Raw genomic sequence first — 72,089 nt, 5'->3', positions numbered from 1 at the left:
GGATGGGGTCAATGGTTGGTCAAGATGGACCATGGCCTAGGTTAGTGACTTCCATTGCACTTTGGATGGGTGCTAACTTAAGGTCGGCCCAAGTGGTCGAGCCTACATCATAATTTGTGCCAGTGGGGGCTTGCGTTCGCGCAGCCCCTGCCCAATTTAACAGTTTGAGTTTTCAACTGAAGCCGATTTCATGCATCAGAAAGTCAGTTCTTAATCGTTTAAATAAATTGAAGAACTGTCATTGCGTACCACAGAAAAGGCATTGATACACGTGTTTTCTCAATCATGCTAAACTAGTTGAAGGAACCTCCAACATTTAATGCATTTTGATAGTCATATATCTCGAGTAAACTATAAGCTATTATCATTACTATCAACCACAAACCTTATAGTTATGATGAACTTTCCTATAAAAAGGCTTTTGTGTTCCTTATTTATTTGTCACAACTTTGCACTTTTTAACATTTTTTTTACTAAGACATTGTACTTTAAAAAATATGTCCAGTTAGAGCATTCAATTTGTTTTCTTATTAATGCATTACACTTTGAAAAAATTACCCAGTTATAACAGTGAAAAATTGTTTTCTATTCAGATGACATTGCCAGAGTAGGTTGACTTTTAAATGTTCAACGCCGTGTCACCACTTATATATCTATTATACCTTATAAAATATATTTGGTCAAATACTGAATTTTAAGTCATACAAACCTTATTGCCATATTTACAATCAGTTTATGCATTGAATATCATTTAGTCAACATACGTGTATGGATTTTGACTGGATCTCATTCCCTATCCCGTCCAACAACCTTCCCACTATATCGCCCTTTCTTCAACCTTATAATGTTATACCTCTATTAATCTTCTTGGTCATTTATATAGCACCTCCATTGATCGTCTGCTTCTTTACCATCCACCACAAGCTTAATAGAAAAAAAAAAACCTAAGGCTAAGGGGAGTGGTAACACTCCTAACATTTTGTCACATCATCTTTTTGAGTGTCACCTTATTTTTTTCCATTTAACACTCAATCTTAGCATTTATTAGGAAGTGGTAACACTCCTAGCACTCTATTTTTTTTCTTTATTCTAATTTAATTAAATTACTTCATTTTAATACACAAACATTTTTTATGCACAAATATTAATCAAAATTTATTTTTTTAAACCACCAACAATTAATATAATATAAATCAATTGAGATTTTTATACTTTGTTTTCCAAAAATTAAAGTCTCGTCTCCATCAACCACCAATATCTCCATCTCTTTAGGTTTGCTTTTCATCTTTATTGCATATTTTTATACTTTGTTTTCCTCCATATCTCGCCTCTTCACTGCTGCAATTACCAAATATCACAATCTCTGTCTCTACTACCTCTAAGACTCACCACCATCGTCACACCACGCAACCAATGTAAAACCGCACAACTGAAACACCAGAGACCAGTCGTCGCCTACAAAAACTCTATGCTCACAACCACATCATCCGAAATAAAGTTCAGGACATTCTCTCTCCCCTCAAAATAAGAAAGTATTTGTTCGATTTTTAGTTTTTTTTTCGCTTTTTTGCTGGATTTCTTACAATTTAGGTTTTTATCTACATCCGTGTTCGCTTTTTTTTTTTTGCAGGTTTTTTTGAATTTTGTAGGTTTCTTTTGTAAATACGGGAACCATTTCATACTCTTCCCTTCGTCCCTCTAAAAGTTCTTATTTAACCCCTGTTTATCTTTCTAAAAACCCATCATCCCTACCATTTACTACCACCACTAAAGCTTGAAGCCAAAGAGCTCATTTCAAGACGAAGTTCATTTCCGATATATATGTCGATTTAGGCTAATTTGAGGATAACTATGTTGTTGATTATGCTTCGTGAGACACCCTCATGGCCAGGTAAACCTAAATTAGAATAAGATTTGGGATTTTCATCATTATATTTTCTCGATCATGTAATAACATCCAGTAAATTGATTATAATTTGAAATTTATCTTTTTTTTTTCATTTTCATGTCTAGGTCGAAATTGTGAAACTATCTATCTTAAAATACAATGATGATATGGATATTCTTTTTCTTCAAGGATAGTTTTAGTTTTCGATTTTTTAGGGTTTGTTTTTTCTTGTAAAGAGAAGTGATGGTGGTAGTAACCCATCGTCATAGTTTCACCACCAAAATCAAATAATGTCGTTGATGCGACTTCGGCTCCGACCACCTGCTCTGAGGAGATGCTTCTACGCCGGAGACGGATCTGCGAGGTCACAACAGACAAGCCCGTTAGAGCCGCCCCAGGGATTGTGCCCCGGGAGCGGACTCCGACGGTCAAGTTAGATCATCTGGTAGATCTGAGATGGTTCTCCTTAGCTATAGAGAACCATCCTGGTGCTGGTGGTGTATGGTGGTTAACGGCGGAGGGTGGCGGCTGAGCCACCCTGCCGGAGTCTAGGGTGGCAGCTGAGCCAAAGGGAAGGATCCCCTCCATGGAGGATGTACTGTTCATTATATAGGGGACAACTAGGTCAAGGGGAATTAGGTCAGGCCTTGGGCCAGCCCAATTCAGGCCCAGCTAGCAACGAGCTAGGCGAGGCCGCCCGGAGGCGTCGGGCGGGGCTGGCGAGCGCGCACCAGGCAAGGCTGGCGGGCGCGCACCAGGAAAGGATGGTAAGGGAGCGCCAGGCCGGGCCGGCGGGAGAGTCCCCATCGAGGCTGGCAAGGGAGTCCTCAGCAAGGTTGGCAAGGGAGAGCCAGGCCAGGGAGCGCCAGGCCGGGCCGGCGGGGGAGTCCCCAGCAAGGCTGGCAAGGGAGTCCCCAGCAAGGCTAGTGGGAGCGCACCAGGCAGGGCTGGCACGCTAGAGTGGTCTAGGCCATGCTAATAGACCATACATTATCAAGTCCCCCCGGTCCGATGTTATTGGTACGCGACCAATGACATTGGACTGGACTAAGTCATATAAACCAGCGGGAGAGTCCCCAGCGAGGCTGGCAGGAAAGTCCCCAGCAGGACCGGCAAGGGAGTCCCCAGCAAGGCTGGCAAGGGAACGCCAGGCAGGGCTGGCAGGAGCGTGTCAGGCCAGGCTGGCGCACTAGAGCAGTCTAGGCCATGCTAATGGACCATATATCATCAAGTCCCCCCAGTCTGATGTTATTGGTACGCGGCCAATGACATCGGACTGGACTTGGTCACATAAATCGTGCGTCGTCAAGTCCCCCTAGTCTGATGCGATTGGGTTGCTGACAATCGGATCGGACTAGATAAAGCACCAATACATTAAACAATAGAGAGAACGACCAAACCTCGCCCACGAGAGCCGTGGGGTTGTGCGATGAGACAAACATTGCTTATGCGGCTTGAGGTGACTTGATACTCCTTCATTGAGAGGAGTGCGATCCAGTTGGTGTGACGCAACACAACTGTTGCTGCAGTCATGTAGAACAAATCTGCAAATAATGTTATTGCGGAGCGGGGTTGTTGTACGACATGGATGCCGTAGCGTTTCTATCGTTTTGGAGGAATGTCATCGATAATTATCTTCACAGTCTGTTTTGCATGAGCATTGATAACCATTCTGAATGTGTTTCTTGCTCGAGCTATTCCTAGTTGGATTCCCTCCATTCTGATGTGGGTAGCGTAGGTAGCCGCATCAGACTATGTTGTCAAACCAATAAACCGTAAGGTTGTTGACCATAATATAAGTGGCAGATATTCCGAGAGCTGTGCGATTAGGTTGCTAGCGAGGGTCACACAGTGAGACTATTGCCGATAGCCAGATAATAGAATTCTTGAGAGACAGGCAGTGAGGCTATTGGTAGGATATATGCAGCGATATTGTTGTTGAGAGTCCGACAGCAACGACGTTGAGGGATACGCGGTGAGTCCGGAGGTAGAGGTTGCGCAGAAAGAACGCTGCTGAGGGCCAGACATCAGAGGTGCTGAGGGATAAGCGGTGAGGCCAGAGGTATGTGTTGCGCAGCAAGACCGTTTCCGAGAGCCAGGAAACAGAGATGTTGTGGGATACGCGGCGAGGCTACAGGTAGGGTTGCACAGCAAGACCATTTCCAAGAGCCAGGAAACAGAGATGCTAAAAGGTAGTAGGTAGCATGGCCGTTGTCGGGATAACCTTATTGCTGGAGAGTAACCTCACTATAGCAGGATGCAATGTAGACAACGCTTCATCGATCGTCCGAGCACAAGAGAACCATGATGACTGTGAGAGAGGAAACACCAAGAGCGTGGTGTTGGGTGTAGAATAAGCTTGCGATGCGCGAATTATGGTGCGAGACGATGCGAGACTTATGTTGTGCGACTTAGAAGAATAGCTTAGGCTTAGCAGTCAGCGATCATGGAGATGTTACGTGAGAGAGTGTCGCGTGGAACAGATCGGGCTTAGCTACCAACGATCGTAGATACATCATGCGAGAGAGCATTGCATGGAATGGATCGGGCTTGGTTGCCAGCGGTCGTAGATACATCACGCGGGAGAGCATCGCGTGGAATGGATCGGGCTTGGCTGCCAGCGATCGTAGATACGTCACGCGGGAGAGCATCGCGTGGAATGGATCGGGCTTAGCTGCCAACGATCATAGATAAATCACGCGGGAGAGCATCGCGTTGAATGGATCAGGCTTGGCTGCCAACGATCATAAATACATCACGCGGGAGAGCATCGCGTGGAATCATATAGGCAAAGGTTGCAAGCCTTTTAGCCTCGTCGGTGGAGTATGCTTTTGTAGTGGAGTCGGGTTGGGGCCAGGTTACTCAAGGCAAAGGTACTGGACTTTGCATGCGGAGCTTGCCGCTAGAATGGAGTCGGGCTGAGAAGTCAGGTGACTCAAGGCGAGGGTACTGATCCTCGCATGCGGAGCTCACCGCTATAATAGAGCCGGGATGGGAAGCCAGGCGACTCAAGGCGATGGTACCGAACCTCGCATGCGGAGCTCGCCTCTATAATAGAGCCGAGCTTGGAAGCCAGGCGACTCAAGGCGAGGGTACTGAACCTCGCATGCGGAGCTTGCCGCTGTAATGGAGTCGGGCTGAGAAGCCAGACGAATCAAGGCGAGGGTTTTGAACCTTACAAGCGAAGCTTGCCGCTATAATAGAGTCGGGCTGAGAAGCCAGGCGACTCAAGGCAAGGGTGCTGAACCTTGCATGCAGAGCTTGCCGCTATAATGGAGTCGGGATGAGAAGCCAGGCGACTCAAGGCGAGGGTGCTGAACCTCGCATGCGGAGGTTGCCGCTATAATGGAGTCGGGATGAGAAGCCAGGCGACTCAAGGCGAGGGTGCTGAACCTCGCATGCGGAGGTTGCCGCTATAATGGAGTCGGGATGAGAAGCCAGGCGACTCAAGGCGAGGGTGCTGAACCTCGCACGATTGGGCGCAACAGCATGACATCTTTGGTGTCTAGACTGGGTGACCAGTCCGGGTTGAAGTGTAATGGAACCTGATGCTTTGTTGCATCTTTAGTTGTAGTGACGATTGGTGTCTCGCTGTCTTGGCTGTCTGCCGAGGGCTATGCGGAGATGCTACTTAGAGTTGGATAATGTAGATGCTGTCAAGTGGTGCGTAGAAAGGCTGTCGTCGAGGGCTAGTCACCAGGGCCGCTGAGAACTGAGCGTTGAGCTGCTAGCGATAGATGAGCAGCACGACCACTGAGAGATGGGCAATGAGACTACCGAGGGTTGAACCACGAGGCTGCTTCTTTTGATCCAGAATGTTAATGTCACCCCGGGAGTGCACTATCATGCATAGCATTAGTTCTTCATGTACTTTAACTCTGACCCTTCAGAATAAAAATCACTTATGCATAGTGTCGTACCAACCCTACTCCCACTTCTTAGAGGAGACGAGGAATGGAAACGATGGATGCCTAGTTGCTGGAAATTGGGCGACACAACTGCTGAAAAAGCTAGGCGACACAAGTGCTGACAAAAGTTGGGTAGCGCGGTTGGCGCGACTGCTGGGAGTCAGACAACGTAGCTGCTGATGACTGAGCTTTGCGGCTGCTGAGCTGGGTCGCGTCGCTATTGAGGGTCGGGTTGCGCGACTGTTGAGATCCAGGTAGTGCAATTGCTGGGAGTTGAGTAGTGAGATTACGAGAGTCGGTCAACGTGAATGGTGAGAGCTGCATGAAGTTGGTCGACACGACTGCTAATAGCCATGTAGCGTGGTTACCGAGGGCTAGGCAAAGAGGCTACCAAGGGCTGGTCATCATGGTTGTTGGGATCCAGGAAGCGCAGCCGCTGAGGAGTTGTCTTTACGGTTGCTCTTTCATTCATAACACTAATATCTTCCTGGGAATGCACGACCATATACCGTGTCTGCTTGTTATGTAGTTCAGCTCTTTGCTTGGGATAACACTTTTGTAGTGTCGTGCTAGCCCCTCTACTCCCTTTTTTTTTTAAATATGAGCATTGAGAACGAACGAATATATGACATTGGATTGCATTTGCATGTCCAAGCCTCATTCGTTTGTACATGCCATTGTAAACAATAATAGTAAGTTTACCTAATTCCATAATGCATGGTAATGACAATTAAAGCATGTAGTTTTAGGAGTTGTTTACAATGTGCATTTGTAAGCTTGTAGGGCAAGCTTCTTGTATATGTGAAATAAAATGTTTGTGTAGCGTGCGATTAGTAGTTACGAACCAACAACGACAAAATGGTTTGATTAAATCAAAACTGTTTGCCAATTCAATTGTCAGAACATGGCATCTTTGCATGTGAAAATAAGATGTTGTAGCAAAAAGTTTTTCTACTATGCATAGTAGATTAGTTTTTTTTGTATAAATACCTTAACTCTCTGAAGGTAAATGTATGTCACAAATGTCATAATAGAGTTTTAGTAAATATTCTGGATTTACCAAATAATATGTACAAATTATTTAAGAAAGGAGAGATAGGTAGACCTTGCATCAAGAATTGGCAAGTGTGTTTGATGTCAGAGTTTGGGTTAAGCTTTTCAATCATGATCATTTTCTGAAACGCGTCCTGGAGTAATGAAAGCATACTTCTCTTCTCCCTCCTTTTTTTTGAAAACACCATGCGTATTGTGAAGTGTATTTGTTGAGCAGAGCTTGCGGTAACTGGTTGACTTTTGTCTTGTTAAGTTGGTCCATGTTTTGTTGATGTAGCCCAACAACTTGGAAGAGTCCATCTAGAATATCATAGCCCCTATTCCGTAGGAGGAGCCTAAATTTGTTACAGACCAAAATCATTTTTGTTAGAGCCCACGAATAATCAGCCCCTATTCCGTAGGACCATATTTTGTTTATTTTACTTTCTTTTCATATTTTGTTTATCAAGTTAAATCGAGATTGTAGGGTAGCTGACTTTATAGCAAGTATTACCAATCTACTTTCAATTTGTTAATTGTACAGTTGTGGTGTGTTTAGAACTGGTTTAGTAACGTACTTTTTAAGTTTCAAGTTTCAGTTTTGTTTAAATCTGTTTTAGCAACGGACTACAAACTTAGTTTAGCGACATACTTTTGATTTATCAGTTTTAGCCTTGTATCTCCTTTTATTGTTTACAAATTGATTTCGATGATTAAAGACTATAAGTACAAGCAGTGTACTTAGCATGATCAATTAATAACAATCACCAACATTGTATAAGCTTATAATGACTTTTCGACACCCTCCACGAGTGGACACTAATGGGTGACAACAAAACAAGTTAAACACTTCAGACAAATATAAAAAAAACAAACTTCGGTGAAATCACAAAACTTTTGAAAAACGTGAATCAAAAGAACACAATATTATATTTAACGTGGTACGGTCAAGGTGACCTACGTCCACGATATATATATATATATATATATATATATATATATATATATATATATATATATATATATATATATATAGAGAGAGAGAGAGAGAGAGAGAGAGAATTTTATTAACTTTCTAGAACTATTACAAGCACTCAAAATTATATTTTATTTTGAGCTCTCACATAAATCTTGAAATTTACAATATGGGGGTATGAGCTTATTTATACTTGAGGGATCATACTTAAAACCCTAATGTGCCAAGCCCATTTGGCCTATATGCCCATGAATGGTGACAACCAATAATATTCTGCTATGCAACATTTTCTACAACATTCTTCCATGTCATACAACTTATGAGCATCATCAACACACACGATGCACATGCAGAGGATCATGATCAATAATGGCCCAAGATCCATCATCGTGGCACATGGTGTATTTCTTGAGCATGATCATCTTTTAAGCATACATGGATCAACATGGCACAACAAAGGAATCAAGATGGTGCATCATGTACCAAGATGGTCCATGATGGCGCAACATCTCCTCAAGATGGCACAACATCCTTCCCTTGGTGCAACTTCCTACCCTCATGGCACATTATCTCATAGATGTGGTGCAATATCTCCTTCTTGGTTTCCTTATGGTGCAACATCTTATGTGTGTGGCTAACATCCATTCCTTTGACGCAACTCCTCTCCCTTTGTCCCAACATCTTCATGGATGGCGCAAGATGCCTCCATATGATGCAACATCCCAAGGGATGGTGCAACATCAGTCATCATGGCGCAACATGTTGCTCCAAGTTGGTCTAAATTGGTCCAAGTGATCCAAGTTGCTCCAAAACCACTCCAAGTTGCTCCAAACCACTCTAAGTTGCTCCAAACCACCTTTTAGAAGATTTGTTCCTTTGTCACTTGCTCCATGAAACCCAAGTGTTCCATGTTGGACAATACTTCATACCCCAACAAATACACATTACATAACAATAATCAGTGGTAAATACTTTGAAGATTTTTACAATCACCACACTTGTTCCTTTTTATCTACTTATATTCTCTCTTGTCCTGTGTTTTCTCTCAATCCGATAGAAATTCAACTGTTGGTAGCATCTTGACGTATGACTCTACTACTTGACAACATGTAACTTGAGGATGATGACATTTCTATTCTTGGGTTGATTCTTTTAAGTACAATGTTGAAATAGCAATATATAAAAGTATGATGCTACCCCAATTGGCTTTTGCTTTAAGCTAACTATGACTAATGACTAATGAAGCATACAAAATTGGCAACACGGGGAAAGTTTAACCTTTTTGAAGATTGTTTCCATTAAAGTTGAAAAGGTGTTTAAATATATTTTGGTAAATAAAAATTTTGAAATTTTGAAATTTCAATTTTTATATATTATAACAAAATTTTCAAATTTTCAAATAGTATTTTCTTAGAATATATAATTTTTTTAATAAACTATTTATATTTTAACAAAATAAGTAAATAACAATATAAAAATTGGCATTTATAGATAATATTTAATCTTTAAAAAATAAATTACATTACATTTAAGAATCACCGTCTAGGCGTTGATTAGTCAGTTGCCTGCCTAGATCGATTGAAGATCTTCGTCTAAGCATCGATTTATCTATTTCACGTTTGTTACAATCTAAACGCTTCATTTTTTATTCTTACTAATTTCATACTTGCTACCATAACTTTTATTGATATATATTCAGATGTAGTAACTATTTGCACAAAAGAACTAATCCCTTCTAGAAACTAATTTCTAAAAAACTATTCTCACCCGTCGTTTGGCGCGGATAAACGATTTGTGTGTGTGTGTGTGTGTGTATATATATATATATATATATATATATATATATATATATATATATATATATGAGTAGGATCAAATGAGAACACCTAAAAGGTTGAGAACGCGATAACATATCTAATCCTTCTAAATTTTAAAATCAAAGGTTAATATTAACAGGCCATTTATATAAATTCTGAAAGTCATAAGATTAAACTGTAACTTCCTAATTACCTAAAAGGGTACTATAGTCATTAGGTTTTATCTTATTTTTATCAACTCCTAAAATCTCTCTCTCACACTCTCTCTCTCTCTCTCTCGTTTCCTTTAAACCCTAATCGATGGAAGCCAGGACTAAAAAAAACGTCTGCCACTTCCCTCTCATCTCTCCACTGTCGACTTTTGAGTTTTCTTCAACCTAGCCGCTGCACAAGATACAAAAACACCACCACTGCCATCTTGATAGTTGAACCCGCCAGCAACACCATCGTCACCATCATCATCACACAACAATCATCTCCACGCCTCTATCAACAGATGGGTAGAGATCGTTCAAGAGAAAGAGAAATACAAAGACATATTACATATCAGAAACCTACAACTTGATTTTATTTCATCGGGTTTCATTGAAGATTCTATACCTGTAAATCGATTTCAATTTTCAAGGTATGGTCTCGATTTTGCTTGAATGCTGTTGTGAAGATAAACACTGATGATGGAGGCTATGTCGATGGTGATGATAATGACAGGTACAATTAGGGCTTCCTTTATCTTTCATTTTTTCATAATCAATTATGCAAACATATTAGGCAGAGCTTGAAATTGTGTTTTCAACAAAGCTTCAATTCTGGTTGATCGAATTTGAGTCTTTGATGATATTTATTCTCAAACGAAGGATTGTTTTGGTGTCAGTTAGGTGAGCTTTAATCTAATTGGTTTACATTGACGATAGCATTACGAGATATTTTTAAAATTTGTCAACAAATTTTGATGATATGTTTTCGTGTTTGTCAAAATCGAAATCACATGGTCAAATTAAAATGTCACTTTTAATGGTGATAATATCTTTGATCTGATTTATATGGTGCTGGATTCTTTCGAATTAACCAATAAATGAATTACATGGTCAAAATTTGAAACGAATATATTTAGCAGGAGGCTTAAATTCTTTTGGCTGTTTCTACACGTAATTTAAGTTTTTATGCCCTATTTCTTTCAATTAGCATACGTTTTTAATATCAAAGTTAAAGTGATTTTGAGTTTTAATTTCTTTGATGTCATAATTATAGATTTAATGGAATAACTTTTAAATATAGAGATCAAGAGGTAAGCTTTGAGTTTCAATCATTAATGATTATAACATTTCATTAACGATTATAACATTAGTTGTAGATTTTGGATGCTCTGGAGAAGAGAAAAGCACCAATTTCATATGGGTTTTGTGGAGGTCATTTGGAGTTGTTTGAGAAGATGAAAGGTGAAGAATTTGAGCTAGAAGAGAATGAAAAATCGTATTATGTTCTGTATTTTTTAGATGTACGTTATATTATTTTTTGATGAATTCATTTATGTTAGAATGTGTATTTATTTATGAATAACAGTGTATTCATTTGTGAATAACAGTGCATTCATATGTGAATGAATGTATTTATTTATGATTTGAGGTATTCAATTATTCATTTGTGAATAGCAGGGTACTTATTTGTTAATAGCAGTGTATTCATTTGTGAATAGCATTGCAATCATATGTTAATGAGTGTATTTGTTTATGATTAGAGGTATTATTTTTATGAAAAAATGATAATTTTTACACTCTTTATTTCAATTGATTAAAAAAAGGAATTGTATTACTTGTAAATTGATGTGTATTCATTTGTGATTGGAGTAGTATCATGTTTTTTGAAAAAAAAAAATCATTTGTGAATACAAATGTATTGATTTGGGGTTAGATTTCTATTCATTTTTTTGAAAAAAAAAGTGAACAGGAGAAAAATTTTAATTTTTTTAAGAAAAAAAATAATTTTTTTTTTCAGTTTTAAAATAATTTTTGGTAAAAATGTTTTTTATATTCCATTAATAAGAAGAATAAAAAATCGAATATTTTATTTTCTTTTGGTAACTGATCCTAAATTTAAGGGATTTGATTGAATTTTATTTTATTTTAATTTAATTAAAATATACATTGATTGGTCCAGAACTGTTATCGCGTTCTCAACCTTTTAGGTGTTCTCATTTGATCTTTTTCCTATATATATATATATATATATATATATATATATATATATATATATATATATATATATATATATATATATATATATATATATATATATATATATATATATATATATTCTACTTTCAACTCTTTTCTTATTTAGGCATTATAGAAATTTGATAATGCTAATGTGACACATGTTTCCATGACTTCCGCATCATTAGCATTGTACACATTCGTTGACTTAATAATGGTTTCATATAACTGGATACCTTTGGTGTTTGTGGATGAATGTGTGAGGAGTCGACACAACATTATGACTATGTGAAAAGGAGATGTGAAGGAAACAACAACAAGTTTTCTATCCTTCATGAGTTATATTCCTTTTTCCTTGCCACATGTTAGAAGCAAAAACATGGAAAAAAGTCAAATGGTAATCGGTCATAGGTTCTTCAAGTTATTTTTGTAATCGGTTATAGGTTCTTCAAGTTATTTCTACTATATTCGATAGGTTCTATTATAAGTAAAATTTAGAGCATATTACCAAATTATGTTGCAATTTATTGTAATTTTCCCTTTTGAATTTGATTTCAAATTCAAATCCAGGATACCAAGTAACTGATAAAAAGTGAATGAAATATTTCCTACAATTCATATGTAAAGTAAGAAAACAAGAAGAAAAATATATTGAAACACCCCTCACCTACATTCATTGAGAAGATCAACCAACTTCATAAAAATGCGGTTTTTGAAAAAAGCTTTGTGGAAATCCAAGCCCTTAGATGTTAAATTAAACATCGTAAATAAATAACCTGCAATGGTATCTCGTGGTATCACTAGAACTAAACAACATGTGTAAGTATAGAGTCTACTATTCCCAATAATAATGCAATTGTGACGTCAAAGTCTCTCATCATACTATCTTATCTCTTTACAACTTTATTATTCTTAACTTTTCAACACATAATACACATCAAAATAATATGTCATAATAGAAGCCAAAAGAACCTATTTAAATATTCGATAACTCCTAAATTATCACTTAATTGAGAACTAAGTCACTTAGATGATTTAATTCACTTTGATCCTCCTATTAGCCCCTAATAACCCATTTAGAATTTTTTTTCCATATTATAGGTCCAACAACACTTAAATAACTATAAGTTTTAAAAGAATACTTCATATATATTTTATTTACAAGGACAAACTGTCGTCATTCAAATTCTGTTAAAGCCCATACTCTAAAATCCATGATTTGGGTACAACTGAAATCGAGGCCTTGAACGATGAAATTTGGGGCCTAAAGTGCTCGAAGTTGAGAATTTCTGATTAATCGGTGGATATGTAAATGTTAAAGTTATAGCAGTTATTGATGTTGATGCATTTCTCACATTTTTTGCTATTTTATAAATGAATCAACCAAGTGCTCAATCTACTTTTCCATCATTAAGATATTGGGGTTTGATATTCGATTCACTTTCACCCATAACTGTTATGTTTTTTAATTACCCTCAAACGCTAGTCTTTTGGTTGATCAATCCACTATGTTGGAATCCTAATTTTCGTTCATATCCGGTTCTTATATAATTTAGAACCAATGATCATTTAGTTAGTGAGAAATCAAATTGTTTTGGCTTTTAAACGTATACATTGAATGTACATATGCTCTTGAGTATTTACTCCCTTACATTGGTCCCAAGACATAATTTACGAAGGAATAGTTTTTTTTGTCCCATTTCATATTTCTAGTTTTAGTTCTTGATGATAAATGGTTGACTGTGGGATAACCATTCCTTATCATTCACACAAATGTGTCACCAATCTTTTCTCATCTTATATGGGATATAATCAAGATGTCGTAGCTTTGGTACTAATAGAAATTCACTGTTTTTAATTTGATTTTATATAACTGGACTCTGTTTTAACCAAAATATGTTGAACTTACATGGGATGAGTATTGGGTTTTGCCAAACGAAAAATGATTTCATTCTGAAAATATAAACTATTTTAATGTTACCCATCTTTTATTGTGGTTTATATGAGTTTCTGTAGTGTCTAACATCAGGAAAACAAACATCATACTCGGTGGAATTTTGTGTTTCTATGTTATCCCACATCGCCAGAAAGAAGAAATAGAAAGGGAGAGAGAGCTTTATAAAAAGGGAATGAGGCTTATGGATTAGATACTTACCTGGATAGGGTCAATGGTTGGTCAAGATGGACCATGGCCTAGGTTAGTGACTTCCATTGCACTTCGGATGGGTGCTAACTTAAGGTCGGCCCAAGTGGTCGAGCCTACATCATAATTTGTGCCAGTGGGGGCTTGCGTTCGCGCAGCCCCTGCCCAATACATTAGTGCAAACTTCTTGATAATCCCTTTTGTCCGATTATTTTTTTTACTTCTTTAGAAATGATATATATTATTTTCAACTAAAATTAAGTATTTTGATAAAACTAGAGTTTGTGTTTAGTTTACTTCTCTTTTAGGCCATTGAGAATTGAGATCGAAAACAATCAAAGGGTAATTACTTTTTCATGGATGCCATATTTTGGTTAGGAACTGAGCAAATAAGTATCTTGTTATCTTGAAGCATCCACGTAACCAGCTTATCATCCATGCACGTGACCTTAATTAAGCTCATAAACCCACGTCACACTTTCCTTTTTAATGTTATTTTGTGGATAAATTTCATTATCATGCACCTGACATATCCCTATATAACCGCCATCGTACAAAGCCCTTCAATTCTCACGTGCAAAAATATGAATCCCACCACCTTTTTTTGGTTAATTTATAAAACCTTAAGATGTCATATTCTTGCACTCTACTCCAAGTTAATTAAACGACCTCCTACCCTCATTTACGCTACATATCTAAATCCTTTACAAAACCTTAACATTCTCATCCCACATTGCCACGGGATGAAAGCCAACCCCTCCAATCAATCTATAAATACTTCATTTATCCACCACTCCCAAGGCATCTTTCAATCTTTTCAAGAGATTCATCTAACCTATCTAACCCTCACAAATGAACAAGAATAGAAGAACAAGAACGTTTTTATCCGATCCAGATTTTTTTAATCTGATAACGTATAAGTTCCACCTATAGATCGTTGCCTATGACTTATCTTGTCGTGAATAAAATATGGAAGGAACAGAAAAGATACGCTCGCCATGTGGTTGGTTCAATATGAATGAAAAGAACGTAGGAACAGAAACTAAAGACGCAAATATTTGTTGTAGTTTTTCGTTTTAATTTTTACACACTATGCGTAAAGAATGAAAGTGATATCTTACAATGGAGTTGAAAACGATCATGAAGGTGCATTGGGTTTCAAAAAGGACTGCACCCATAATGCACAAAATTCTACAAATTGTGGCTGAAATCCAGCAAACACCGGCTCTACTCTTCCTCTGTCTAATCTTTCTAATGATAAAGAAATAGGCAATCTAAATAAACAAGTGCGCCTAAACAATAAAATTAAAAAAAGTTAAAGAACAAAGATATGAAAATCTCCTGTTTCTATTCCTATTCATACGTTCTTTAATTTACAGCGAGGAAAAACCATTTACAAACTAGCTACAAGGGGTTACAACTTACAAAGATATGAATCTCCGTAATGCCATTGCCAAAGGACAATCAAAGAATAAATGGTCAAAAAGCACCCATAGTCATTTAACTTTTATTAGAAAAAATAGAGTCTTCAAACCATAGTCATTTAACTTTTACTGTATTAAAAACTTTTACTGTATTAAAAAGATAATATTGTTATTCCATTACTAATATATAAAAGCTTAACTATTAGTCCTCGTAATATTTAATCCATATATAATATATGAGAAATGACTATTAATCAAGTATTTAAAAATAACCTATAGAAACTTTTTGTTAAGAAAAAACAATATTTATAGCTTTTAGATCCACGTGATGATGCCATTTGAAATTATTGGATCCAGATATTTAACTAGCAAATAAAATCTAAGTAAAACAAAAATAAGAAAGTAATAGGAAGTTGTATATGCATCTGTATTTGATGGACTCTAGTGAGCCCTCCACAGCTTCAAGAATTACTTTCAGACCCCATTTAGTAGGTGTAGGTGTAACCAAGCAACAAACACAGTATCTATATTTGACTGGTGGACATGTCCTTTCCCAACTGCAGATTGATCATGATGCAACTTTTTTGTTTCAGAATAATAACGTGAAACTGTTTCATATAAACGTCTCAACAAAATAAAGCTTTTGTAACATTTGGAAATGCAATTGATATAAGAAAAACTGAATATGCTACACACGAAAAATAAAAGAATTCATAAATTACGACAACAAATAGGAGATTTAACATCAAGGAGTTTGATTTCCATTGGCCATTTTGATAAATAACTATAATCTTTTTGTCCAGTCCAATCCAAAAAGTTTATACATGGTGAAGAGTATCTAAATATAGCCGTCGAAATTGCTTATAATTACTGGTTTTAATGTCCTTAATTTTAAAATTACATAACTCAACCTAACAATCTAAAACTTACTTTCATTTATTTGTTTATTATAGCATCCAATTTTTTTCTTCATCTATCACAACATATTTTCTACCTTTTTCTTATCAAAACATTCTTCTTATATAAAGTCCAATTCGAGTATTGTAATTTCATTTGTTTTTTTTTTAAATTAGAAATTCATCTGACTCTAGTATTGTACCTACATTTTTTTTCTTATCGAGACATTGTATTTTGAAATAACTATCCAATTATAATAGTGGGTGTTGATGATGACATTACACTATATTTATATTTTTTACACACAAATAAGAGTTTTAAGAACACATGGTCTATAATTAATAAAGAAGGATGTGTTGATGATTACATTATACACCATAAAAACGCAGGATGGTTAAAATGGAGGGAAACGGTAGAAGTTTTGTGTGATAAGAAAGTGCTACTGAAACTAAAGGGAAATTTTATAGGGCGACAATAAAACCATCTTTGTTGTATGAATCTCACTATTTGTCGATTAAGAAGGATCATGAAAGGAAAATGTAGGTCAAGAAAATGAGAATGTTGCGATGGTCATGTGGAAAGACTTTGTTGGACATGATACGTACCGAACACGAAAATTAGGAATGCATTTTGTTTGGAATTAATCATCAAGATATTTATGGAATGAAGATTATGGTGGTTCAGGCATGTCTATAATAGACAAACTACCGCTGCAGTTAGGATAGTGGAGATGATCTCAATCAAAGGGTACAAGGAGGAGTGATCGATCGAGAAGGAAATGAGAAAAAAATAGTGTTAGGTTTGACTTGAAGGGTTATCCCTTTCGAAGGACATGACCTTAAAAGAATGAAATAGGTTTTAGAAGGTACAAGTATTGAAAGAAATCCTGGTAGTTTCGTGAAGGTGGAGTCTAGAAAAATGTAACATTTGCCAACTTCTTTGCTCAGTGAACCCCGCATCTAAGTGGCGGTGCGTTAAGTCTTGTCGACTTTGGAAATCTAACGATTACGTAAACCTAAAGGCTAACACTCACGTCTTTTTTTACAAGTCAAATTTCTCTTTATATTCAAGGGACTCATGATTGTGCAACAAAGTCACCTATTTGGCGAGTGTTATTAGCGTACTCTAAGATCTAACTTCATTTTTTTATTTGCACTTGCTGGCTGGATTACACATATTTATACATGTTTTCATGTTTCTTTATTTCTTTCAGCATATGTAGTTATGTTTTTTTTGCTTGATTCTTATATATGCTTCCACTACTTTACTTTCGCCTATCATCGGGTTCGTTGCTTGTCTGTTATTTCCAAGACATCGGGTTTTTTTGTATTGCCTATCATCGCGTACATACGACTGGAAGTGTCGAATCAGTTTGTATGTATTGGTGCTGCTTTTTGTGGGGCCTTTGGGATAAGTGGTGTGTTTCTATTTGGCCATGGGTTGCTCTAGTTGCATGTATGTAGGCTTCTTTAGTTGTTGTGCCTTCCTCCTGCCTCATGTATCATTCCACCCTTTCTTTTAATTTTTGCATGGTGGTGGGTTTCTTTCCTAAGAACTTCCAGGATAGTGATCCTTGCAGCAAGCCATAAGTGAAGGCTCTTGCTACCAACTTATTGTCCTGGCTAGGTATGTTTAACGTCGCTTCATTGAACATTTTGAAATAATCTCTAATGCTTTCTCCCTCCCTTTGTTTGCATCCTAAAATCTCTTGCACGTCTCTTCGGTGCTTTCGAAGTTGCATGAAGTTGGTAAGAAACAACTCTTTTAGTTGGGCAAAGTTTTGGATGTTGTTTGGTGCATGAATTTTGAACCATGCTCCCGCGTTACCATCAAGCATGGCGGGGAAATGCGTGCACCAGAAACGTTCGTTAAGTTTAAGTGATTTCATGTGCCACTGGTAGGTATCGATATGGCTATCAAGGCATGTGGTACAAAGGTATACCTTTAAGTGGGGTAAACGTGATGTTCTTGGAATATCATAGTTCAACAATTATGGGACAAAAGGCGAGGTGTTTGTGTTTGTGAATGGTGATTGTGTGCATGTTTGTGCAAGATTGTAAATGGGTTGTTGGGAGAAAGTTGTATTTTGTGGAAAAGCAGTAAATATGCTTGCTGGAAAAAATATTTTGGTAGATGGGAACGTTACCATGCATCCCATGGAAGTTCGTCGTCTGTATGTGTGTTGGTGTGTATGACGACGTCTGTTGGTTGATATTCATTTGTGTAAACATGTTGCTGACTGATGGGATGAATATTGGCGACTGAGTTATCTCGAATGGTGTCGGTTGGATCATTATGGGTCTTGAAGGTGGACTGAGGGTTGCTGTGAGGTTGTGGGGGTGAAATGGGGGAAGCTAATAGAATTTGGTTGTTACCGTTTCACTGATTGTTAGGAAAGTTGTTTGCATTTGTGTTCCATTTGGTGGACTTGCCAGTTAAAAAGGTTGGGTGTTCACCGGTGTGAGTGGTGGCAGCCATTGCATGGTTGTTGGCATGAATGGGTATGGCGGAGCCATCATAGGTTGCGTGGTTGGGTGTGTATCAGGGGTGGTGTCTAGTGTTAACGACACCATGGGTCTGATCGGATTTGGTGGATCGGAAGGACCTGGTGTCGTTTCTTCTGTTGCCATTGTTGTCGGTGATAAATTTGGTTTATCTTTCGTTTATCACAACACAGTATGGCGCCAATGATGCAAAATGAAGTATATCTCTCCGACGAGTCTCCACTTGGCGCTCGAGTCCTGGAACACAAAAGGAAGAAACGTCAGTTATACTCCGAGAGGAGATCCAGGGAGGACGCTTCGATGATTAAGTCAATGTGGTTATGGTGTGAGAATAACTCTTTGAGAGCGAAATTAGGAGCTTACCTATTAGAAGGATGATCAATGTCCTTATATACTTAGTGTGGGGGATGCTTTCCTCTCTCTGGGGACAAAGGTGTCAGCCCTGATTCGGGACATAGCTGATCATGGGAGGAGATCTCCTCTGTTCTCTGTTCTGGAGTGTGATTGGTCTAGACGAGGTGTTGGTGGTGCGTGCTCCACTAAGGTTGTCGGCTGACATTGTTTTGTCGTTAGGAGATTCTCTCGTCGGATGCCAGGGCGGGAATTTTCCAGGAAGACTACTCTCGCGGACATAGTTTCCGGGTTGGTGTTGGATCGCTTCCGTCTAGTCTCCTACGTTGCCTCCAAGGCGTCTCCTTCTGGCATGGACCAATGGTCCACTATCATCAACCATCCTATTTCTCCTTACCTCATTTAATAAGATACTAGGGTAATGTTGTTGTTGATCTGATTATAATACTGAAAGTTGTATTGTAGCAAAAACGGCTTAGGGTTTCATGAACCCTAATCTCTTGATGTTCGTGCATGTTGCATCAAGGATAAGATTAGTGCTATTTGAGAGTGATTGACATGTTATTAAGTAGAATCAACACCATTTAGTAAAGTTTAATTCTTTAATGGTAATGATACAACTCACTTATACAATATACACTTGTATCTTACAGCAAGAAATATTATGATTGTGGATATGGATGAGAAATTTGATATATTTGTGATTATAGGGATTCAAGGAAAAGATTGAAGATTAAGAGACTAACTCAACAATAAGGAGATACTTAGTGGATAATTTTGTCTGATATGAGTACATAGTAGTTTTCCCAATAAATTGGAACACATGTTTTGTTGAATATGAAATGAATGTTGTATGACGTTGTTGGATATGATATTCCCCTTGAAATTGAAGCTATTCATGATCATGAAATATAAATTTATAGACATAGTATAATATAAAACCATGATGATGGTATTGGGCAGGATATTCCATTGGGGTATGATATTCCCTCATATGATAGGTTGCTTAGAATTACCCATAATTATTGTATTATATTAATACTATTATGCTGTTTAATGTATGTGCTCACGAGACATTGTTGTCTCATCATTGTTAGTTAACATAATCAAGGCTAAGGTAGATGGACTTATATGTTGTTGGCATGATTTTTGATATGACTAGAAGACCAGGATTAGCTTTTGCAGTTTTTTGATGATTTGTTTATACCACTTTTGGGAACTTGTAATGTTGCTATAGCAATGACACAACGATGTAACACCCAAACTACTTGTCATTTTGTAATCATGTTTTACTTTTGTAAAAATATAATCTGAAAAAAGGACCTAACTTTTATATAAATATGTTGTGACATCCCCATTTTCACAGCCAGAAAAGACCGATTTTGTTTATGCTTTATAAAAATCAGAGTACTTCTTTTGATAAAAATGTTGCGGAATTTGTTCCCAGTAAAACATGATAAATACGTTATCAAAGCATTTCCGAAGAAATGTATTTTTATTCATTTTAAAACATTTGGGATGTCATTGTCAATACAGAAACATAAGCATAAACATAACTTACATTCATTTACACTAGTGATCTACACCTCTTTAATCTCTCAGTGTAATGTAACTTCGTATCGGCACCTGTGATTCAAATAAGCTTGAGTGGGTCAGGTTGGAAAACCTGGTGAGTACATAGGGTTTTCAACCCACAATAATATAATTATTATGTTTAAACATCAAACAATCAACCCAATTACCCATCCCCATTATCTTCTTTACTCTTAAGGATCTACCCTAAGAATCAGCTATTCCTCGTCCATTCATTCCTAAGGATTATCCTAAGGAATAGGCACAAAGTCCATCGTCACCAGGGTTTAGGCACTAAGTCTGCATAGTCGCCATGGTTAATCTCGTTTATTGACAGTATCATTTTCGAGAGTCCACTCGCAATACATGTCAATGGGTTTTTAGAGTACACCGGGTGAACACATCGTTCATAACACCTACAGGTTGCGAGCATGCTAGTGTTCCACTGGACTGTCTAGAATAGTTCGTGGTTGTCATCCATATTCTGCTAGATGACGGGGCTAGGGGTGTAAACGAGCCGACCCGAGCCCGAGCCTGACCATGTTCGAGCTCGGCTTGTTTAATTTTGAGGAAGCTCGAGCTCGATTCGAGCCTTAAAATAAAGCTCGAGCTCGGCTCGTGAACAATTCAGTGGGCTCGCGAGCCTAATCGAGCCTAAACGAGCCTCCATGTATGTATATATATATATATATATATATATATATATATATATATATATATATAGGCTCGTTTAAGCTCGTTTAGGCTCACGATCCCACTAATTGAAGCTCGACTCGAGCTCGTTTAATAAACGAGTCTCATATTTAGGCTCGAGCTCGGCTCAGGCTTGTTTAATTCGATCTCGAGTTGAGCTTTTAACGAGTTGATTTCGAGTAGCTCGGCTCACTTACACCCCAAGACAGGGCCATCGCTTGGGTCATCGCTTCTCACCATAATTTACCACTCATATATCATCTCTCATCATTCATCGCTCATCATTTATCTCATCTCTAATCTACCCATGTTTTAGCCAACATATTTTGTAGATATAAAATACATATATAGTTTAAATCATTTAAAACATGTATAAAATCGTTCATCCAACATAGATAGGTAGTATACAGATAATATGCACACGTAGCACGTAATTTATATAAAATACTTCATATCTATGTGTAAGATGAAAGTAACTATGCACTCACTTGTTAAAGTGACGACTCGATATTCGAGCAGCGCTTCGCTTCTTAACAATATGATTTCCTTCGACGAAACCTAGTATCATTACCACTAGATTTTAGTCTAATATTCATTGCGACTAATTATTAGTCTAGATTCATCATTAACTCAGAGTCTACTTCATGATCTATCAAGTAAGAAACAACCAGGTAGGATCATATCGGAGGTAGGGTCCGTTTGGTATACAAAGTATACTGTTTGGAAATCCCACTTTAAACACCTCACTAAATCACAGCCTAGACATCATCCCCGTAAGTAGATCAATCAGTATAACGACTTTGAATCACTGATAAATCTTGTTTATAGGTTCGTAACAACGATATTATATTTATATATAAGCTATATTTAAAGTATGGTAGGCGTATCTCACTTACAACGGGTTTTTCTCAAAACCGGGCTTCGCTAGAGCAGCGTTCCCGAGCTGAAAGGCTCTTTTCTTGGAGCCTCCGGGAGCCTCGGGGCTTCCTTCGGGAGCTAGGGGGTTTACCTAGGCTTTAGGGGGAGTTTTAGAGGCTAGAGAGAGGTTCTAGAGAGAGAGGTGGCTTGAAAGGTGTGAATAACTCGGCAGCCCTTGATCTCTATTTATAGGCTGAATTGGGGTCAATTCATGTCGTGAACCTTAAATTCACGTCGTGAACTGGCTTGGGCACCAAGTCACAGCCTGGTGCTGACACGTGGCATCGCACACAGGGTATAAATCAGTCGATTTTCAGAAATTCATAACTTTCGAATACGAGCTTCGTTTTTGACGTTCTTTATATCCACGCGTAGGTAAAAATAAGATCTACAACTTTCCTTTTGACTTCGTCGGCTAATTCTCGACCGATTTTAAATTTAACAGTAGGAGGAGATTATACTGTTAAATGACCGCGTAAAATTCATAACTTCTACGTACGGATTCCGTTTTCGTTTGTATTTATATAGTTGAGTTCCTATTAATGAGATATTCAATTCTCATTTAGGTTGCGTTGGCCAAAAACCGCTCGATCTAAAATTCGAGTTTCGGGCTGTGCACTGCTAAGCCAAATCTTAGAAAAATCATAACTTCCTCATACGAAGTCAGATTTGGGCGTTCTTTTTATGCACGCTATCGGTTTAACGTATACTACAAACTTTTGTTTAGATTACTAAGGCTAAAAAGTCATCTATCGTAAATTCACTATTTACGTCGCGTAGTGCCGTGCCGGCTTTGTCGTGAAACTTCGACGGGCCATAACTTCTTCGTTATAACTCGGATTTCGGCGTTCTTTATATGTACGGAACCCTTGTGACATATTCTACAACTTGGTTAAGATTAATCCTTCTAAATAGTCTTCCATCAAAAACTCATTTTTGGTGCTCATTGTCTCTAAATTGACTAGCCCGGATCTATGGGCGTTACAATTATCTCCCCCTTAGGATGATTACGTCCCGGAATCATCAACAAAAAAGGGAAGGTATAATGACTTCATACAATATCTCTTCATCCTAGTTAATAAATGTAGCTTCTATGTTGCTTCGAATGAGTATCTAACTCTTAGACTCCTTGACTGCAGGCGATGCTCGATCATGCATTTGCTCCCTATCTCACGTTAGACTCCAAATTATGACCTTCAAGTCACAATCTTGATCCTTACTAGAGACTCCTTATTTTTCTTAATGAACTTAAGATAAGTTCTCTGATTACTACAATGGACCGATGTGTCATATTCTAATGACCTATCATCATGTGATGCAACGTTTAGACTCAGGTCTCTTAGAGTCAAATTCCAGAATGAAATATACCTTCCTTCATGTTCTAATGTGATATAATCACCTTTTAGCATGTAGCATTTCTAGCTACAAGTTTCTTACTTTAACAACGATCACAATATCTTTGACTATCTTTCACTTCAATCTTCTGGCTTAAGTCGGATGCTACATCAAACTTGGTTCTCTGAACCACGTAACATACTCATCTTAGTCGGACTCGATATGATATGACCACTAGGGTCGGAATAACAACAATCTTCTTAGTCATTACCGAAACGATGGTAACGACAGACATGAACAAAACAGAATCAATTTCTAGTGCCTTGGTAACCTTGTGACTTTCCCCGATCCAAGTGTGAGTCCTGTGCTTCCGGTAGTATGGCCTCTACTACCATTCACACCTACTCATACTCGTCCCAAGTATTGTCTGGCAGTTTTCCAAGTCACCATAGAAGAAAATGACATAACAACTTAACACACCATATAACAAAACGAAGGTTTCATATTATTCTTTGAAACGATTACATAGGTGTTCAAGTTCACCCTAGACCATGCCTCTAATAGGCTACATCATACGATATTATGGCTACTGCATAACCTGACCTTCGGATATGAAGTCCTCATCCTTGATTCCTCGCGTTGTTGTCTGCTTCGTCGAGGATCATGTGGAATGCTCTTGGTCTTGGTGGTGCATTCGGGCTTGCTGCTTCGTTTTTCTTTGGGTAGTCTCTAGAAATATGCCCTTCTTTGTTACATTCGAAACATACCTTCTTGTTGAATGTGCACTCGTTGGCGTAATGCCTAGACTTTCCACACTTGAAACATATCACCTCTTTGCCACATTTTCCCAAGTGTTTCTTCTCGCACTTATCACACCATCTCGCTTCACCTCTTCCTCCTCCTCCAAACTTCGAGAATTTACTCTCCTTGTTGGGCCTTGAAGATCCTTCAAAATTCCTCTTTTCTCCTGCCTTATCTTTTTCTAGACCCCTTTGTCTTATCTGGGTCTCTACATTCTTAGCTGCTCTAACGGCTGTTTTCAAAGTAGTTGCCATTTTGACCGTTGGGCCAAAGTCTGTGGGCAGCCCGTTAGCGAACCTATCTATATTGGAGAGTTCCGTAGGCACCAAGTAGGGGAATAGCTTCATCCTTTCGGTGAATGCGGTGGCATACTCATCAACACTCATCTTCCCTTTCTTCAGGTTCTGAAATTCGTTGGTTAGGTCTATCAGATCTATCTCTGAGCAGTACTGCATTTTCAACTGCTCCATGAATGCTTCCCAAGAAATTCGCATGGATTCTCCTCGTGGCATTGTATCTGCCAACAACTTCCACCAACTTAGCACTCTGGTCTTTAGTTGTCTGACTGCAAAGACGGTCTTTTGCTTATCGCTGCAGTTGCATCTCTCAAATACCATCTCCATCTCGGAGATCCAGTCCATAATTTCCACTGGTTTTGGGCTTCCTGAAAGACTCGGTGGTTTTGCACCCAAGAAATTATTATACAATCGCCCATCCTTGTCATTTCCCCTCTCTGGGCCATTCCTCCTTGCCCCATGGGTTCTTGCTTGACTCACAGTGCGGCTATAGTTTCCTTCCTCTAATTGCTCGACGATCAGCTCAGGTTGCCTAATAGGTATTGTAGGTTCGTCCCTATTTTCTTGCAACATTTGCCTCATCTCTTCTCTTTGCTCAGCCAACATAGCCCGAACCATGGCTTATACTCCAGCCATTGTGATTGGCTCAGGTCTAGCTACCACCATAGGTACTGGCTCAATCACTTAGGGTTGAGGTTGTTGATTCCTATTTCCGTTCGCGTTTCCGACTCCGCTTTGGGTTCTTGACATTTCGATATTATACACCAAATCATACGTTTGGTGTGAAATGACGAGAATTAAGATAGGAAAGATTTTATTTACGATCAACGTGTAAACCTCCCTATCACTCCGAAAAGTTACATGCCAGTTCTAATACCGTACTTAAACGTTTAGAAATCTGAACACATAAAATTTCCAAATCCGGTCGGCAACAGACTATAGATCCGTTCGGACATTTAGCATCATAAAGCATCATAAATCATTTAGCACATAAAATGTCACAACCAGGAAATTCTATGCTTTTGTAAACATTAACAAGGACAAAATTGTAAACAAAATCTGGAAACATGCATGATGTTATTCAATGACAACAAAATTACATCAAAAACTCTATAGAAACACTTCAAATAGTCAACGAAAGGTTGGAAACCCTGAAAATCCCGGTTTAAGTCCATTATGGACTAGGATTTCCTTATTGGGCCTAATGGACCAATAAGTCTCCAATTGGACTATTTTGGGCTTAGAACCCTTAAATGGGCTCTAATTGGACCCACTTTCATGAAACTTAACATCTTGAACCAAAATGGATCCAAAATGAATTGGTTTACCTTAATGGGCCCTATTGGGCCATAATTGACCTAATTAGCTTTAATGGGCCATAAAACCCATTCTTTTATGCTAATTGGGCCGTGAACCATCCAAAGAAGTCCAATGGACTGAAAAGTAATTATGGGCCTATGAAATTCGAACAAAGCTATGAATGGCCTAAGAAAACCCATTCTTCCCTTTTTAAATCCCAACAAAATTGGCCCATATACATATACATATATATATATATATATATATATACACACACACATTCATACATATATACATATACATATATATGTATGCAAAAAAAAAGGGAAATGAAGTGAATTATGTGCATGAGACACCTCACTATTGCATGGAGGGTATCCATGCACATCACCTCACCCTCTCTCTCCCCCTCTCTTCTTATCCTTCGGCCGAGAACATCAACACACCCACACACATAATTCATTTTTCAAACACTTCCAAATTCTCTCAAGAACACCTTCTTTCTTCCATCAAAATCTTGAAATTTACTTGTTCTCAAGGATCTTCATCAAGTTTGTTTCAACCTTTGGTAAGTTGGTATCAAACACAAACATCTACTTCCATCTTAATACTAAAAATCCTTCTTACATAGCTTTGTTTCATGATCTAACTTCTTAGAACTCCTCTAAGTTCGAAAGTACCTCCAAGTTGTTGGTATAACCAAAAATCTCTCCACATCTTCCTCAAAACCGAACCAACAAACCTCAAGGTGAGTTCATACCCCCTTGTTTTCGATTTTTACTTGTTTTTGGGGGAGAATACAAGTGTTATGTGTTGATCTATATGTGTTTGCATGTTATATGTGATTTCTTTGGTTTGGTGTTGTGAAAATGTGATATTATTTGTTATATCTCGAGATCTATGGCTCAAGTGTGAAGGATACATAAACAAATACATAATAAACAACATACTTCAAATATCTAAGAGTCTTTATGTTTAAGAAGTGAAAAACAAAGCCAAAGATTCTTTATAAGAGTCATTTTTGCAAAAACAAGAAAAATTTGGATAAGAAATGTCATTTTCGATTTTATAAGGATAAAATGGTATTTATTTATATAAAATCTGATTTTCATGGAAAGAATACTTTTCAAAGGGTCAAAAACATAAATTTTAGTTATTGGGCTTACATTTGGGCCTTATGGGTTTTTGGGCCCAAAATTTGCGAAAAAGGTAGAGTTTGGGGGTTGAAGTTGTAAATTTATCAAAATATGAGTCTAAAACATAAATAAACTATTTTAGGGGCTGAAAATGACTTTAATGCAAAAATTTGACTAAAAATGCAAAGTTTTGGATTTTAAGGTAAAAAATGTAAAACTTACGAAATTTGGGCCAAAAGTGTAAAATTTTTACAAATAAGGGCTAGAAACGGAAAATACAATAGTTTTGGACTGAAATTATTATTTCAATTATGTTTGGGCCGAAAATGTCAAGAAAAATGGTTTAAAGAACAAAAACGTCAATTTTCATCAAAAGGGACTAAAAGTGTCATTTTTACTAATAAAGTGGCTGAATTGGTCAAAATCAATATTTTTGGGTCAAATAGACTAATATTTAAATTATTGGGGAAGAATATAAAATTTATAACGCATGGTTTTTAAAATGTTTACAGATATATATACACACACACACACACACACACACACACACACACACACACACACACATATATATATATATATATATATATATATATATATATATATATATATATATATATAACCAAAGCTTCGTTATAAAACAAACGTCAAAGTATTTTTAACATCACGAATAAACATTTGGTATACAACAAAACCTACACTACGAACTTAAAATCGATAAACAGATAAATAATACAACGATGGGCCCAAAATCTTATGTTCGTGCTATTGGGCATTTGTGGCCCAATTTCATGATTTTTGGGCCCAATATATTCAAACATGTTTATTGGGTCTAGGTGACCCAATTACATGCTCAATGGGTCTTTATCAGCTTTAACATGCTATTGGGCCTTAGTGGCCCATTTGCATTGCTAATAGGGCCCTAACATTCATCATATGCTTAACGGGCTATAACGTGTCCGTAGCATACTCGACAGCCTATAATAACATACATGATTTGTGGGCCACCGTTGTCCTCTTTCGTGTCTGTTAGGCTTATTTCATATTCACGTAAACATCATTTGGGTTGTAAAACAAGGTTATTCAAATTCATTGGGATTTCGTGAGAAATAACGGGTGACACCAATAAGTGTCGGCCGTAGTCTGTTGTTATAATCAGAGTCTCCTGGAGGGAGAGCGAGAGTTTGTGTATAGATCTATACGGGGGTGACTCCCCCACACCTGAGTTGTTCGCTACAGTTAGACTAGGTCAGTCTAGGGTGACAAAATCTTGATCAAAACCGGTGTTTGGAAAAATGCCAAGACAGGCGAATTAGTCATTATTATACATGGTTATAACGACTCACATAGAGATCCATTACCATCTAAGTATTCATGGGAAATCATATTCATACACTGTGACGATGCAAAGCGGTTCATACAATAATACAAAACTATCATACTATTGGAAAACATCGGGTTTTCCGGGGAATGACATTATTCACTTCTACATACAACAACTACAATACAAGGAAGTTACGAAATGCATTCACTTTTACATGTTTTGAAATCACATACATATACACTTATGGGATCATCACATCATTTTTCATAAACAGTTTTTGTTACAGAAAATATCGGATTTTCTGGGTTTTACAAACAATACAAACTATTTTTATATCAAACATGCTTATGAACTCACCAACATTATATATGTTGACCGTTTTCAAAATAACTTGTATTCACAGGTAACCGTTAGAATGAAGAATCATCAAGCGTGTTTATGAAATTTCTTTTGTGTAATGTCAATCGTTAAACAATTTATGTTCTGAGATGCTGTAATGTAAACAATGTACTTGATGTGAACAAGGTCAGTTGTAATGTATTAATGCATGGTGATGTTTATGTTATGTTTCATGAATATTCATTGTGATGATATTTTAATTTAAGTCACACAAGCCCTCGGACGTTTCCGCCGTCTGGTTCGGGGGTGTGACAGGTTGGTATCAGAGCTTTGTTTATAGTGAACTCGAATATCTAACCATACATGATATGCAACTATAAACATAATGAGAATAAATAACTCTGAACAAAAATAAAAATTTCGCACCTATGTGCTTATATTAGAAAAAAAAATATAACAACATTTAAAAGTCCTTGGGGGATTCGAACATTTTCAATTGAGCTTGGACAGTTATAAAGCCGTATTGGGGGTAAATGTAGCCTGATCAACTACATTCACCCAAGGTACGACTGTCATGTGCCCGAGTGTGGTTGTAATGATCGATAAAACAAAAACTTAATACCCAGAAGAAGAAAATTTCATTCTATAAAAATTTACCCTCTTTACGCGTTCCTCATCACAAATTTCTCGCACAATCAACATGGAGGAGGAGCATCAAGGCATTCAGTTTCACCAGACCCTGGTAGCCCACGGAATGATTGAAGACGACCCTGAGGAAGGACAAGGGGCAACACCCGACATTGAGCCCGACGAGTACACTGATACGGACTACGAGTTTGATGGGACTGATGACGACATGGAGGAGGAAGGAGACACAGACAAAGCCCCCGTCGAACCACCTACCAACGAGGCACACCAGGACCACCCTGCTCCACCTGGAAATCTCGTTGGTGAGGATCGTTCTCTGGAGGCAGAGGCCGCCACACTTCGGCAACAGCTATTTGCCATGGAGGCATGAGCCGTGCAGGCTGAGCAGGAAATATATGAGGTCATCGGGGAAATGACCGAGATGGCTCAGTTATTGGCACAACATTTTGGGATATGAAATCGCTACCACCGTTAGACACCTACTAGTGTTATGTTTCTTTTATGCGCACTACGTTATGTATTGACGACTCTATGTTTAAGTGATCACACTACTCATAGAGTCGTTATGCTGCCAAATTTTGTACCCTTATGTATTCCCTTTCGTGCAAATTTTCATGTATCAAAGGCAGAATTTATTAGTGGAAAATATTATGTGTTTTATCGTGATGTTGTTTATATTCTTATTATTTGGTGCAAATATATGGAGCCACTTAGATGCACAATCGATTCACGGAATTCCCAACTTAAATACGATGCATACTCAACATCTTTATGTTCCATGACAGCAAGATGCCGCAAAGACCAAACCGTGGAAACAATCAACCACCGCCACCACCAGAAATCAACTCAGTTGCATTTCAAGCGGCTGTATCTGCTGCAGTCACAGCAGCGCTGTCGCAGTTCCACAATGGAAACAATGGTGGAGGCAATGGACAGGGGGCCGGAAGTTCAAACAACGGAATGAACCAGGGGCCTACCAAGACATGCTCTTACAAAGATTTCACCAACGCCAAACCGCGAACCTTTAATGGCCCAGGGGGAGTAATAACCCTAAAAAGATGGATTGGAAAGGTGGAATCGGTGTTCGAGATATACGGATGCCCTGAAGAATTCAAAGTGAAGTTTGCAGCATGTACATTTGTTGATCAAGCCCTCACCTGGTGGAATGGACATGTGGAGGCTATGAATCTTCCGTTGGCTAATGCCATGTCATGGGCGGAATTGAAAGAAATGCTAATGGTTGAATACTTCCCGCGTGGCGAGGTTCAGAAAACGGAGCAAGAGTTATGGGACCTCACAGTCCGAAACTCATGATTACCTCGGAAGGAAAGAAGATCGAACGATTCATCTGGCGATTAAACCCCCCAATTCAAGGGAACGTGATATCCGCAAACCCTGAAACCTTCTACAGCGCCAAGAGGTTGGCCAAGAAGTTGTACGACCATAACAACAAGAAGAGCGAAAAAGCAGGGGAAACTGAAAACAAGAAGGAGAGCGATAACAAGAAGGGAAAGAATAACAAACAGAAGGGACGACAAGGCTCAGAGTCTTCAAAGAAACAACAAACAGTGACAGTTCATGCTGCAACCACCCAAGTCCCCTCCAAACCACATGCTCCAGCCTCATCCACCCCAAGTGCCCCTAAGCAGTATTCCAGAATTCTCCTAAAGTGCAATAAATGCAATTTCCATCACCACGGAGAATGTAAGGAGATGCATTGTACCAGTTGTAACCGAAAAGGTCATACGACCAAATACTGCAGGACTTACCCTCCCCATAACCAACAACAGGGAAACAACAACAACATCAACAACAACCGCAACAACAACAACAACAACAACAACAGCAACAACGATGGGGACAGTCACACCTGCTATGGGTGTGGGAAGATTGGGCATTTCCGGCGAAACTGCCCCAATATCAATAATCAAGGGAACGGAGGATCGGTAAGAGTGTTGACCATGGGACAAGGAGAAGCGGTTCAGGACCCCACTGTCGTCACCGGTACGTTCCTCCTTAACAACGCATATGCATGCATCTTATTCGATAGTGGAGCGGAGCGAAGCTTCGTTAGTAACAAGTTTAAGCACCTACTAAATCAACCACCCCAGAAGATTAATGAAACCTTCACAGTGGAAATGGCTAATGGGAAAACAGAATCAACTAGGGATATCTATGCAGGGTGCACATTAAAATTAAACCACCACACTTTCCAAATAAACTTGATGCCTGTGAATATTAGGAGTTTCGATGTGATCATCGGCATGGATTGGTTGAGCCCCCATCATGCTGATATTATGTGTCACGAGAAGGCCGTTCGCCTTCATCTTCCTAACCATGAAACCTTAATCATCTATGGAGATAAACTCGGCGTCAACCTTCGTCTTATCTCATGCATTAAGGCCCATAAGTTCTTGCATAAGAAGAACTGCGCATTCCTTGCTCACATCTTGGACAAATCGAAAGAAGAAATAAACATTCAAGATATCCCAGTGACGTGTGACTTTCCAGACGTATTTCCCGAGGATCTCCCGGGAATACCCCCCGATAGGCAGGTCGAGTTCCGAATCGACCTTGTACCGGGAGCTACTCCCATCGGCAAATCGCCCTATAGGTTGGCTCCTGCGGAAATGCAGGAATTGTCAAGCCAACTCAGCGAACTCTTGAACAAAGGATTCATCAAACCCAGCTTCTCGCCTTGGGGAGCTCCGGTCCTTTTTGTTAAGAAGAAGGACGGATCCTTTAGGATGTTCATCGACTATAGAGAGCTGAATAAGCTCACTATAAAAAATCGCTACCCACTTCCACGAATCGACGATCTATTTGATCAGATGCAAGGAGCCAGTTACATTTCAAAGATAGATTTGAGATCCGGCTATCATCAACTCAAAGTCAGAGATGAGGACATTCCTAAGACCGCTTTCCGAACTCGCTATGGACATTATGAATTTGTTGTAATGCCCTTCGGTATAACGAATGCCCCTGCCGTATTTATGGACCTGATGAATCGAGTTTGCCATCCATTCCTTGACAACTTTGTAATCGTTTTCATCGACGATATCCTGGTCTATTCTCGAAGCGAAGAAGAACATAGTCGACACCTCTGACAAATTCTGGAAACCCTGCGAGCCGAAAAGTTGTACGCGAAACTCTCTAAGTGTGAGTTCTGGATCCGTAGCGTAAACTTTTTAGGTCATGTAGTCAGCCAAGAAGGGATAAATGTGGACCCTTCCAAGGTTAAAGCCATTGAAGGATGGGCAGTCCCAACAACACCCACATAGATTCGTCAATTTCTGGGTCTCGCAGGCTATTACAGAAGATTCATCCAGAACTTCTCCAGGACAGCCAAGCCTCTTACCATGCTTACACAAAAAGTCGTACCATTCGAATGGACGGAGAAGCAGGAAGTTGCCTTCCAAACCCTGAAGAAAGCCCTCTGTAGTGCACCAGTACTATCATTACCAGAGGGAACTGAAGACTTCGTAGTTTATTGCGATGCTTCGAATCAGGGTTTAGACTGTGTACTCATGCAGAGTGGGAATGTGATAGCTTATGCATCCCGACAACTAAAGACACACAAAGTGAAATATACCACTCATGATCTCGAATTGGGAGCAGTGGTCTTCGCATTGAAGATTTGGAGGCACTACCTTTATGGTACGAAGTGCACCATCTTCACCGACCACAAAAGCCTCCAACACATCCTGAATCAGAAAGAATTAAATATGAGGCAGCAGAGATGGGTCGAGCTGCTAAACGACTATGAGTGCGAAATCAAGTATCATCCGGGCAAGGCTAACGTGGTGGCAGATGCCCTGAGCCGAAAAGAATATTCAAGTCGTCGCGTGAAAAATCTCTCGATAACCATTCAATCCCACCTAATCTCGCAGATCAAAGAAGCCCAGTTGGATGCATTGAAACCCGAGAACATTACAAGTGAATCATTACACGGGATGGAGAAGAACCTTGAAGTCAAAGAGCGCGGAGCATACTATTTCATGGATATAATCTGGGTCCCTAAATTTGGGGGATTCAGAGAAGTAGTCATGAATGAAGCTCACAAGACGCGATACTCCATCCATCCGAGATCAGATAAGATGTACCTAGATATCAAACAACATTATTGGTGGCCAAATATGAAAGCAGAAATTGCCACTTACGTGGGCAAGTGCCTCACTTGCGCTAAAGTGAAAGTGGAATATCAAAAGCCCTCGGGACTATTACAACGGCCGGTAATACCCGAGTGGAAATGGGAAAGGATTACTATGGACTTTGTGACCAAATTACCCAAAACAACTGATGGATTGGATGCCATATGGGTGATAGTCGACAGATTGACGAAATCCGCCCATTTCCTACCAATAAAAGAGTCCTATAAAATGGAAAGATTAACCAGGATATACATTAAGGAGGTAGTGAGACTTCATGGAGTGCCAATATCTATCATCTCGGATCGAGATAGTAGATTCACTTCACGCTTTTGGCAATCACTTCAAATGATTATGGGAACACAACTCGACATGAGCACTGCCTACCACCCACAAACGGACGGACAAAGTGAGCGCACCATCCAGACGCTTGAGGACATGCTGAGAGCCTGTGTGATCGAATTCAACAAGTCTTGGGACACCCACTTGCCCCTGATTGAATTCTCATACAATAACAGTTATCACACGAGCATCAAGGTTGCTCCTTTTGAAGCATTATATGGGCGTAAATGTAGATCACCGTTGTGCTGGACTGAGGTAGGTGACACTCAGCTAGCAAGAGGACAGACACCAAACAACGCTTTAACAGGGCCATAAATCATACGTGAAACAACCGAAAAGATAGTTCAAATCAGAGCTCGAATTCAAGCATCACAAGACCGACAGAAGAGTTATGCTGATAAACGGCGAAAGCCCCTGGAATTCCAAGTCGGGGATCGGGTGTTATTAAAGGTCTCTCCCTGGAAAGGGATGATTCGTTTTGGGAAACGGGGGAAACTAAACCCACGATACATTGGGCCATTCGAGATTCTAGCCCGAATCGGTCCAGTGGCGTATAGGCTGCAGCTACCTACCGAACTCAGCAGCGTACACCCCGTGTTCCATGTTTCCAATCTGAAAAAGTGCTCATCCGATGAAACTCTTGTCATCCCATTGGAAGAAATCGAAATCAACGAGAACCTCCTGTTCATCGAGGAACCAGTTGAAATCATGGACAGGGAAGTGAAGCGTACAAAGCAAACTCGCATTCCGATTGTGAAAGTTCGATGGAATGCAAAGCGTGGACCGGAATTCACATGGGAACGCGAAGACCAGATGAAACAAAAGTACCCTCACTTATTCTCGCATTCTCAAATCTAGTTTCAAAAAGAATTTCGGGACGAAATTCCCTCTAACGGGGGGATGATGTCACAACCAGGAAATTCTATGCTTTTGTAAACATTAACAAGGACAAAATTGTAAACAAAATCTAGAAACATGCATGATGTTATTCAATGACAACAAAATTACATAAAAAACTCTATACAAACACTTCAAATAGTCAACGAAAGGTTGGAAACCCTGAAAATCCCGGTTTAAGTCCATTATGGACTAGGATTTCCTTATTGGGCCTAATGGACCAATAAGTATCCAATTGGACTATTTTGGGCTTAGAACCCTTAAATGGGCTCTAATTGGACCCACTTTCATGAAACTTAACATCTTGAACCAAAATGGATCCAAAATGAATTGGTTTACCTTAATGGGGCCTATTGGGCCATAATTGACCTAATTAGCTTTAATGGGCCATAAAACCCATTCTTTTATGCTAATTGGGCCGTGAACCATCCAAAGAAGTCCAATGGGCCAAAAAGTAATTATGGGCCTATGAAATTCGAACAAAGATATGAATGGCCCAAGAAAACCCATTCTTCCCTTTTTAAATCCCAATAAAATCGGCCCATATACATATATATATATATATATATATACACACATTCATACATATATACATATACATATATATGTATGCAAAAAAAAAAGGAAATGAAGTGAATTATGTGCATGAGACACCTCACTATTGCATGGAGGGTATCCATGCACATCACCTCACCCTCTCTCCCCCCCCTCTCTTCTTATCCTTCGGCCGAGAACATCAACACACCCACACACCTAATTCATTTTTCAAACACTTCCAAATTCTCTCAAGAACACCTTCTTTCTTCCATCAAAATCTTGAAATTTACTTGTTCTCAAGGATCTTCATCAAGTTTGTTTCAACCTTTGGTAAGTTGGTATCAAACACAAACATCTACTTCCATCTTAATACTAAAACTCCTTCTTACATAGCTTTGTTTCATGATCTAACTTCTTAGAACTCCTCTAAGTTCGAAAGTACCTCCAAGTTGTTGGTATAACCAAAAATCTCTCCACATCTTCCTCAAAACCGAACCAACAAACCTCAAGGTGAGTTCATACCCCCTTGTTTTCGATTTTTACTTGTTTTTGGGGGAGAATACAAGTGTTATGTGTTGATCTATATGTGTTTGCATGTTATATGTGATTTCTTTGGTTTGGTGTTGTGAAAATGTGATATTATTTGTTATATCTCGAGATCTATGGCTCAAGTGTGAAGGATACATAAACAAATACATAATAAACAACATACTTCAAATATCTAAGAGTCTTTATGTTTAAGAAGTGAAAAACAAAGCCAAAGATTCTTTATAAGAGTCATTTTTGCAAAAATAAGAAAAATTTGGATAAGAAATGTCATTTTCGATTTTATAAGGATAAAATGGTATTTATTTATATAAAATCTGATTTTCATGGAAAGAATACTTTTCAAAGGGTCAAAAACATAAATTTTAGTTATTGGGCTTACATTTGGGCCTTATGGGTTTTTGGGCCCAAAATTTGCGAAAAAGGTAGAGTTTGGGGGCTGAAGTTGTAAATTTATCAAAATATGAGTCTAAAACATAAATAAACTATTTCAGGGGCTGAAAATGACTTTAATGCAAAAATTTGACTAAAAATGCAAAGTTTTGGATTTTAGGGTCAAAAATGTAAAACTTACGAAATTTGGGCCAAAAGTGTAAACTTTTTACAAATAAGGGCTGGAAACGGCAAATACAATAGTTTTGGGCTGAAATTATTATTTCAATTATGTTTGGGCCGAAAATGTCAAGAAAAATGGTTTAAGGACCAAAAATGTCAATTTTCATCAAAAGGGACTAAAAGTGTCATTTTTACTAATAAAGTGGCTGAATTGGTCAAAATCAATATTTTTGGGTCAAATAGACTAATATTTAAATTATTGGGGAAGAATATAAAATTTATAACGCATGGTTTTTAAAATGTTTACAGATATATACACATATATATATAAACCAAAGCTTCGTTATAAAACAAACGTCAAAGTATTTTTAACATCGCGAATAAACATTTGGTATACAACAAAACCTACACTACGAACTTAAAATTGATAAACAGATAAATGATACAACGATTGGGCCCAAAATCTTCTGTTCATGCTATTGGGCCTTTGTGGCCCAATTTCATGATTTTTGGGCCCAATATATTCAAACATGTTTATTGGGTCTAGGTGACCCAATTACATGCTCAATGGGCCTTTATCAGCTTTAACATGCTATTGGGCCTTAGTGGCCCATTTGCACTGCTAATAGGGCCCTAACATTCATCATATGCTTAACGGGCTACAACGTGTCCGTAGCATACTCGACAGCCTATAATAACATACATGATTTGTGGGCCACCGTTGTCCTCTTTCGTGTCTGTTAGGCTTACTTCATATTCACGTAAACATCATTTGGGTTGTAAAACAAGGTTATTCAAATTCATTGGGATTTCGTGAGAAATAACGGGTGGCACCAATAAGTGTCGGCCGTAGTCTGTAGTTATAATCAGAGTCTCCTGGAGGGAGAGCAAGAGTTTGTGTATAAATCTATACGGGGGTGACTCCCCCACACCTGAGCTGTTTGCTACAGTTAGACTTGGCCAGTCTAGGGTGACAAAATCTTGATCAAAACCGGCGTTTGGAAAAATGCCAAGACAGGCGAATTAGTCATTATTATGCATGGTTATAACGACTCACATAGAGATCCATTACCATCTAAGTATTCATGGGAAATCATATTCATACACTGTGACGATGCAAAGCGGTTCATACAATAATACAAAACTATCATACTATTGGGAAACATCGGGTTTTCCGGGGAACGATATTATTCACTTCTACATACAACAACTACAATACCAGGAACAGTTACGAAATGCATTCACTTTTACATGTTTTGAAATCACATACATATACACTTATGAGATCATCACAACATTTTTCGTAAACAGCTTTTGTTACAGAAAATATCGGATTTTCTGGGTTTTACAAATAATACAAACTATTTTTATATCAAACATGCTTATGAACTCACCAACATTATATATGTTGACCGTTTTCAAAATAACTTGTATTCTCAAGTAATCATTAAAATGAAGAATCATCAAGCGTGTTTCTGAAATTTCTTTTGTGTAATGTCAATCGTTAAACAATTTATGTTCTGAGATGCTGTAATGTAAACAATGTACTTGATGTGAACAATGTCAGTTGTAATATATTAATGCATGATGATGTTTATGTTATGTTTCATGAATATTCATTGTGATGATATTTTAATTTAAGTCACACAAGCCCTCAGACGTTTCCGCCGTCTGGTTCGGGGGTGTGACATAAAAGCATGTTAGACATTTTTCCTAAATTAGCTAGTGCTTGTGTCTATTCAGGTGTATTACCTAAAGTTTATTAGACGCACTCCTCACCATCATTGCTTAACATCCTAAGTTTAAGTCTAGAAATAAATCCTTATTCCTAGTTCGCTTAAACTAATGCTTTGATACCAACTGTGACATCCCCATTTTCACAGCCAGAAAAGACCGATTTTGTTTATGCTTTATAAAAATCAGAGTACTTCTTTTGATAAAAATGTTGCGGAATTTGTTCCCAGTAAAACATGATAAATACGTTATCAAAGCATTTCCGAAGAAATGTATTTTTATTCATTTTAAAACATTGGGGATCTCATTGTCAATACAGAAACATAAGCATAAACAGAACTTACATTTATTTACACTAGTGATCTACACCTCTTTAATATCTCAGTGTAATGTAACTTCGTATCGGCACCTGTGATTCAAATATGCTTGAGTGGGTCAGGTTGGGAAACCTGGTGAGTACATAGGGTTTTCAACCCACAATAATATAATTATTATGTTTAAACATCAAACAATCAACCCACTCATATCACATCTCTCATCATAATTTACCACTCATATATCATCTCTCATCATTCATCGCTCATAATTTATCTCATCTCTAATCTACCCATGTTTTAGCCAACATATTTTGTAGATATAAAATACATATATAGTTTAAATCATTTAAAACATGTATAAAATCGTTCATCCAGCATAGATAGGTAGTATACAGATAATATGCACACGTAGCACGTAATTTATATAAAATACTTCATATCTATGTGTAAGATGAAAGTAACTATGCACTCACTTGTTAAAGTGACGACTCGATATTCGAGCAGCGCTTCGCTTCTTAACAATATGATTTCCTTCGACGAAACCTAATATCATTACAACTAGATTTTAGTCTAATATTCATTGCGACTAATTATTAGTCTAGATTCATCATTAACTCAGAGTCTACTTCATGATCTATCAAGTAAGAAACAACCAGGTAGGATCATATCGGAGATAGGGTCCGTTTGGTATACAAAGTATACTGTTTGGAAATCCCACTTTAAACACCTCACTAAATCACAGCCTAGACATCATCCCCGTAAGTAGATCAATCAGTATAACGACTTTGAATCACTGATAAATCTTGTTTATAGGTTCGTAACAACGATATTATATTTATATATAAGCTATATTTAAAGTATGGTAGGCGTATCTCACTTACAACGGGTTTTTCTCAAAACCGGGCTTCGCTAGAGCAGCGTTCCCGAGCCGAAATGCTCTTTTCTCGGAGCCTCCGGGAGCCTCGGGGCTTCCTTCGGGTGCTAGGGGGGTTTACCTAGGCTTTAGGGGGAGTTTTAGAGGCTAGAGAGAGGTTCTAGAGAGAGATGTAGCTTGAAAGGTGTGAATAACTCGGCAGCCCTTGATCTCTATTTATAGGCTGAATTGGGGTCAATTCATGTCGTGAACCTTAAATTCACGTCGTGAACTGGCTTGGGCACCAAGTCACAGCCTGGTGCTGACACGTGGCATCGCACACAGGGTATAAATCAGTCGATTTTCAAAAATTCATAACTTTCGAATATGAGCTCCGTTATCGACGTTCTTTATATCCACGCGTAGGTAAAAATAAGATCTACAACTTTCCTTTTGGCTCCGTCGGCTAATTCTCGACCGATCTTAAATTTAACTGTAGGAGTATTATACTGTTAAATGACCGCGTAAAATTCATAACTTCTACGTACGGATTCCGTTTTTGTCTGTCTTTTTATCGTTGAGTTCCTATTAATGAGATCTTCAATTCTCATTTAGGTCGCGTTGGCCAAACACCGCTCGATCTAAAATTCGAGTTTCGGGCTGTGCACTGCTAAGCCAAATCTTAGAAAAATCATAACTTCCTCATACGAAGTCAGATTTGGGCGTTCTTTTTATGCACGCTATCGGTTTAACGTATACTACAAACTTTTGTTTAGATTACGAAGGCTAAAAAGTCATCTATCGTAAATTCACTATTTACGTCGCGTAGTGCCGTGCCGGCTTTGTCGCGAAACTTCGACGGGCCATAACTTCTTCGTTATAACTCGGATTTCGGCGTTCTTTATATGTACGGAACCCTTGTGACATATTCTACAACTTGGTTAAGATTACTCCTTCTAAATAATCTTCCATCAAAAACTCATTTTTGGTGTTCATTGTCTCTAAATGGACTAGCCCGGATGTATGGGCGTTACAATTATCTTCCCCTTAGGATGATTACGTCCCAGAATCATCAACGAAACAGGGCATGTATAGTGACTTCATACGTTATCTCTTCATCCTAGTTAATAACCGTAACTTCTATGTTGTTTCGAATGAGTATCTAACTCTTGGACTACTTGATTGCAGGCGGTGTTCGATCTTGCATTTGCTCCCTATCTCACGTTAGACTCCAAATTATGACCTTCAAGTCACAATCTTGATCCTTAGTAGAGACTCCTTCTTTTTCTTAATATAAAAGTCAATTTTTTTTAAACGCAACATTATTCTATTTTTGTTGTTTTTAAGTGTTTGGAATTCAACGTGATTTATTTTTGGATATGAAATGCTATAGTTTTTGTTATTTTTTTAATACAATCAATTTGCATATTTTTTTAAGAGATAGAATGATCTTTTGTTGAAGGGTTTCTCTTTGCTGTGATCACAATAACTACTGGTGTTCCATTCTCCATCGCAGATATAAAACATGTTTTTACTTTTGTTATTCATTTTTTTGTTCTATTACAACAATAAAAATTTAATCCTTTTAAAGTAATATTGTTGTAATATGTTGAAATAGAAGTCATATGCTATAATAAGTACATTTATTGAAGTACGTTGTTTTTTCTTGCATTTAACCCAATCTATAATGTTACTACTTACTAGTATGACACAAGAGTGCAACATAGGCTTTCAGACTGTAGTGACTAAAAGTTGGACTCACTACTAGCTTTGTTACTCAAATGATGTATGTGCGACGCATGTATGCATAACACAAGTATGTCACACATGTATTTTTTATACATGTCATACTACACGTTATAACAATCTATACATTATTTATCCTAACAATAAACGTGTACTTAGTCATTATGTCAACACATAGAAATAGAGTATGCAATCACACAATTCAATATCAATTTAGTTACCGTTGCATTATGGATTCACAAATACAGTTATTGCTTTAGTTTGCTCAATGGTTTGACTCAACTACATATATATTCGTTTGTTATAAAGTGAAGGAGTCTATGGTATCACATGTACTAATCTTAAAATAGATAAATCACTTCAAGTATATCAATACTTAACATTTTTGTCCAACTTGGCTATGTCAAAATCACATCTTAATGTTAATAGTATATGGGAAATGTACATGATGTACATCAAATTCTACGTAATACTGTGAATTTGCTATTATCATAATCCTAAACTCTGAACCTGGGTTCATATCTTCCACATATGAACCATCCGTGGTGAAGAGCCATAAGATGAACCACATCATACCTGAATTCGAGCCATCAAGAAGAAACTTTTAAACCCATACATGCATCTGATCATACGTCTTCACTTATCTTCATCATGTGCTTTTTTTATATTTTGATTTTAGCATGAATAGTTAGCCATTCTAACTATTCGGTCGACCTTAGACCTATAAATTTGAATACTCACAATTTCCTTACAAGAAAGAATCTTTGTTCATATGGAAATGAATTGCTGCATTTTGTCAAGTGAGAAAGTTTATGATGGGTTTTCCAAAAGCAATATTACTTTGAAAAATATTTCCACCAACACTAGGTTTTTATATTTAATAAACTTATTACTCCACTTTTATAAATCTTGGTTAGACCAGCGAGTTAATCCAACCAAATAAAGTGACATGATTTTCCTCAATGTTCTCGAAAATAGATATTCTTGTAGTTGTGTTGTGTGCTTGTGTGAAATATAAATGGATTTTTCATGGCACACATCTCGCGCATGATACCTTACTTGGTTAGTCAAACATTAGAATCAAATTGTTTTGGTCTATCATCAAAACAAAACTAATTTTATGTTAATGGTGAAATTGAGTTTTTATTTGTTTTGTAATACTGTTGAGAACCATGGAATTGCTCTATCCTAATAATGGGGGTGCAATTATGTATTCATATTCCAAATACAAGACTGATGAATGTTAAAAATAATTATTAAATTCGACTATTGTATTTGAAACACTAGAATTTAATTACTTGTATTGTTTGTTATCATAGGTTTACACCATTAAAAAAGGAAGAGTATAAATATTACATATAAATTTCTCAAGGTAAATGGAGTATCTAAGTCATAATTTCTTACAAAAGGTAAGATACAAAAGATCAGAGATACGATCTTCTCGTTGAATGTTCTTCATCAAATCTATGGATGTCTATTCCATGGCTTGTTTTAGCATTTTACTATATATTTTTGTTTGCTAGTAAGATGTAGTATTTTGTTAGTTTGTATGTTTATGTGTATATGAATGCATCAAATTATATAAGTTTATGATAGACTGAGGATAAGCTATTTGTCTTATATCAAGAGATATAAGATATTCTTGATTTTATAACAAGTAATAGTTCAATGTTTTTTTTTCAATTCCAATGATAAGTTGGAGTAAAGAATGTATTCATGCTTATCACTAGAAATGAGTTTTTGTAGGCGTATATGCATTTTTATGTTATCCCACATCGACAGAGGATAGAAAGTAATAGAGAGACGAGGTGTATAAAATAGAAGCTAGGCATACGAATCACTTACTTACCTGGATGGGGTCAATGGTTGGTCAAGATGGACCATGGCCTAGGTTAGTGACTTCCATTGCACTTCGGATGGGTGCTAACTTAAGGTCGGCCCAAGTGGTCGAGCCTGCATCATAATTTGTGCCAGTGGGGGCTTGCGTTCGCGCAGCCCCTACCAAATATTTAAGTTCAAATTTTTTGTTTTCTTTATTTTGTAATGAACAAAATAAGTATACATTGCTAACAACATTATCTTCTTGATTCTAGTTGATAGTATATGTTTTATTAATTTGAATTGATGTAATCAACGACCTTATAATACAAATTATGATAGTCTTTAATCACATTTTGATGTGCAGGAGTAGGACTCTGGCAAAAAATGTTCCATATAATCCATCAACATAATTTTTCTATTAGATAGGACTTAGGAGGGTTGAGACTGGTGGGCTAACATGTAGTTTTAAGTAAGTGCTATGTATCAATTTATATTAAAAATAAATTATGTAATGAAGTGAATTATAATTTGTACAGCCGTACTTGGAACTTGGAACGAATATGAAGTAACTACCAATCCTTTTTTCTCTTTTGAGTTGCTTTGTTGGATCCACAGAAGGAAGAAGACGAGAACGCTTGGAACAAATTATTTGATATATCAAAGATGATGCTCATGAAACAAGGGTTTAAAAGAAAACGAAAAAAACTATACATCCTAATTTTAAGCAACTATCCAAAGAAACAGGAATTCAGGAGGGATGAAGACTACTAGACAGCAACGCCCCTTTGATTTATCCAACAATCGTTGGGCTAATTCTGGTAGCGGGCTGGCAATATCTGGTTCCTTTTGGGCCGGCTCTCAACAACTTGGCATGCTTGAGTGTCGATGTCCACAACATTGTATTACCCTTCGACTATGACCTTGTCCTCGGGTAGCTAGCAATACTAAGAAAAGGATAGTTGCGATGCATTGTTGCAAGATTCACCCATGTTACCATGTAGCTTCGGCATTAGTGGTACCCCAACACTACAACAAAAGACACCATGTAGCTTCATCATTAGTGGTACCAATACTACAAGAAAAGACCCCTATACCGACGACATCTATGCCTATGACACATGTTGCTACAACGTATGCTATACCGACGACATGTTGTCGGTATAGGGTTGACCAAATTTGTTTGATCTGGGTATCTGGGTATCTGTGCCGATGACATGTCGCTGTCATAGCTTAGGCGGGAATGAAAAGGGTTACACGGTTTTCTCATGTCGTCGGCATAGGTTACGGAAAATATAATTTATATTTATCTATAATTCATGTTTGCAGAAAAGAAAAAGACGTTTGTTGAAAGCTATCCCAACGGCATGTTGTCAATTCCGACGACTTGTTGTTGGAACAAATATTTATTTATTTATTTGCAAGTAGGATATGGCGCCGTTTACTTTAACCTAGTAACGACGATATGTCGCCAACATAGGGTTTAATCTCAAGGAATAGGTCAGTTGACCCTCATTTGCAGCTGCACATCCACACTCATTCTCTCTCGATCTCTCCACCATGGATTCTACACCGACGACCCTTCGAACACTCTCCTTCACTACCAACCACAAGTAACTTCTATGTCACTTCTATTTTCTAATTTCATTTTTTTCCGGTTCGATTTTGAGATTTTCATGTTTTTTTGCTTTATTTCCCGATAAGGCAGTCACCGGAGGACCATCGACGACGACATCGAGTTCCAACCACTCTCCTTCATCATCGACCACAAGTAATTTTTTGTGATTTTTCAAGTTTTTTTATTTATTTAATTTTTTATTTGGGGTTTTTTCAGTGACCACCGGCCAGCACCAGAGGACCACCGTCTACAACCCGCCACTGAATTTCGGGCACCATAACAGGAAGAATAGGTAAGGTTTATAGCTTTTTATTTTAGTTTTGTCTTTGATTAGCTGATGTTTTTATGTATTTAGAATCTTTGATTATGTAATTGTTGATGATGACCGGTTATTTTGGATGTATAAAATATATAAAATGTAAGATTGTGTTAGTTGTTTAGGTTTACTAGTTTGAGTACATATAAGATGAAGTGGAAAAGTGCTTAATTGATTAGTGTTTAAAGTGTTTCTATTTAATTTCATGATAAGTGCTTAGTGATTAATTGATAAAGTGTTAAATTGATTAAGTGCTTAATTGATAAGTTCTTAACGTGTTTCTATTTTCATGATAAGTACTTAATTTATTTTGTAAGTGAATGCTTAATGAATAGTTGTTATTGGTTTGTATTGTAAAATGCTTAATAGGTAAGTGTTTAATATGTTTTTATTTTCACGATAATATGGTTTGCAAGTGCTTAATATTTTTAATGACTTAATTGTAATCATTATGAATTTAGCTTAATTAGGTAATATGATTAATTAAAGTACAATGTTGTAATTGAAACAAAACAAAAGTAAATTGTTACAATAGAAAAAAATAAATATATATATTTAAAGTACAATGCTATAATAGGAAAATACAAAAATAATATAAATATAAAAAAGAAATGAAAATAGAATACTTTATCAAACTAACTAATAAAAGCATGTTGCAATTAAATAGCCTAACTACAAAGGTTATTAATTGAAACATACTTTTATTAGTTTGCTTATTAAATCATTCTATTTTCACTTATTTTTCATATTTATAATAGAAAAAAACAAAAAAGTATTTAAAATACAATGTTATTATGTATAATCTAATAAAAATACATTGCTATTAAAGAAACCTAACTGCAAAGGTATGACTATAATTAACAAAAAGATGAAATTAATAAGAAATTAAAATTAAACAGTAAATTATTTAAACCATAATATTATGTATTATAATAGTAAAAGTACGATGCTATAACAGAAAATAAACAAAAGTTTGATGCTTTAATTAACAGTACGAAAAGACGTTGAATCATTGATTTTAAGTTTAAGTCTCTTATGTATAATCATCAAGAGCCTAGAAATATCCGCCCAAAAATTGATTTAGAGATTAATTTTGGGATGCCCCCATTTATGGATTGTTTTTTGACTGTTTTACCTCATTTAGGATGTGAATGTGTATTGCATGATTGTTTGTTTAAGAAAAAGTTGGTTGTCATTTTTTCTTTGTTGCTTAGGTATAGATTTATTTATATACTTGGGAGCTAAGGGTAAATGTTACCGAATTTTTCTCAAACAAATAATCAAGTAATATACATTCACATATGAGAAAAGGTATTCAAAAACAAGGTTTAGAAGCCTACCCTTGCAAATACTCTCTCAATTCCATCCAACTTTTACTTCTCAAGTACATATTTCTTTATATACTTGTGAATACTCTATCCATTCCATCTGACTTTTACTTCTTGCAGGGTAAACTTTAAACTCTAACTTATGTTTTATAGCCCAAATATAATCCAACTTTCAATAACTATGTATATAATGTAATTTTTAATAATGAAACAGTAATGATGATCGATAAGAGTTGGATTAGAGAGAAGAACCGAATGTCTTCAAATTTTTTGGAAGGTATTAATAACTTTATGAAGATTTTTGAGAAACATGTCCACTGTGAAGGCAAAGTGGGTTGTATGTGAAAAAAGTGTGTGAATATGTATCAACTGTTGTTACATATGGTTTATGCCCATATACATGATTGTGGGTTTTTAGAATCGTATACTATGTGGGATCATCACGGTGAGAAAACAAGTTGCTTTAGATTTAGGCTACAATTCGACTCCAAGTATAAAAACTCGAGTAACTAATGAGATGTTTTATGTAGTTAATGATGTTATGGCATAACAAAATACAAATACATAAAATATAGATGAGGAGGAACGAGGTGTAGATCCGGAATTTGATGTTTTTTTTAGGATCTCAATACCGAGTTATACCCTGATTTTAGTGACATGTCTTCCCTAAACATTATGGAAAAGTTGTTGCATATTAAAATGATCAATAGATGGACAGTGTAACGCCTACTCATTTGGGACATACATTTAAGATATAGTAAATAATCTTAGCTAAAGATGTTTTATTTGTTTTGTAATACTGTTGAGAACCATGGAATTGCTCTATCCTAATAATGGGGGTGCAATTATGTATTCATATTCCAAATACAAGACTGAGGAATGTTAAAAATAATTATTAAATTCGACTATTGTATTTGAAACACTAGAATTTAATTACTTGTATTGTTTGTTATCATAGGTTTACACCATGAAAAAAGAAAGAGTATAAATATTACATATCAATTTCTCAAGGTAAATGGAGTATCTAAGTCATAATTTCTTACAAAAGGTAAGATACAAAAGATCAGAGATACGATCTTCTCGTTGGATGTTCTTCATCAAATCTATGGATGTCTATTCCATGGCTTGTTTTAGCATTTTACTATATATTTTTGTTTGCTAGTAAGATGTAGTATTTTGTTAGTTTGTATGTTTATGTGTATATGAATGCATCAAATTATATAAGTTTATGATAGACTGAGGATAAGCTATTTGTCTTATATCAAGAGATATAGGATATTCTTGATTTTATAACAAGTAATAGTTCAATGTTTTTTTTTTCAATTCCAATGATAAGTTGGAGTAAAGAATGTATTCATGCTTATCACTAGAAATGAGTTTTTGTAGGCGTATATGCATTTTTATCTTAATCCTAAAAGTTTGAACATGGTTTGAAAGATTTCAAGTATGTGGAAATTAAATTGATGTTATCTTAATCCTAAAAGTTTGAACATGGTTTGAAATCTTAGAAGACACTTCCTAAACATATATAACATGTTTATTTCATTTCTTTTGTTACAACTTACACTTTCTATCCTTCTTATAAAAGTACAATGTTGTACTACGAGAAATTGAAAGTTTTTTTTATTGAAAGAGTACGAGAAATTGAAAGTTGGATGCTATAATAAGCAAATTAATAGAAGTATATTGCTATTTCTTTCATTTAACCTTATTTAAAATATACTGACACTAGAATGCAACAAAGGCTTGAGAGTATAGTAAGGAAAATATGGAGTGATTGTTGGCTTTGTTGCTCAAATAAAGCAGTGCCATCAGAGGAGAAAAAGTCGCTTAACTGAACTTGAATATACTGGAGTGGGGGCGGGGTGTTCTATGTTCCAAATGCACATAGGATACATCATACAAAATTAATGATCCAACTAAAGTAACTCACACATGTATGTATGACACAAGTACGCATGTTAGAGAAGTATCTATGTTACATGGGCATAGGACTTTGTGACTTTAAATCATATAAAGATGTTCCAACCAATGTAGCAATTATGTACGTATGAAACAAATATGTATGTTACACTAGTATGTATATTTTGCAAGTACATCAAATGCTTGATATGTATGTATGTACGTATAACACAAATATATATGTTATACAAGTATGCCACACATGTATGTTTAATACAAGTATGCACAACATATGTACATATTTAAAACAAGTGTGCCATGCTACACGTTAATTATAACAATCCATACATCAATTTTCCTAACAATAAGTTTGTACTTGGTTAGTTGGTTATTGTGTCAACACATAGCAAGGTGCCTACAGTACAAGTTCATTGTTAAAATCCGTTCTCATCAACAAATTAAGATGCTTTAGTCTTAATAATAACGAGGAATCTTTCAATGTTTTTTTGTTTTGTTTTTTTACAATTCCAGTGATAGGTTGGAATCAAGGTGTATTCATGTTTATCCTAGATGATTTTTTCTTTGCCGAACAAAAATTTAAGCCTTTAGAGAATTATTCTTGTCTGGTTCTCGATCAGGAATATATAGTAGACTTCTAAAATATCAAGTACCAAAGTTTGAAGAAAATCTAAAAATGTAAAAGCATTTGGTTTAAATATTTCAAAGCAAATGTGTGGAACGAAAGAAGCATTATGTGGTAATATGCCTTATAATGGGATCCCACATAGCCAGAAAGAAGAAATAGAGAGGGAGGGGTATCTGTATAAAATGAGAACTAGGCAATTGTAAAACTTACTTACCTGGATGGGGTCAATGGTTGGTCAAGATGGACCATGGCCTAGAGTAATGACTTCCATTGCACTTCGGATGGGTGCTAACTTAAGGTCGGCCCAAGTGGTCGAGCCTACATCATAATTTGTGCCAGTGGGGGCTTGCGTTCGCGCAGCCCCTCCCCAATTTATAAGTAAATTTTTTTTTCCAGAATTGATTTTATATTTTTCTGTCTCTATTTTTATTCTAATTCTCATAGTCCCCTTTGATAACTGATATTTTCTCATAATTGATATTTCTCATTAAACACAATATTGTTTAACAAGAGTTCATGAGACGAATACCCTACACTAGGCCTAAAAATATACAAAATACATACAAATACAAAGAATATTGTTTAACAAAAATCACAACTATATGTTAAAACTAAATCAAGGACAATTTACAACATTTTTTTATAAAAATACTACAATAAGAATTCCATATTGTGTTAATTAAATGTGATTTGCTCTTATCCTAATTCTACAACTACACAGGTTCAGATCTTCCACCCATTAATGGCTTCTTCCAAAAGAGTATCAACCATCGTTGGTGCGAGCTCCACCAATAAATTAAAATGAACCACACTTCATGTGTCACTAAATCATAGCCCGAATTGGAGCCTTCGATAAACTTCTAAACCCGTTTATGTAAATCTCATACATCTTTAATTTACTTTTCATCTCCATCACCTTGTTTTGAACCCACTGGATAAAAGTTGAGCATAAAGAAGTTCGTTCCAAGTGTCAGGGACTCCAGGTAGACACCAATGGCTACAATCTTGTGGAGCCTTTGATGGAGTACCTGGTTCCCTATATCTCGAAGGGTGACCATCTTTTCTCATTGTTGTTAGATACGTAATGTTTAAGAATTGGACTTTGTGTTCAGCAGTTTCCATCTCTTTGACTACATTTGAAATGATTTGATTGTTTAAATGTTCACTTTCTGGGTTCATGTAGTCTGTTTCTGGTGCTTTACTACGATCACAATGTCCACCAGTGTTCCATTCTCCATCCCTGCATTTATAACATATTAATTTGTTCTTTCTTATTTCACGTAAAACTATTAATCCAAAGGTTATAAATTCGAATGTTGGATGTAATTAGATAACCTGTAATGTACTGGTGAATAGCTTCGAAAGAAGATGTAGCTCCTATCGGAATCCTTGAAAGCCCATGACTTTAATGTTTGAAGAGACTTCGCAAATGCTTCCATCACGTCCATTGTCAAGTTCAGTGTCTTTTCTTCTTGGAAATACCACCCCCTAAACCAAAAACCATGATCAGATTGTTAAAAATGGCGTCTTTTTGGATTGAAACGATGGTTGAAGATGATTAGAAAGATGTTATTTGCTCACATTTTTAGGGTTTTGTCTTGGTTCCACCAGTGACCGGCGCTGAAGACAAGAATATCTGCTCCGGCCCATTTTGAAGAGAACCGGTGGAGCTTATCAACCCTAATGGCTCGCAGGATTTCTTCCGACGAATTTTCCGGTGGGTCATCGATGACTACCAGGAAAGGGACCCGGTAATACTCGATGGTTAAATTGTAGTCATGAAATCTGATTGAAAGGAAGCCTTTGTGTTTGGTTATGGGTTTTCCATGCTCTTCGTATATTGTGGAAAGGTTTGAGACTCCATGAGAAAGCATGCATAGTAGAGACTCCCATTGGTTTCTTCCGATGGAGTCTCCGGCGAAAACTATTCTTCCATTTCTGCTTCTTTCAAGAAAATCTCTCGCATCAAATCTGTTCCACAGGTATTACGATATTATCAATTCGTTTTTACAATATATTGGTAATGAATATTAAAACACATACTATTTACTTTTGGACATATATAGAATCCGAAGACACGACATACGATTGAATGCAATAAAATGATTCATTAATCATAAGATTCGATCAAAATCCAAGATTTCAAAAGGGAATAGTAAGTTTGTCGAGGGATTAGTCTTTTGCCATGGTTGGTCGATAGTTCACTGTTCAAGTCACTAGTCTACTGAAAAAGTTCTTCGTTTTGCGAGCGAAAATTCCCTTGAAAATTGTATTTGGTCGGCGAAAAATCTTATCCTAAGTAAGATCCACAGCAAGTATGCTTTTCTTTACCACATAGTTCCAAGAATATGAAAATAAATAACGAGAAAAGAACAAATGGATACAATTAAAATCATTAGGCTTCAGAGCTAGAGTAAAGGTTTCATATAAGTTTGTACAGTTTTGATTGAATCGAGATAATATATATGAATGGAAAAAAAAAACTATATTCATAACGTGCGATGTATGCATTTAGTTATGAGCATTAACTCTTCATCCATGGAAACTAACAATCGCTACCTCGAAATTCATATTTTATACCAAATAAAACTTTAAAACAATAAAAAAAGCCATGCATGCAGTTTAATATTGCTTAATCTACGAGTTGAAAACTCTAAACAACACCCATACCTGGGTAGATCGCACCCATGCGGTTGCCATCGCCAATTGACATACCCAACATCCCGGCGGCCATTGCGCTGGCACCGGAATCCCGGATCAAGAAAAGGACAATCTTCGTTGTACTTTTGGTTAGGGTAAGTTTCATCCCAAACCCATTTCCCAAACGAATAATCGCAGGTATGTGTGGATCCTGGGATTTGGGTATCGGGTAGGGTTTTGGAGAAGCTAAAAGGAAGAAGAAGATGAGGGTAGAAAGGGGTTAGGAGGTTGCAGAAAAAAACGGAGGTTATGATAAGAGAGATGAAGAGAATGAGTGCATAGGCCACGTCTTTTTTAGTGGGAAAGGGTAGAACGAAAAAATGGGGTAGCTTTTGGAATTGAGTTTCCTGACGAAGATCCATTAGAAGAGGAGGATTGGTTGAATGAGGGAAATATTAGGTTTTCTTTTTGTTAATTTTAAAGGGCTATTAATCGAAAGGGGGAGAGAGACATAGAGATTTGAGTAATGATGTTAGTTTTGCATTTATTGGAGATAATTTGCATCTAGGCCCTTTTATATTCTTACGTATTAAAATGATGCCTAAAACTTGTAAAAAGTTCATGAGTTAGAGTGGTAACGAACAATGAGTTATGAATTTGATTGATTAATACCTTGTGGTTAATGATACTTACCGATAGAACCTTATGTCATATCTAATTGTTCTTATGGATTTTATCTTTCCAAGTCTTTTTGTCGCAACAAATAGAACAATTCGTAGCCCCCGTTGGGATCATCTATTCGCTAGAAAAAAGAAAAAGAAAGAAAAGGAGGCAGTTCCTATGGGGGAGTTTGAATGACAAGAAAAAAATCAACTGGGTCGCATGGAGCAAAGTTACTACCCTAAAGAAATGGATGGGCTCGAAGTTGGTTCATTGAAAACTCTTAATACAGTCTTGGTAGTCAAATGGCGGTGACAGTTAAAGTCGGAGCCATCCTCACTTTGGAGTTGTGCCATTGTAGGTATACACAATCTCCAATCTAAGCTTGTTGACTGTTATTCCAATAGATTTCTTAGAGGTGTTTGGAACAACCTTACCAATGTTAAGAGTGACTTGCAAAAACTAGACATTCAAACAAGCATGATTATTAAGAGAGTGGTTAACTCAGGCTCTGAAACTATGTTTTGACATGATACTTGGGTAGGCTCGTCACCCCTAACATCACCCTATCCCAACCTGTATGCAGCTGAAATGGAGAAAAAATTTAAGGTGACAGACATAATAAGAATTTCTGGTTTCACTTGGGTCAAGGCATTTTGAGCAGACCTTGCTCAATGTTGACTTGGGTTATCGCATTGCAGTTATCAGACTGTTTCAACCCAACTTGGAGAGGGATTCTTGGCGGTATGATTAGGTTCCAAATGGGTGATACAAGGTATATGCGTTAAGACATTTAATTAACAATTCTACTCTTTCTCCCCCCTAAAACTCGCAAAGTTTCGTCTAGTTGAAAGAAGTGCCAGAAAAGTAGTGTGTTTTGTTGGAGAGCTAAAATGGGCCGAATACCTTCTGCCATGGCACTGAGGAATAGGGGCGTCAATTTTGGATCCACCCTATGTTCGTTCTATGGGATTTTTGACGAATGTGTTGATCATATCCTTATATAGGATGTACTTTTGAAAAAACTACGTTTGAATGGATTATCAGATGTGGCATCCAGTCCCCACACCCGTATGCACAAGCACCATGTCTTGAGACGGTCTTCTAGAAAACCGCTAGACGTCGCTTTGGCTTTAGCTCTTTTCCCAATGATATTCTTCCAACCTAAAAGGCCATCACTAAATTCGGTTAGGGTTCACCCCTAAGTTCATGTTTCTACCCTTAACCCCCTCCACGCATGTCCCCATTTTTAATTAATTTATAATGAATTAATTCACTCGCATGGGTCATACAAACACCTCACCATTCAACATTATGTAATCATGCTTGTTCTTTATTCATTAGTTCAAGACACATAACACCACAAATCATAATAAAATCATGTAAATAAAACACACCTTTTAAAATCACATTCAATGCTAGCATGCGTTCCCTAATTCCAAGATAAACATGTTATTTCAGAATCATAGCAAGTATAGACTTCACACTTTAATCATCAAATACAATTCTCACCACTAGCATGGACCTAGCCACTCATTTCATGCAAATTCATCATATCATGGTGTCTAGCATATAAATTCACCTAGTCACTTTGCTGACAGAGAAACAATAACATCTTACAACCTATACTTCACATATAATCAGAACATAACATCACATACAAGTCTCCATATTTGTACTAGACAACCATAAGAAAGACTCACCTCTAATCCGAATGAAATTAACTAGGAAAAAAGGAAATTAACCTTTAACAAACATCAAACACCCTACAACAGATTATAGCAACACAATTAAGAAACGACACCAAAACAACAAAAATGATTACTCTGGTCATCAGGCGTGTCGCGTCAACGTAGGGCCAGGGCACGCCACGCTCACGGTAAAAACAAGATGCGAGAAATGTGACTTCTAGCATTCCCGATCAATTTCTAACTCACTTTGGGGTTTTTTCAACCATTAGAAACATACCTAGGATGTCTAGATCGATCTAGGGCTTTGTGGTAATCGTTTGGATGCTAAAACATCCCAAAACACTTCTTTGAGTGCAAGAACAAGACCATCACCACTACCAACCGATTTGGAACAAAAATATGTGTAAATATAAGTAGAGATGAGTCATAATAACTATGGAAATAAGGTAGATTTAATAGAGAATGAAGAAGGGAAGAAGACACGATCTCTATAAGAAGATTCTTTACTTGAAAGCACAAAAAACACACCACCACCTTCTTGTATCTTTACCACAACTTCAAAGATGGAAAACACACTAAGGAACTCTCTTAAAGTGAGTTGGAAGTTGAAAATAGGGTTTGCTTTTCAGATTTAAGGGCTAGGTTAGTTTAAATACATGATAGATTTCATTCGAGGTCCCTAAAGTTTGAGAAAATGAACCATGATCCCTATGTGTCACACCCCCGGCCGGTGGCTGAAACGCCGAGTTGTGCGACGTTAGAATGTTAGATATCAGGGAAAAGACATACATGGAGTAATACGCTGATATATTAAACAATGTTGCTATTTATTCATTAAATAAAATATGTTACAAAGTTGTTCGAGGTATAGATAGGTTACAAAAGCAAAGTACAAAAGTAAAGCACATAAACTTCGAGCTGCATCACTTGTGTTACTTCCTTCTTCAACTGGGTTCATTATCCAGAGCATACATGTGGTTTTTGAAAGGTCAATATAATATTGGTGAGTCCACACATTTTATTGTTATAAAACATGGTGTGGTTATTTTAGTTATCTCGTTTATCCTAAACTCACTTGCTTGAGTTTGTGTGTACTATCACTACTTTCTTAGGTTATATCCTAACTTCTAACGGTCATAACTTCCGCGCCCCAAATCTACTTTCGACATTCTTTATATGCCCGAAAAGGTAATGAAAGGCCCTACAACCCCATCAAGTATCCTTCGACTCTAAACCTTCCGAACCAGAATCCTTAATTCAATAAAAAGCCCAGAGAATCACTTTTACCATTATACCTGTGGGCTCTAGAACACAAACTGAGAGCTTGGCTCGCACAACCTATATAATCCACTCCCAAATGGGCCTAGAACTCAAAACCTTTGAAGTACAGGGTCCTAACTTGATCCATTAATGTCCATAATTCTCGAAACTGGAAGCTTCTCGAAACCGGATGTTACAACTGCTTTCAGAACTCGATATGGTCATTATGAGTTCTTAGTCTTGCCTTTTCGGGCTGACTAATGCCCCATCTGTTTTTATGTATCTTATGAATAGAGTATGCAAACCCTACTTGGATAAATTCATGATAGTTTTCATTGACGATATTCTGATCTACTCACGAACCAAGGAAGAGCATGAGCAACATCTTTAAATGATCCTAAAGCTTTTAAGGAAAGAAAAGTTGTAAGGAAAATTCTCTAAGTGCAAATTTTGGATAAGAGAAGTACACTTTCTAGGACACATGGTAAGCAGTAAGGGTATTCATGTTGACCCATCAAAGATCGAAGCAATGAAGAGTTTGAAAGCACCCAAGACACCCACCGAAGATCGTCAATTTTTAGGACTAGCTGGCTATTATCGTAGATTTATAGAAAATTTCTCCCATATAGCCAAACCCCTCACAAAATTGACCCATAAAGAAATAAATTTTGTTTGGGGAGACAACAAGAAGCAGCTTCCCAAAAGCTAAAGGAAATGCTGTGCAGTGCACCGATACTATCCCTCCCAGAAGGCACTGATGATTTCATCATATATTGTGTTGATTTGCATCAGGGTGTGGGGTGCGTATTGATGCAAATGGGGAAAGTCATAGCCTACGTTGTTGGATAAGGTGTCTAAGTCCATAAATATATTTGGTATGTACTTGACCCGATCCGACATGGTCCATTTGGGTTGCACTTCACCGGAACAATTTGTATGGATAGAATTTTGAGTTGAGTATATATTCATGATTTATTAATATATTATAAGTTATAATATATTAATATGAAATCACATTATTTAATTAGTATTGATCAAGAATTAATTTGGTGATCAAAAGAGACTAGTTAAATATGGATTCTAATTTTATGGGCCAATGGATTATTTAGGATGGGCTAAGCTTGCATGGAAGTCCATGGAGTTTTTAACCCATGGATCTTAAGTAAATTAAAGGTCATGGGTATTAGGGTTTACATGGATGTAACCCTAATCCTCCATACTATATAAAGGTGTCACTAGCTCTAGAATTCGGCACTAGTGTGTGAGACTTGAAGCATAGCCGATTTTGTGAGCTTAGTATACTCTCTCAAGAACTTCCAAGTTGTTGTGGTGATTTGTGATTCCACTTGAGGCATTCACATTATTGGTGCTAGGCTCTTAAAGCTCCAAGCAATCAAATACAAGAAAAGGTATGTATTTCTATCTAGATTTTTGTTGTATAAGAACCTATAATTACATGCTAGATAGGAAAATGCTTTGGAAATCAATTTTGCATGTCTAATAGAGAAAACATACTTCCAAAGCATTTAAGGTTGTATGTGCACTTTAAGGTTGTTAGGATGCTCCAAACCCATCAGTGGTATCAAAGCCTAGGCTTGTTTTCTATTATATTGTTGTTTTTTTGTGATTTTGCAAAGCTGTTTTTTCTGTCTGACTGCTCAAGTCGGCGAGTCTATGAACAGACTCGACAAGTTGATGCTTTTAGGCATGGACTCGACGAGTCTGATGATCAGACAACATGCTGTTCGAGTTTTTTTTGGCTATAATTGGGTTAGGATCATTACCTATAACTGTTTTGAATCATTTAAAATGTTTTTATGATATGGTAATGATTATCCTAATCTAATTACAAGGTGATTGTCATAATTTCAAGAATTGTATTAATATGTTTATGTTAATGTCTTGAATATTGATGATATGAATTATCTTGTTTCTATGAGTTTGAATATGATCATGCATGCTTATTTGATTAATTGAATCCATGATGAATATATTTTAATGGACTCCATAACTTGTCCTCAAGTTATGGATTACCAATTCTTTTTAAAAGAGCCATTAAAAAAAATCATAGGTTATAGAAATGAAGAGTCTTCATTTTAATAGGTCATTAAACTCATAAGTTATGGAGTTCAAAAGTTTTGAAGAGTTTCAAAACTTGCCCTCAAGTTTTGGGATTTGTAAAGTTTCACACACTAATACTTTAATTCAAATCCCTAGAATTTTAAAAGTTTAAAATTCAACCCTTATACTTTATAATATTATAAGTTAATATATATATATATATATATATATATATATATATATATATATATATAAGATCAAGTCAGTCTTACCGTTAGTAGGCCTCATTCACGAAGCCAGTCTATAAGGGGGGTAAGAGGTTGTTGCCTATAAAATGGCAGCTTAATGGGTGTCCACTCTCACTCACCGCTTCCTTGACTGGTGGAGGGTCGTTAGCCGAACGAGTAGGACAAGGACTATAATTATCATTAAAAGTATAATGATAAATATAAAGTAACTAAACTTTTTATAAATCCCCAATCTTAGTTACTTTAGGAAAATGTGAATTTGGTGCTAACCCATGAAATTACACTTTGTACCTTACCAAGTCGTTAGTGGAGCGTGTGTGGTTAACTGACACACTAACATGGACTAGTAAGAGTGGCAAAGGGTAGCTTAATGTTTATCATAGATTGGTGGAGCGCGTGTGGTTAACCGGCACATCGATTAGGTGATAAAATTAAGTGTACCAAGTTAATTTGCATGGTTATTCACACCTTGTTTTGTGATCCTCGGCATCCCAGTCACAAATTTGAAGGGCACAATCGAGATTTAAACATGCCATTGAAAAGTTCAATAAATCTCAAAAGAATCTAGGAATTTCAATTCATTTAAAACCTAATTTACATTTCGCTTTTCATGGTAAAAATTGGTGAATCGTCATTCACCTACCTTCAAATATTTTATAGTTTGGATTACGACATCCCTCTTCTAAGTTATAAAATATTGTGCTGGGTCCTAGCCTTAATATTTCATTTGGGTGTCTTATTAAGGACTCTTCATCTAATCTAAACTTGTCTTTCTTCCTTTTCAGATGTCTTCCAACAATGCTTCAGGCTCAAACCCTACTGGCTCCTTCTCTCTTATGAACCTTTGTGGGTGGGTCATTTTTGATGGAACTAATTTCAATGACTGGATTAGGAACATCAGAATGGTCACACGCTATAAGGACAAGGAATATGTCCTTGATAAGGAGCTTAAGGAACTTGATGAGTCATCTGTTACTCCACAGAAGGTTGCCGATTTTAGGGCAAATGAGAAAGATGCCACCAAGGTAGCTTGTATCATGCTTGCCACTATGGCACCCGAAATCTAAAAGTCCTATGAGGACTTTTACCCTTTTGAGATGCACCAGGATCTGATGGAAAGGTACCATCAGATTGCTCGTCAAGAGAGGTATGAAATAATCGCCTCCATGATAACAACTAAAATGAAGGATGGAGAGTCTATCACGAGCCACCTACAGAAAATGCAAAGATTTGTGGACCGTCTGCTCAAGCTGAATGTGAACTTTGATGAGGAGTTGTCTATAGATATCATTCTACACTCCCTACCTCCATGTTATGATTAGTTTCGCATGACCTATCATATCAACAAGGAGGAATTCACCTTGAGCAAGCTTCAGGGACTTTTGAGGACTGGTGAAAGCAATCTTAAAGGGAAAAATGTTGTTTCTACTCCTACCACTGCCCCAGGTCTCGCAATCGGGCAAGGTAAAGGGAAAAAGAGGAAGACCCCTTCGAAGGGTACCAAGGGAAAGTGTCTTGATGGCTCCTCTTTGAGTGGAACCAAAGGTGGTTCTGCCACTCCCTCTTCCAACCCGAAGGATGCACAATGCTTCTACTGTCAGGAAAAAGGGCACTGGAAGAGAAGCTGCCCAAAGTACTTGCAGGATGTTAGGGATGGGAAAGTAAAACCCACCCATGCAGGTTTTTATACTATATTGTCTAATAACTCACCACATACTAATTCTTGGGTCCTTGATACAGGGTGTGGAATTCACATTTGTTCTGATTTGCAGGGCCTAAAAAGAAGTGAGGATGTGGAGCACGGGAAGATAAACTTAATCATGGGGAATAGAAAAGCTTCACCTGTCACCAAGATTGGAGTTTATTCTTTATTGCTAAATAGTGGGTTAATGTTAGATTTGAATAAATGCTGTTACTCGTCTGAAATGACGAGAAATATTATTTCTTTTCATGGTTTGTACAAGCAAGGATTTACTTTTTCATTTGATAATGAATGTGGTGGTATTAATGCTTTTTATAATAATATTTTTTATTTTAAAGCATTACCTTATGATGGTGTATATGAAATTGTGTCTGTTGTAGATAACTTAGGAAATAATGTATTGCATATTAATTCTTCCACTAGTTTGGATAAGGCATCCTTTTGGCATTGTCATCTTGGACATGTCAACAAGAAGCGCATAGGCCAACTCCAGAAGTCTGGAGTCTTGGAACCATTTGACTTAAAGTCGGATGATAGTTGCGAGTCTTGTTTACTTGGAAAAATGACAAAGTCACCCTTCACTGGTACTTGTGCAAGGGGTGAGGGTTTGTTGGATCTCATACACACAGATGTGTGTGGACATTTCAAAACCGCCACAAGGGATGCTAATCGCTTCTATGTGACTTTTACTGATGATTATAGTAGATATGACTATATCTAATTAATCAAGCATAAGTCAGAAACCTTTGAAAAGTTCAAAGAGTTTAAACAGGAAGTGGAGAATCAGCTGGGCAGGAACATTAAGATGCTTCGATCCGATCGAGGTGGTGAGTATCTTAGTACAAAGTTCCTTGACTATCTTCAGGAAGGTGGAATCGTTTCACAATTGACACCTCCCAGGACACCACAGCTTAATGGTATGGCTAAGAGGTGCAATCGAACCTTGTTGGACATGGTTTGTTCCATGATGAGTCGAGCTTCGTTACCATTCTCATTTTGGGGGTATGCCTTAGAGTCTGCCGCCCATATCCTTAATCTAGTCCCTACCAAGAAGGTTGCCAAAACACCTCACGAGATGTGGACTGGGAAAGTTCCTACTTTAGACCACATCAATATTTGGAGTTGCGAGGCTTTCGTGAGGCGCGAGACTCACGATAAGCTCGAACCTCAAAGTGAGCGGTGTATTTTCATCGGCTACCCACAAAAATCCTTTGGTTACCTCTTCTACAGACCCAGTGAGAATGCGGTCTTTGTGGCAAGGAGAAGAGTCTTTCGTGAGAGAGAATTCATAAGCCAAGGAAACAACGGAAGGCAAATTGATCTTGAAGAGCTTCAAGAGTCAAGTGGTGAAGGAACCTCAAACCCTAGCAATCAACCTGAGGAGGAAACTCCTGTTGAACCAACTGACGAGTCTGTACCTCTGAGGCGTTCCACTAGAGTTAGGAATCCACCTGAGCATTATTATGGTTTCCATATTACTGCGGAAGGTGATACATTTATCAGTGATAGTACACTGGTAAATCTGGATGAACCTAACAACTATAGGGAAGCCATGGCAGGCCCCGAGTCTGCTAAATGGAAAGAGGCTATGGACAGCGAGATCCAATCCATGTATGACAATCAAGTTTGGAACTTGGTTGACAATGTACCGGGTCGTAAGACAGTTGGGTGCAAATGGATCTTTAAGAAGAAGACCGACATGGATGGGAAGGTACATACTTACAAGGCGCGACTGGTCGCGAAGGGCTTTACTCAAACTCCGGGAGTTAATTATGATGAAACCTTCTCTCCAGTAGCGAAGATTAAGTCTATTAGAGTTATGCCAGCCATTGCTGCATTTCATGATTATGAAATATGGAAAATGGATGTCAAAACCGCTTTCCTTAATGGAAAGTTGGCTGAAGATGTTTACATGAGTCAGCCAGAGGGTTTTGTCAGTGCAAAGTACCCTGATAGAGTGTGTAAGCTTGAGAAATCCATTTATGGATTGAAACAAGCATCTCGCAGCTGGAATCTTTGTTTTGATGACAAAGTCAAAGATTTTGGTTTTTCAAGAAGCGAGGATGAGTCCTGTGTATATGTCAGAGCTAATGGGAGTATAGTTAGCTTTTTGGTACTGTATGTGGATGACATACTACTAATAGGAAATGACATCCCAACCTTGCAGGAAGTTAAGTCCTGGATTGGGAAGTGTTTCGCTATGAAGGACCTTGGAGAAGCTGCCTATATCCTAGGGATAAGGATATTGAGAGATAGAAGTAAAAGACTAATTGGACTTAGTCAGAGTACTTACTTGGATAAGGTGTTGAAGAGGTTAACATGCAGAATTCCAAGAAAGGAGACTTACCGATCCAGAGCAACGCCAAACTAAGTAAGACTCAGAGTCCAAGTACAGAGGCTGAGATTGCTGAGATGCGTCGATTACCATATGTTTCCGCCGTTGGCTCGATCATGTATGCTGTGACTTGTACTCGCCCTGATATGGCCTTTGCTTTGAGCATGGTCAGCAGATATTAGGGGAATCCTGGCAAAGCCCACTGGATTGCGGTAAAGAACATTCTCAAGTACCTGCGAAGGAATAAGGACTGGGTTCTTAACTTCGATGGGAGAGATGACTTGAGAGTGGTGGGGTATAACAACGCCAACTTTCAAATCGACAGAGATAATTTCCGCTCTCAGACGGGCTGGGCCTTTACCGTGAATGGAGGAGCGATTACTTGGAAAAGTTCAAAGCAGGAGACAGTAGCTGATTCAACATGTGAATCAGAGTACATAGCAGCAAGTGAAGCGGCAAAGGAGGCGATATGGCTGAAGAACTTCATTGGAGACCTTGGAGTTGTACCAGCTATAAAGGAGCCTATGGAGATTTTTTGTGACAACAATAGTGCAGTTGCCTTAGCCAAGGAACCAAGAGATCATGGCAGATCCAGGAACATTGACAGAAAGTATCACTTCATAAGACACAAGATAGAAGAAGGAATCTTCGTGGCAAATAGGGTATCGTCAGAAGATAAACCAACATATCCCCTCACGAAGGGACTGAATAGGGTTAAGCATTTGCAGCATGCAAGGAGCATCGGGCTGAAGGACAATATTAGTTTTAATAATTAGATAGATATTTATGAAACTTGTAAAATGTAATTGACATTTGATGATTAAATCAAATTTGTTATTTATTTATGAGTAAAGTTACTATCTTGTGTCAATCGTTTACTATTGTTTCAACTTTGCATGTTTTGACTTCCAGAATAATTACTTTATTCAAACTCTCCACAGTCAATCATACTTTGGAAGTAGGTATTGAATCAATACTATCATGAATTGGGCTTGTAGATGTCTAAGGTATTTAGACATAGCAAAAGTTGCTGCAACATTCATGAGTGCTCATAAGTTCTGAGTATTGGATTAAACCCACGCTCACTTATATCACTTCATGGAATGTATCTCGAGTGACCGTGAGACGGTAATATCATATAAATCTTCAAACCTAGAGATATGAGTTGTTGACTATGAGTTGGTTGTACATTGATTGTACGAAAACGCATTAGTAACTTGATGTTATAAAACGTGCTCTTGTGTATGATTCAACAAGTAGTTAGTACAAGCATATGAGTCGGAGTTTATCTGTTCCTTTTAGTCCTTGGAGAATTAAAAGCGATATCTTGGGCTCCATCGATGATTTTGTTTTGACCTATGTGCCGGGACCGGTCAGAACCAAACTGATGTGTTCAATTAAGTTCTATGTCAAACAAATCGGAAATCGGGAAACAAACTGCTGGACAATAAGTACGACGTTGTTCCATGTATTTATCCGGCTGATATCTTGAACAGAGGATTATATGATCACTTATCTAAAATGGCACTTCATAGTTCGACAAGGTTTTAAGAGCTACGATTGCTGGTCGGTTCGTGAATTCATACTTGCAACTATAGTTATCAGACTTATTCAAGTGGGAGACTGTTGGATAAGGTGTCTAAGTCCATAATTATATTTGGTATGTACTTGACCCGACCCGGCATGGTCCATTTGGGTTGCACTTCACCGGAACAATTTGTATGGATAGACTTTTGAGTAGAGTATATATTCATGATTTATTAATATATTATAAGTTATAATATATTAATATGAAATCACATTATTTAATTAGTATTGATCAAGAATTAATTTGGTAATCAAAAGAGACTAGCTAAATATGGATTCTAATAGTATGGGCCAATGGATTATTTAGGATGGGCTAAGCTTGCATGGAAGTCCATGGAGTTTTTAACCCATGGATCCTAAGTAAATGAAAGGTCATAGGTATTAGGGTTTACATGGATGTAACCCTAATCCTCCATAATATATAAAGGTGTCACTAGCTCTAGAATTCGGCACTAGTGTGTGAGACTTGAAGCATAGCCGATTTTGTGAGCTTAGTATACTCTCTCAAGAACTTCCAAGTTGTTGTGGTGATTTGTGATTCCACTTGAGGCATTTACATTATTGGTGCTAGGATCTTAAAGCTCAAAGCAATCAACTACAAGAAAAGGTATGTACTTCTATCTAGATTTTTGTTGTATAAGAACCTACAATTTCATGCTAGATAGGACAATGCTTTGGAAATCAATTTTGCATGTATAATAGAGAAAACATAGTTCCAAAGCATTTAGGGTTGTATGTGCACCTTAAGGTTGTTAGGATGCTCCAAACCCATCATACATCTCACGACAACAAAAGTTGCATGAGAACAACTACACCACCCATGACCTAAAACCGGGAGCTATAGTTTTTGCCCTAAAAACCCGGCGTCATTACCTTTATGGAACAAAGTGTATCATATAAACTAATCACAAGAGTCTACAACACGTCTTCAATCAAAAAGAGCTCAACATGAGGCAACAGAGATGGATAGAGTTGATAAACAACTACGATTATGAGATCCGTTATCATCCAAACAAGGCTAATGTAGTAGCCGATGCCTTGAGTCGAAAAGAACGAGTTAAACCTCGAAGAGTCAGAGAAGTTATGATAACTATCTAGTCTAGTCTAATCTCGCAAATTAGAAGTACTCAGCTCAAGGCTCTAACCGAAGAAACCATCAAGGAAGAAGGCCTTAGAGGGATGGAAAAGCAACTGGAGATTAAGGAGGATAGAACGAGATACATCATGGAAACAATATGGGTTCCAAAGTTTGGGGATATTAAGAAGTTAGTCTTAGATGAAAGCTATATTGACTAGGTTTTCTGTTCATCCTAGAGCAGACAAGATGTATCAAGATTTAAGAAATCTTTATTGGTGGCCGAACATGAAGGCATAGATTGCTAAGTATGTAAGTAGATGTCTCACTTTCTCCAAGGTCAAGACAGAACATCAAAGACCCTCAGGACTGTTGCAAGAACCAGAGTTACCTGAGTGGAAGTGGGAGCAAGTTGCAATGGACTTTGTAACCAAGTTGCCCAAGACTACTACTGGTTACGAAACTATATGGGTAGTTGTCGATAGATTAATCAAGTCTGCCCACTTCCGACCTATAAAAGAAACGGACAAGACGGAGAAGCCGACCAAGATATACCTAAGAGAGATTGTCAGATTACATGTGATACCGCTATCTATCATCTCCGATAGGGATAACAAATTTACCTCCCAATTCTGTCAAGGTTTGCAAAAGGCTCTTGGTACTCGTTTGGATATGAGTACAACATATCATACCCAAACGGACGGTCAAAGTGAAAGGACCATCCAAATGTCGGAAGATATGCTCAGAGCATGTGTGATAGATTTTGGAAGTGCATGGGGGTACTCATATATCCTTGGTTGAGTTCTCATACAATAATAGTTATCACACGAGCATCAAGGTTGCACCGTTTGAAGCCTTGTATGGTTAGAAATGTCATTCTCCTATTTGATGGACAAGAGCTACTCAGCTAGCCAAGAATTTCGCAAGGGATACCCTATGAACCGGTCCAGAGATAATCCACAAGATAACTGAGAAGGTTGTACTGATTCGTGAGCACATGAAGGCATCATGGGATCGACATAAGAGTTAAGCAGATGTGACGTCCCCAAATTTCTCGGCCAGAAAATACCGATTTAATTTATGCTTTTAAAATAAAATAAGAGTAATCCTTTTAAAAGATGTTGCAGAATTTGTTCCCATAAAAACATGATAATTATATTATCAAATCATTTCCGAAGAAATGTATTTTATTCATATAAACCATTGGGATGTCATCGTCAATACAGAAACATAAGCATAAACAAAACTTACATTCACTTACACTAGTGATCTACATCTCTTTTAATCTCTCAGTATAAACTAACTTCGTATCGATACCTGTGATACAAACAAACTGAGTGGGTCAGGCTTGGGAGCCTGGTGAGCATATAGGGTTTTCAACCCACAATAAATAAATTTATTATGCTTAAACATCAAACAATCAACCAAATTACCCAACCCCATTATCTTATTTATTTATTAAGGATTTACCCTAAGAATCAACCATCACTCATTCTTAAGGATTCATCCTAAGGAATAGGCACAAAGTCACATCGTCGCTAGGGTTTATACAACAGGCACTAAGTCCATAGCTGCCAGGGTTTATACAACATGTGCTAAGTCCATAGCTCTTATTTATCGACAGTATTATTCACGGGAATCCCCCTGCAATACATGTCAATGGGTTTTTAGAGTACAACTGATGAACATATAGTTCACACACTTACAGGTTACGAGCCTGCTAGTGTTCCACAGATCATCGAGAATAGTCCATGGTTGTCATCCATACTCTGTTGAATGATGGGGGCCAATGTTTGGGTAAGTGCTTCTCTCATATTTTACCACTCACCCTCATCTCATGATCTATATCACCGATCATCTCATTTATCCAACTCATCTTTCATCTCATACCAACTATTTCATCTACCCATGTTTTAACCAACATTTTTGTAGATAAAAAAATACATATACAATTTAAATTATTTAAAAACCTGTATAAATCAATCCTTCAACATCCATCTCAAATAAACAAACAATATATATTCACATAACACATATTTTATATAAAATACTTCATATCTATGTGTAAGATGAAAGTGACTATACACTCACTTGATTTAATGATAATCGGGCATCACTTCGTTTCCTAAAACAATCGTTTCTAATAAAACCGAGAGTTTTATTGAGAAACCGGGCTCTGCGAGGGTTGGGCTTCAAAACCGAAAAGATAAATTTCTCGGGCTTCTCGGGCACTTCGGGACGTGTTCCGGGTGTTGGAAATGATCTCGGGGTTTCGGGGGAGTTGAAATAGCAAAAATGTAAAATTAGAGGTGAAAAGGTGGCAAAATTCAAACAAAAACCGGGAGGTCTCGCACCCTTTATATAGGTGCGAGCCTCGGATCCGAAGCAAGAAGAAGAGGGCAGGTGGCTGCGAGGTTCGGAACACGCGGCAGAAGGGGCGAGGCTCGGATGCGAGATGGGCACGCGTCGGCTTCGGATTGGTCCAGCGTCTCGGATGACGCAGCTGCTTCGGACACGGGGGTGCACACGCGTCGGATGGTCTTCGGCTGAGTCATCGACGTCGGAACACGGGGCGGATTCTGATTGGCTGAGCCTTCAGTGCGAGGATGGTGCGACACGCCTCGCCAGCAGGCCTCAGATGACTCAGAAATTCGGACACGTGGCGTGCTACGAGCGAGGGTGATGTGGCCTATTCCGGACCATGCGAAATTTCTCGGATTTTGGGATTTTTCTCGATTTTTGTGCCCCAAACTCCTAAAATCCATAACTTTCGCATACGGGCTCCGTTTTTGACGTTCTTTATATGCACGCGTAGGTAAAATTACACTCTACAACTTTCATTTAGACTTCGTCGGCTAATTTTGATTTTAATTTTAATATTATTATTTTTAATAGACCGGGACAGGAAATCCGTTAAAAATTCATAACTTCTTCATCCGACGTCCGTTTTCGTCTGTCTTTTTACCGTTGTACTACTATTGATGAGACCTTCGATTCTCGTTTAGGTTATAATGGCTAAAAATCACTCGATCTAAAATTCGAGTTTTTAGCTGTCTACCACTAAGCTGAAACTTAGAAAAATCATAACTTCGTCATACGAAGTCAGATTTGGGCGTTCTTTTTATGCATACTCTCGGTTTAACGAACACTATGACTTTAATTTAGATAACCAAGGCTAAAAATTAGTTTATCAAAAACTTACTTTTTACGTCATTCGGCGCCGTGCCGGTTTTGTCGCGAAACTTCGACAGGTCATAACTTCTTCGTTATAACTCGGATTTCGGTATTCTTTATATATCCGGAATCCTTATCACTACCACTAAAACTTTCTTAATAGATATCACCTTTATCTAATATTTATTTTCGACGCTCATTTTTATTCTTAATTAATTAAATCCTAATAATTAAACATAAAACACATAATTCACATAATAATCACATAATTCCTCTTCATTTCTTCAAAATGAGTTACAAAGGTTAACCTAGACTATTACGTCAATATTAATGCCTAGCCTAGAAACACGGGCGTTACAATTCTCTCCCCTTAGGATGATTCCGTCCCCGGAATCACACATCAGCAAACAAATGCGGGTAGCGACTCATCATGTCACTCTCCGTTTCCCATGTGAGATTTGGCCCATTCGTATGTTTTCATCGCACAAGCACTAAATCGACCATCTTGCGTCGCAACTTCTTAGTCTTACGGTCAACGATTGCCTCTGGTTCTTCAATTAACCTCTTGTTTTCATTCAATCTTAATTCAGAAATTGGAATTATGTCGGACACATCTCCCGTGAACTTCCTCAAATAACACACATGAAAGGTGTTATGAATACCCTCTAGTTCTTTTGGTAATTTTAGCTTGTAAGCTTGATTCCCAATCCTTTGAAGAACATTAAACGGTCTAATAAACCTTGGACCCAACTTTCCCCTTTTACCAATTCTTATAAGTCCCTTCCACGGCGAGACTTTAAGTAAAACCGAATCTCCAACTTCGAATGTTATCGGTTGTCTTTTCTTGTTAGCATTGCTCTTTTGACGATCTCAACTAACATCCTTTCCCTAATCACTTTCAACTTTTCAGCAGTCTAATGGACTATTTCAGGTCCCATAAACTACTTTTCCCCAGCTTCCACCCAACATGACGGCGTTCGACACTTTTCTCCATACAAAGCTTGGTAAGGTGCCATCTTGATGCTTGAGTGGAAACTATTACTATAGGAAAATTCTACCAGAGGAAAATGTTCATCCCAGTTACCTTGGAATTCCAGGGTACATGCTCTCAGCATATCCTCCAACGTTTGAATTGTTCGTTCGCTCTGACCATCGGTTTGCGGATGGTAAGCAGTACTCAAACATAAATTGGTACCCATTTCCTCTTTTAGACTCCTCCAAAACCTTGAGGTAAAATGGCTGTCACGATTTGATACAATCGTTAATGGAACACCGTGAAGCCTCACAATATCCTTCACGTAAGAATTCGCAAGCTTATCCATAGACCATTTCTCGTTGGCTGTTATGAAATGCGCACTCTTAGTGAAGCGATCAACGACCACCCAAATAATGTCGTGACCGTTCTTTGTTCTGGGCAGTTTAGTGACAAAATCCATACTGATGTCTTCCCATTTACCCATAGGTACAGGTAAAGGTTCTAAACTCCCATACGATTTTTGATGTTGTGCCTTAACCCTAGCACATGTTACACACTCGGCCACATACTTTGCAACATCGAGCTTCATCGTCGGCCACCAGTAGTAGGGTTTTAGATCCTTATACATTTTCGTGTTGCCGGGATGAATCGAGTACATGGTCTTGTGAGCTTCTTTCATCAGAAGATCTCTTACTCCTCCTGTCTTAGGTACCCAAACCCTATCTTGGAATACCTTCAGTTCTTGACCGTTTGTATCAAACACTAACGTTTTGCCCAAACGTTCTTTCTTTCGGTCATTTTTATTCAAAGCTTCCTCTTGAGCTTTCTTTATACTTTCCACAATTGTCGAGACAACTTCAATTCTCAACGCTCTTGGCCTTTTCTTTTCAAGGTTTACCTTCCAACTGAGAGCATCAACAACAACATTTGCTTTACCAAGGTGGTAAAGTATCTCACAGTCGTAGTCCTTGAGTAACTCTAGCCAGCGTCGTTGCCTCATGTTCAATTCCTTCTGATTAAAGAGATATTGAAGACTCTTATGATCAGTGAAAAGTTTGCATTTAGTGCCATAAAGATAGTGCCTCCATATCTTTTAGGCGAATACTACCACTGCCAACTCCAGATCATGAGTGGGGTAGTTCTTTTCATGCTCTTTCAATTGCCTCGATGCATATGCTATCACTTTATCCCTTTGGGTCGAAACATAACCTAACCTAACTCCAGATGCATCGCTATAAACTGCGAAGTCATCAACTCCTTCAGGCAAAGAAAGAATCGGTGCTTCACCCAATTTCTTCTTTAACTTCTCAAAAGCTTCCTTATGCTTCTCATTCCAAGTATAAGTAGCTCCTTTGTGAGTCAAAGCTGTTAATGGAGTAGCGATCGAAGAAAGCCTTGGATAAACCTTTGGTAATATCCAGCTAATCCTAAAAAGCTTCATATCTCCGTAGGACTTTCAATCGTAACCTTTGAGTTACAAAGTAAATCCTTATTGAGGACTCCTTCTTCTTCTTAGAATAAGTACTCTGCTTCATTTATTGTAACAGACCGATGGTTCATGTTCTAATGATCTCTCATCATATAATGCAATGCTTAGACTCAGGTCTCGTAGAGACAAATTCCGGAACAGACTATACCTTCCTTCATGTTCTAATGTGATACAATCACATTTCAACATGTATCATTTCTAACTACCAACTTTTTTTAACAACGAGCGCAATGCTTCTATTGACCGCTTTGATCATCTTTCACTTCAATCTTCTGGCTTAAGTCAAATGCTACATCGAACTTGGTCCTTTGAACCACGTAACATACCCATCTTAGTCGGACTATATTCGATATGACCTCTAGGGTCGGAATAACAATCATCTTCTTAGTCATTACCGAAACAATGGTAACGACAGACTAGAACAAGACGGAATCAATTACTAGCTCCTTGGTAACCTTGTGACTTTCCCTGATCCAAGTACGAGTCCTGTACTTTCGGTAGTATAGGCCTCTACTACCATTCACACCTACTCATACTCGTCCCAAGTATTGTCTCGCAGTTCTCCAAGTCACCATACAAGAATATCACATAGTCATTCAATTCATCAGATGACAAAACCAGGGTTTATATTATTTCTTGAAACGATTACACAGAGGTTCAAGTTTACCCTATACTATGCCTCTAATAGGCCAAACCACTTGTTACTATTCACATTACTACTTCATAACTTGATCTTCGGGTATCAAGTCTTTACTTCTAATTCCTAGCGTTGTTATTTGCTTCATCGAGGATATTCTAAAATTCCCTTGGCTTTGGCGGTGTGCTTGGCCTTGTTATTTCATTTTTCTTCGGGCAGTCCTTAGAAATATGGCCTTCTTCCTTACATCTGTAACACACCCCCTTGGGAATCGTACACTCATCGGCGTAATGCCCAATTTCTCCACACTTGAAGCAATTCACCTTCCTGCCATAATTCCCAGAGTGTTTATTTTTGCACTTCCCGCACCATTTTCCTTTACCTCCTCTTTTGCCAGACTTTGAGAACATGTTGCTCTTGTTGGACCTTGAAGACCCCTCAAATTTCCTCTTCTTGCCAACTTCAACCTTGTTGGCGGTCCTGTCATTGATCATTTCTTCAATAGACTTAGCAACCCAGATAGTTGCCTCAAGAGCAGATGCCTGACGTACTGGCACAGTAAGTTCGTCCTTACTTTGTTGCAGTAAACGTTTTGTCTCTTCCATCTGTTGATCCAACATCATACGCACCATTGCCTATACCCCAACCATCGTGATTGGCTCGGGCTGCGGGTTATCGTTTCCGAATCCACTTTGAGTACTCGCCATTTCGATCTATACACCAATCGTAGGTGAATTTAGATCTTTATTTTTGATAGACGTTAAATCTTTGTTATCACTCTGAAACGTTTACATGCTAGTTCTAATATTGTAGTCATACGTTTAGAATCCTGAACACATAAGGTTTCCAGATCCGGTCGGCAATAGACTATAGATCCGAACAAATAATGACATATATGGAAAACATATAGCATTTAGCACATAACATCATCTTAGGTATCTTTCCTAAAATATGCAAGTGCTCGTGTCTAAAATATGGTAGACACTCATCTCACGATCATCACTTAGCATTCTAAGTTTAAGTCTAGAAATCTTACAAATTCCTAGTTCGCTTAAACTAATGCTCTGATACCAACTGTGACGTCCCCAAATTTCTCGGCCAGAAAAGACCGATTTAATTTATGCTTTTAAAATAAAATCAGAGTAATCCTTTTAAAAGATGTTGCAGAATTTGTTCCCATAAAAACATGATAATTATATTATCAAATCATTTCCGAAGAAATGTATTTTATTCATATAAACCATTGGGATGTCATCGTCAATACAAAAACATAAGCATAAACAGAACTTACATTCACTTACACTAGTGATCTACATCTCTTTTAATCTCTCAGTATAAACTAACTTCGCATCGATACCTGTGATACAAACAAACTGAGTGGGTCAGGCTTGGGAGCCTGGTGAGCATATATGGTTTTCAACCCACAATAAATAAATTTATTATGCTTAAACATCAAACAATCAACCAAATTACCCAACCCCATTATCTTATTTATTTCTTAAGGATTTACCCTAAGAATCAACCATCACTCATTCCTAATGATTCATCCTAAGGAATAGGCACGAAGTCACATCGTCGCCAGGGTTTATACAACAGGCACTAATTCCATAGCTGCCAGGGTTTATACAACATGTGCTAAGTCCATAGCTCTTATTTATCGACAGTATTATTCATGGGAATCCCCCTGCAATACATGTCAATGGGTTTTCAGAGTACAACTGATGAACATATAGTTCACAC

The 72,089-nt window shown here is 37.6% G+C and overlaps 1 protein-coding gene and 4 non-coding genes across 5 annotated transcripts in view; 4 read left to right on the top strand and 1 right to left on the bottom strand.

Moving 5' to 3' along the window:
* Positions 1-151, top strand: part of LOC145161865 (U1 spliceosomal RNA) — a 161-nt gene extending 10 nt beyond the window's left edge. The window contains exon 1 of the small nuclear RNA XR_013738729.1: positions 1-151. This exon is cut by the window's left edge and continues 10 nt beyond it. This is a non-coding gene — a small nuclear RNA (U1 spliceosomal RNA).
* Positions 152-13,978: 13,827 nt separating this feature from the next.
* Positions 13,979-14,139, top strand: LOC145161867 (U1 spliceosomal RNA). The gene has a single exon (XR_013738731.1). It is a non-coding gene; the product is annotated as a U1 spliceosomal RNA (small nuclear RNA).
* Positions 14,140-43,027: 28,888 nt separating this feature from the next.
* Positions 43,028-43,188, top strand: LOC145161864 (U1 spliceosomal RNA). The gene has a single exon (XR_013738728.1). It is a non-coding gene; the product is annotated as a U1 spliceosomal RNA (small nuclear RNA).
* A 5,832-nt stretch (positions 43,189-49,020) lies between these two features.
* Positions 49,021-49,181, top strand: LOC145161869 (U1 spliceosomal RNA). The gene has a single exon (XR_013738733.1). It is a non-coding gene; the product is annotated as a U1 spliceosomal RNA (small nuclear RNA).
* Positions 49,182-49,423: 242 nt separating this feature from the next.
* LOC145156594 (protein trichome birefringence-like 8) lies at positions 49,424-51,943 on the bottom strand. The gene is made up of 4 exons (XM_079075898.1): positions 51,485-51,943; positions 50,396-50,785; positions 50,150-50,302; positions 49,424-50,054 (listed from the first exon to the last, which is right to left on the bottom strand). The coding sequence occupies exons 1-4, from the start codon at positions 51,874-51,876 to the stop codon at positions 49,727-49,729; spliced, it is 1,263 nt and encodes a 420-aa protein (XP_078932024.1). The 5' UTR covers positions 51,877-51,943; the 3' UTR covers positions 49,424-49,726.
* Positions 51,944-72,089: the final 20,146 nt, after the last annotated feature.

Source organism: Lactuca virosa, chromosome 2 (genome assembly GCF_052849685.1).
Source record: "Lactuca virosa cultivar CGN04683 chromosome 2, Lactuca_virosa_CGN04683_v6, whole genome shotgun sequence".
In the NCBI taxonomy this organism is placed as follows: domain Eukaryota; kingdom Viridiplantae; phylum Streptophyta; class Magnoliopsida; order Asterales; family Asteraceae; genus Lactuca; species Lactuca virosa.
Note: the sequence above shows the minus strand (reverse complement) of the source record. Positions and strands in the feature narration are given on the sequence as shown.

Coding starts and splice junctions, on each gene's coding strand:
- LOC145156594 (XM_079075898.1), bottom strand. CDS start 51,876: ATGGATCTTCGTCAGGAAACTCAATTCCAAAAGCTACCCCATTTTTTC. Junction 50,786..51,484: donor CATGGGTGCGATCTACCCAG/GTATGGGTGTTG, acceptor CCTGTGGAACAG/ATTTGATGCGAGAGATTTTC. Junction 50,055..50,149: donor TATTCACCAGTACATTACAG/GTTATCTAATTA, acceptor TTATAAATGCAG/GGATGGAGAATGGAACACTG.